Source organism: Aquarana catesbeiana, linkage group LG05 (assembly GCF_042186555.1).
Source record: "Aquarana catesbeiana isolate 2022-GZ linkage group LG05, ASM4218655v1, whole genome shotgun sequence".
Lineage (NCBI taxonomy): Eukaryota > Metazoa > Chordata > Amphibia > Anura > Ranidae > Aquarana > Aquarana catesbeiana.
In genome coordinates this window covers 110,203,002-110,275,090 of record NC_133328.1, presented here as the reverse complement: position 1 = coordinate 110,275,090, position 72,089 = coordinate 110,203,002, and positions in this window count along the sequence as shown.

Below are 72,089 nucleotides of genomic sequence, written 5' to 3'. Positions count from 1 at the left end.
ACAGACTCTTCTGGCCAGCTTTAGCACATCTTGCAACCCTAGATACGTACAGTATTTAGGAAATGATGCACCACCAAATTGAGGACACGTGCCAGACATGGCACATGTGTCAACTTTCCCCGTCTAAGGGCGGACAGGAGATTTGAGCCATTATTGCACACCACCATTCCTGGCTCCAGCTAGCATGGTGTGAACCACCTCGGGGCCTGTCCCTGCAGAGCTGAAAGAATCTTTGCTCCGGTGTGGTTCCTGTCCCCTAAACACACCAGCTGAAGCACTGCATGGCACCTTTTAGCCTGACTCATGGAATAGCCCTTTGAACGCTTAGGGGGTACCTGATGTTCATAGGACAATTCTGCAGAGGAGGGCATGGAGGTGGTGGAGGAGGAGGAGAAGGGGGTAGAGCTCACAGGTCTGGCATCATCACCACCAGATGTATGGAGACGTGGGGGCACAACAAGCTGCAGCACCGAGCCCTGTCCTGCATCCTTTCGAGTTGCAAGCAGCGTTACCCAGTGTGCTGTGAATTAAATATATGGTCCCTGCCCATGCTTGCTAGACCACGTGTCAGCAGTAAGGTGGATTTTATGACTGACTGCCTTGCCCAACGATGCCAGAACATTCCCTTCCATGGTATAGTGGTAGAGAGATGGAATGGCCTTACGTGAAAAGTAGTTGTGACTGGGAACTTGCAATTGTGGTACAGCACATTGGGCAAATTCATGGAAGGGGGCAGAATCCATCAGGCTGAAAGGCAGAAGTTGGAGATACTGGGCATGTGGGTGGCAGGGACTGTATTTTTTTTTCCCGCTGCAGCAGATGGGGCAGAGAAATTTGCCGGCTACAGTCTACAGCTGGTGGTGTGCTGCTGGCAGATGTGCTGCTAGGACCTGGGACACCCTGTGCTATACCATCATCCCTGTCAGTGGAGGCTGCTGAGAGGTAATGAATCGGTATAGCAGGACAGACTAAAGTGGGTAAGGAGGAGGGACAGATTTGTGCCCCTTTTGTGTGGCGTTTAGGTGCTCTTGCCAATGGGTTGAGTGGCTGGACATTAAATGCCTTGTTAAGCATGTGGTACCCAAATGGCTGGTGTTTTTGCGATGTTTGATGTGCCTGAGACACAGTTTGCAGATAGCAAAAGTGCAATCTGCTGCAGATGTGCTGAAAAAGACCCAGATAGCTGAGTTTTGGGGAGTGGGCCGGGCGATAACAGCTGCAGAATGCGATGGAATAGGATGCCTGCTCTCTACTCTTTCTTGATGTCGGCCTCCTTCGGGTTATGCCGCCTCACCTTCAGTTTCCTCCTCTGCTCATCATCATCATCATTACCACTGGAGACAACTTGATAATACTCTGTTGCTGGGAAAACATGAATGCCAATTTGTCTACCAGTGTTCTCCCCTCTCTCTAGGCTCATATTCCTTTCATCCTCAACCTCAGAACCAACATCTGAATCCAGTAATGGCTGGGCATCATCAAGGGGCAAGTAGCTGACCCTGTGGTCAAATAACTCAGCTAACTCCTCCATGGCTGATGTTGGGGCTATGACAGGAATAGATGTGGACAAGGAGGCAGGTTTATCCACTCTGGTAACTGCAGGGGACTGCACACTTGTCTCTGCTTGCGTGACAGAGGATGAGGAGGATGAAGAAGGTTTAGTATGCCAGTCCACCACCTCCTCTGCATGCTGTGGCTGGATAACACAGGCAAACTCACTAAAGAGGAAATGATGCCCTGCCTGAGGACTGACCACCATGTCCACCTTTGCCTGTGGACACATTTTGTTGCTGGCCCCCTTACAGTGCCAAGGAAACGTCTGCCTCTTCTTGTTGTCCTCCCAGACGTTATTGGGAGGGAGGGGGCAGTGCTTATAAGCAAATGTAAAGAAGACGTGGAAATCTGTATGTAGATGCACTTTAATCAATGTAAAGTGGTGTTTGGTGCACTTTAATTTGAGTACTCACACTACACAGACACACTCCATGGATACACTATAATATATTGCAATATAATGCACCAAACATGCAGTGGCGCTCAGAACTATATGGCATTAAACTTGCAGTAAAGCACACAGAAGTAAATGGCATTAAACTTGCAGTAACGCACGCAGAAGTAAATGACGTTAAACTTGCAGTAATGCACACAGAAGTAAATGGCGTTAAACTTGCAGTAACGCACACAGAAATAAATGGCGTGAAACTGGCAGTAACGCACACAGAACTATATGGCGTTAAACTGGCAGTAACGCACACAAAAATAAATGGCATTAAACTGGCAGTAACACAATCAAATAGACGGTGTTCAACCGTCACTACACTGATGCTATCTGAACGGTCCCTACTCTAGCTATGCACTTATGTAAAGATTACTGACATGGTCTCACTACACTACACTGAAACTATCTGAGCTGTCCCGACTCTACACTAATGTATGTATGAATGACACGGTCTCACTACCCTACAGTGAAAGTATCTGAGCTGTCCCTACTCTAGCTGCATACTATGCAAAGCTGAATGATGGTCCTCCTCACTACACTCACACTATACCTAGACTAAACCAATATTCTACACTGACAATTGAAGTAAAATAGCACAGCATAGCACACTAACTAACTAATAGCACTGAACAGAGCCCTCTTCTATCTCTCTCCACGCCGAAATCACACTGAAAATGGCTGCCATTAAAAGAATACTTTTATACCGTGGGGCAGGAATGAGCCATGATTGGATAAAGTCATGATGGCAGTGTCCAATCATGACTCTGACAGTGCTCTGTGCCCTGATTGGCTGAAGCTTTCATTGCTTCAGCCAATCAGGGCTTGCAATGCACTGTTTAGCGCCGCAATGCATTGTGGTCGGTACAGGGGCCAAACAAACGGTCGAGCGACTCGTTTGTTCAGATGTTCGCCAAACGTCCGAACAACGAAAGTTCGGCCCGAACTTATGCTCAGGCCGAACCGTTTGCCCATCCCTAGTAGTCACTGAGCGGTGTGTAAGGTGGATGAGTTTTAAATCATAACTTGAATTATCTGGGTCTAATTTTAGATATGACTCAAGCCAGAGTTTTTCCTTCCCAAGTAAAACTTAAAACACTCTGCTTCCACACTTGGACTCTACAAAAAGCAGCTTATGTGTGACATTACTTTTTGGAATTAGGCCTGATAAATATTTGGCATTTAGAGCCAAATCTCAACCCCTGAGATATTCTTACAAAGACTGTGCAACCACCAGTGACTTCCTGGGATTTGATTATTGGTTCTGTTGGTACTTCAAAGACTGCCGTTTAAACAGAGATAATCTTGTTTCTATCCTTACTCACAAGGTTGCTTTCCTTTTCACTATCACTTTTGCAAGGAGGGTGTCTGAGCTGGCAGCATTGTCTTGTAATAAAATCTTTCTGGTCATACACAAAGATAAGGTGCTATTGAGATCCAGAGCCTCCTTCCTTGGTAGGGTGGTTTCAGCCTTGCACCTCATTTAGAACATTGTTCGTCCATCTCTCTGTTTTTGGTACAAGAACAGGTCTTAAATAGTTAGAAAAAGATTATCTGATCATAAGAGGCCATTAAAAACTCATTACACCCCTAAAAAACTGTTTAATTTTGTATTTCTCGTTGATTTCACCAGATTTTCAAAAATGCATATATTTCACTAGGAAAATCTGTCAGTTTCACTCATTCTTACCAGTAAAACCAATGGAATTGTTTAAACACAACTATAATGAATCATAGATAGATATCAAATTTTACCCATAAATCTGTTTATCGTGTTTCCCTGCATTACTAAAACACATTTTTAAAAAATATTACACTTTGACAATGAGTATTCAAGAACAATAAAAGCAATGTTGTTAATAATAATATTAATAATAAAGTTCTACAATAAGCCTATTCTACACTACTTTGAGTATTTCAGCTTCTTGAGCTTCCTATTCTCCATAAAAGTCTTCTGGTCATCAAAAAAAATCTTCAAGATCGAATAATTGTGACAGCATAAAATGATACAAGAATTTGCATCTATGCCAGCATTCATTTTTCTTAAATCTTATTATATGTTTTGAAAACGTCTTGTGCATGATATCATTAGCTTTTGTGGTCTGGTTTGTTTATACATCATGTAGGTTGATGAAGGAATAACATCATGTTTCCCTTGACCAGAATAGCTACTTGGCTTTGCTTCTGGAGTTACAATCTCAGATAAGGAAAAGCTATGCATTATGTTTAATATTTTCTTAATGTGATGAGGGTGGTCACATTCATTCTAATTATGATACCGACACCTCATTTACACTCGTTTGGAACCTTGTTTGAAAGTTGACTTCAAGTTCTTCAAGACCTTGCAAGTCTCCGGCCAATTGAAACAGTTTTTATTCCAAGCCTTGAGGGAATCATTTTGATGTTAACAAATACAACTTTAGATTGTAACAGTACAGCCAAATACCTCCCAGAAGGTTAACCTTTGATTTTTTGTGAATTTAAGAGCTGACTAAAGAGCTTATGCTAAGATATATGGCCTCAAAATACTATTTTCACCAAGTTACAATAAGATCCTGCTTTATCTGTCTTGTTAATAAGTTTCTTCACTGTACAAAGTTATTGACCCCACCCAGGTTTTCCATTATAAACTCACATTGACAATGCGCCCATGTTTCAACATTTTAATAAAACAAACTAGAAAGCCCATCAGTAACAGAGTAGTGATGTTTTCCCGCTTGTCCAATCCAGCCAAAACTAACAAAGAAGAAAATGTCATTTTGGATTCTATCCAAAAAGACTGAAACTGAATGATATATATATTTTTTTCATTCTTTGACTAGTAGCATTGTACGCAGCCTTGAGATGTCCAAGTCATATAGTCTTAGATTTTTATATTGGCATCCAAGGATTTTGTTTGCCACAAGCAAAATCAATACAGCTTATTTTGCACCCTGAAGTTTGCTAAATAATTCAGATGACAAGTATACGTATACTGTATTTATATTTGCAGCATCTGTTTGCATTTATAACAATTAACTGTCACACTTCACAAATGGAAGAAATTAGAAACTCACCTGCAACTCTCAGGTACAAGTGCCAGACTCCATATAACACTTATTATGAATGAGCTAGATGATGTAAAGCAGGAATTGTCGGCATGAGTTTCATTAAACTGTCAATGTTACTGTATTGGTAGAGTTTAAAAAGAAAATAACCACTTTGTACCTTACTGGTCCTAGGTAAACTTGGCAATTATTCAATGCAAGTTTTAGCTGAATTCCAGGTACAAAGATTTGCATATATGTGTAAATGTATCATAATCAATTTATTTCTACAGTCTACCTTTGCAGAATCATCACAGGATGTGTTTTGTGAATGGACAAGCATACAGTGCGCAGAGACACAAGACCAGAGCTAGGCACAAGACCAGAGCTAGTGTCCATCATAACTGCAGTGCTGGTGTCAGGCAGCGGGTATAAATACAAATGAAACAGCCATAGCTATAAGCTAAATCTTATGCCATCAGAAGAGGAAAAACAAATAGGGTACTTAACCACTTCAGCCCTGGAATATTTGGCTGCTCAATGACCAGGCCATTTTTTTGCGATACGGCACTGCATCACTTTAACTGACAATTGCGTGGCCGTGCGATGTTGTACCCAAACAAAATTGACGTCCTTTTTATTCCCACAGATAGAGGTTTCTTTTGGTGGTATTTTATTATCTCTGCGGTTTTTATTTTTTGCGCTATACACAAAAAAATAGCGACAGTTTTGAAAAAAACACAATATTTTGTACTTTTTGCTATAATAAATATCCCCAATTTTTTTAAAAAAAGCTAATTTTTTTCCACAGTTTAGGCCAATATGTATTCTTCTACATATTTTTGGTAAAAAAAATCACAATAAGCGTATATTGATTGGTTTGAGCAAAAGTTATAGCGTCTACAAAATAGGGGAGAGATTTATGGCATTTTTATTATTATTCTTTATTTTACTAGTAATGGCAGTGATCAGCGATTTTTATCGGGACTGCAACATTATGGCGAACACATCGGGTATGTGTGACACATTTTTGGGACCATTGGCATTTATACAGTGATCAGTGCTAAAAAAATGCACTGATTACTGTGTAAATGTTACTGGCAGGGAAGGGGGTAACACTAGAGGACGATAAAGGTGTTAAATGTGTTACCCAGGGAGTGATTCTAACTGTGGGGGCATGGGACTGCCTGTGTGAGGAGAGCGATCATTGTTCATACTTAGTATGAACAACAGATTGCTCTCCTCACCCCTGACAGCATGAGATCTGTCTGTTTACATTGACAGACCTCCGTTCTGTCTCTGTGTGGAGCGACTGCAGGTGCCAGGCAGTCATTGCGACCCCCGGGCACGCGCATCGGCCCCCGGCGTCACGCGTGCACCTTTTGGCGGCGTGCATGCCCCTCCTTGTGGACAAAAGGCGAACCGACGTACAGCTAAGACGATTCACCCAGGGGAGCCAACCTGCCGCAGTATAACTAAAAAAGGTAAATGGGTGATGTCAACACCCACACTATCACGTACCTGGTGACAACTGGAATGTTGTGAAGGCCTCTCTTGCACCTCCTGCAAAACACTCCTGCAGGTGGAGACAGAGAGTGTGAGGGCACGAAGTAGCTGGCTGGTGAAGTCCACTCTTAGTTGGATGAAGCTGGGGGTTGCAGTCCCTAGAAACAGGATACTGAAGCAGCTTGGCACCAGAGCAGGATATGGTAGCAGAGCCAGTATGCAGGCAGCAACCAGCAACAGCCAGGTAACAAGGGACTGAGTCAGCATACAAAGCAAGTCCAGGAAGCAGGCCGGGCTCTATAACAGTAGGGCAGTGCAGTACAGAATCAACAGGCAAAGACAAGTCCAGTAAACAGGCCAAGGTCAGAGAGATCAGGTAAACAAGTTTAATGCAGGAGCAAAGGCAAAGTCCAGGAGAAAGCCGGGTCATACACAGGTAAGCAGTTTCAATGTATCAGGTCACAGTTATACAGGTACAAGCTGAAGACCATTCAGCAACTGCTCTTTGAGACAGGCCAGTTTAAATAGGTAACTGGGTGCCAGGTATGCACACTAATTCGTATGGCAACGTGTGAATATACGTGTGCGAGTGCGTGCACAAATGTGACCACGATTAACAGGAATGGTACATCTTTGCCTGAAGTATTAGCATGTAAACAATGCACATGTGCACGAATATGAGCATAAGCCCGCACTGGTTTTATGGTGCTGGGAATCTGGTTTACCTTACATACACATATAAAAATCTTTGTGCCTAGAGTTTAAATTTGATAATTAAACACCATTGTTATTTTTTTAAATAAATAAAAATTGTTCATATCACCTATATGTTTACAACAAAATGTAATTTTAACCACTTGCGGACCGCCTGCCGTCATTATATGGCGGCTGTTTAACCTGGAATAACGTTGTTATGGCAGCAGATAGCTGCCATAACCCCTATATCGTTTTAAACAGCGGGCGGTCCACAGTCAGATAAAAGTGGTCTCTGCAGCGGATTCGCTGCAAGATCACTTTTATCAGTGGCAGGAGAGGTGCCCCCTCCCACCGCTCCCCGGTGGCCTTCACCTCTTACCGGAGCCGTCGGTAGTGGCGGAGACGATCGGTGAGGGAAAGATGGACCCCACTCTGCATACCATTGAATGTTGGATGGTCTTAAAGGAGAAAAAAAAATTTATTGAAAAAAAAAAGACATTTAAAAAAAATAAAATTTGATTTTGTTTTTATAGCATTTAAGTGTAGATGTGAGATCTGAGGTCTTTTTGACTCCAGATCTCACATTAAAGAGGTCCTGTCATGCTTTTATGTTTACATTCCATATAATGGGAATAAAAGTGACCCAAACATTTTTTTTGTTAAATGGAAAGTGTAAAAAAATAAAATAAAAAGTAAAATAAATAAGGAAAAAAAAATGTAAAGCACCCTGTCCCGCCGAGCTCGCGTGCAGAAGCGAACGCATACGTAGGTTGCACCCGCATATGAAAACGGTGTTTAAACCACCCATGTGAGGTATCGCCATGATCGTTAGAGCGAGAGCAATAATTCTAGTAAAAGACCTCCTCCCTAACTCAAAACTGGTAACCTGTAGAATTCTTTAAACGTCGCCTATGGAGAAGGTCAAAATTTGTCGCCATTCCACAGGCGGGCACAGTTTTGAAGCATGACATGTTAGGTATCAGTTTACTCGATGTAACATTTCACAATCTTTTACAATATTAAAAAAAATAAATTGGGCTAACCTTACTGTTTTCTTATTTTTTAATTTAAAAAAGTGTATTTTTTCAAAAAAAAATGTGTTTGTAAGACCGCTGCGCAAATACAATGTGAAATAAAGTATTTCAACGACTGACATTTTATTCTCTAAGGTGTCTGAAAAAAATATATAATGTTTGGGGGTTCTAAGTAATTTTCTAGCAAAAAAAACCTGATTTTAACTTCTAAACACCAAGCCGGTCCTTAAGTAGTTAATTACTATAAATCTAGGGAAATTTAGTATACCAGCACACCTTCTATTTCATGCTAACAGTTTTGATTGTACCGTGATGAAATTTACATCAAGTATCAATGTTTCCTAGCCTCTTGTTACAATCAGGAATATGGAGCTTGGAGGCCAATAGCTATACCAGAGGGCAAGGCATCCACGGACCAGCTGGATAAGTACAGAAGTAGGTTTTTCTGGTGGATGACATAGGCTCACCAAAGGTGCAGAGTACTAACTGGTGTTCACCAGAGCTCCTGATGGTGGAGATGGGTTTTGCTGCATGTTAGCACCTGGTCACGGTCCTCACGATTGCCTCACCAGGAGGTGAGCAAGCCGGGGTCCAGTAGCAGATGTAGCAGGTAGGGATAAGCAGAAGCATAGTCAGTAAATGAGCCAAAGGACGGTAATGAGTGATTGCAGGTTGGGATCAAGCAGAAGCGTAGTCAAAGAACAAGCTAAGGTCTGTTACGATTGGTAGGGCAGAAACGGACGGCAACAGGAGTGAAAAGAGCAAGATATTGGCTGGAGGGAGCACAATAATCTGGCAAACAGGAAGTGGAGAGACATGGCTTAAATCAGGAAGTTTATGGGAGCACAGGAGCACAGGGTTCAAGGTTCAAGACAAACAAAGTTCAAGGTAAGATCATTCAAGGAATTATTCAGAGAACTGTCCAGTGTTCCAGGTGGCTCAGGAGGAAGAGATACTGCCAGACACAGCAGAGAGTCCCGGATTTAAACCCAGGCCCTGACACCTCCACATTTTTGTCTTAATGTCACAGGGACTGGAAGTGAGATAAAATATACCCAATGAAGACAGTCACAATCTGACAGGAATTGTAATTATTTGTACTGTATCCAAAAATAAAAGAAAAAAAAATTATAAAAGGATACACGTGTTCCCCTTATCCCTATACTCTTTAAAACCTCAGCAGCAGCTCAAAAGTTTACCCCCAAAACACTAATTAAAATATTTAACAAAGAAAAGATGTGCTCAAAAATGAATGAATTACACTGTCTAACATTATCTGGTGCGTGAGCCACCCTGAAGAGCACTGGCACTGGAGCACAAGAGGGTTTTTTGCTTCAAATAGAGCACTTGGATTGTGGACTTTATTGTGGAATTATGTATTAATGAATATTTTTTTTTTCACTATATACAGTGCCTTAAAAAATTATTTATACCCCTTGAAATTTTCCACATTTTGTCATGTTACAACCAAAAAATGTGTAAATGTGTTTTATTGGTATTTTATGTGCTAGACCAACACAAAGTGGCACATAATAGTTTAGTGGAAGGAAAATGATAAATGGTTTTCAAAATTTTTTACAAATAAATATGTGAAAAGTGTAGCGTGCATTTGTATTCAGCCCCCCGAGTCAATACTTTGTAGAACCATCTTTCGCTGCAATTACAGCTGCAAGCCTTTTTGAGGATGTCTCTATCAGCTGTTGCACATTTAGAAAGTTAAACTTTTGCCTATTCTTATTTGCAAAATAGCTCAAACTCTGTAAGATTGGATGGAGAGCATCTGTGATCAGCACTTTTCAAGTCCTGCCACAGATTCTCAATTGGAATTAGGTCTGGACTTTGACTGGGCCATTCTAACACATGAATATACGTTCATCTAAACCTTTCCGTTATAGCTCTGGCTGTATGTTTAGGGTCGTTGTCCTGCTGGAAGGTGAACCTCCGCCCCAGTCTCATGTCTTTTACAGACTCTAACAGGTTTTCTTCTAAGATTGCCCGGTATTTGGCTCCATCCATCTTCCCATCAACTCCGACCAGCTTCCCTGTCCCTTATGAAGTAAAGCATCCCCACAACATGATGTTGCCACAACCATGTTTCACGGCAAAAACAATGATAAGGGCAGACATAGTCAACAACTAGCACCACATCCCATAAACTATAACAAATAGAGAGGAAGAAGGGGAAAAAGTGGTTGAAAACAACCCTGGGACTTTTAAGGTGCTTATATTTCAAGATAAATAGGGTAGAAAAACATGTACAATTTATTCATAAAAAAATATAATTTTTATTAATTACAATTAAAACAAATTACATAACAAAGTTTTTCTTAAAACAGTGTATATATCTCACAATCCACATCTAGTAGTGGGCAACCAGTAGGAAGGATACCACTTAATTAAATACCACTCAACATGTTTCCCTCATTTGGAGCTTCCTCAGGAGTTTTGGCATAGATTGTGGTATACTATAAATAATAAAGAGAACATGGATGAGATATATTGTTACATAGTTACATGGTAGAATTTGCAATTTACAATGAAAATATATAAATATGTATATGGGTAATAATTCATACATGAACTGAAAACAGCTGAAGAAATCAAAAATAAGTAACAATCAAGGAAATAGTACATCAATGTTTGTGATCTAACCAGGCTGCCACACATTGAAAGCAATTTGTATTTGATAAAAATGCCAATAAGCAACATCAGCAATACAGAAACATCAACTAGGTCTCTCACATAAAAAGTTCCAGTCTTTAATGGCCACAGAAGGATTTAGAATTTATGTATCCTTGATGAAAAGGAAAAAGGAAGAAAGAAGTGTAAGGGATAAACTGGGATATATAAAAAGTTTATATTAAAGAAGGCATCCAGACTGACCATTCTATTAATATGGAAGTTACCTTCAATAGAGTCAAAACTCTTTTGCTGGAGGTAGAACTACCTCACTGCAAGTTTGAAAGGCAGTAGTGAGTCAGTATACTATGGAAAACCGTGGCCGGCAATCTGGGAGGCAAAGAGTTGGGAGAGACACAACCTCTCCCCTAGGTAGAGAGCCTATGACAGAGGGTAGTCCTTCCATCCCGGGGGCGTCTGACGTCACCGCCGGGATGCGGACATGTGACGTCTATTTCCTTGATTGTTACTTATTTTTTATTTCTTCAGCTGTTTTCAGTTTATGTATGAATTATTATCCATATACATATTTATATATTTTCATTGTAAATTGCAAATTCTACCATGTAACTATGTAACAATATATCTCATCCATGTTCTCTTTATTATTTATAGTATACCACAATCTATGCCAAAACTCCTGAGGAAGCTCCAAATGAGTGAAACATGTTGAGTGGTATTTAATTAAGTGGTATCCTTCCTACTTGTTACCCACTACTAGATGTGGATTGTGAGATATACACACTGTTTTAAGAAAAACTTTGTTATGTAATTTGTTTTAATTGTAATTAATAAAAATTATATTTTTTTTATGGATAAGTTGTACATGTTTTTCTACCCATTTATCTTGAAATATAAGCATCTTAAAAGTCCCAGGGTTGTTTTCAACCCTTTTTCCCCCTTCTTCCTCTCTATTCACCATGTTTCACAGTGGGGATGGTGTGTTGATGGTGTGTTGATGTGCAGTGTTACATTTCTGCCACACATAAGCTTTTTGGCCTAACAGCAAAATGCTAATTTTGGTCTCATCTGACCAGAGCACCTTTTTTCACATGTTTGCTTTGTCCCCCAAATGGCTTCTCGCAAACTGCAAAGGGGACTTCTTATGGATTTCTTTCAATAATGGCTTTCTTCTTGCCACTTTTGCATAAAGGCCAGATTTGTGGAGTGCATGACTAATAGTTGTCCTGTGGACAGATTCTCCAACCTGAGCTGGGGATCTCTGCAGCTCCTCCAGAGTTACCATGGGCCTCTTGGCTGTTTCTCTGATCAATGCACTCCTTGCCCGGACTGTCAGTTTTGGTGGACGGCCATGCCTTGGTAGGTTTGCAGTTGTGCCATACAGCTGTATTAATACTGAGAATAAATTACACACTAATTAGGTGACTTCTGAAGGCAATTGGTTCCACTAAATTTTAGTTAGGGGTATCAGAATAAAGGGGGCTGAATACAAAAGCACGCCACACTTTTCAGATATTTATTTGTAAAAAAAACATTTATCATTCTCCTTCCACTTCACAATTATGTGCCGCTTTGTGTTGGTCTATCACATAAAATCCCAATAAAATACATTTACCTTTTTGGTTGTAACAAAATTTCAAGAGGTATGAATACTTTTTCAGGGCACTGTATTCTGCTTTTGCACAAGCACAGTAGATAAGGATTTTCGACCAGTATTATAAATATTATATATTTATTATATTTATTTAAGGTTTATAGCTTTATAGGATGTGATTCACTAATTTTTAAGCACTGCTTTTCTTTGTTAAATATAAGAAAATAAAATAAAAGAATGGCTGGAATTAGGTATTAAAGAGCAATCTTGTAATTTCTGTTTTTTTCTTTCTAGTTGCACTGTTTGGAATAAATAGACCTATTCAAGAAAGTGTCTAGGCTTGTAGTGCTAACACACGTACCCTTAATTTTTTATGTTTTTATTTTTGGCTGGATTCATCTTGAAATATTCATGTTGAGATCTCTGGGTCAGCCTTCCAAAAGTTCATTCATTTTTCCAAATAAGCTAACAAAGCATCACAAATACATTTTATAATACATTTATGCACAAAGGGTTTAATTTTATGCTTATTAAATTCAAACTTAGTTTTTCCACTGAAACCAAGTGACAAACGCCATTTTAATTTCATACCAAGTACTCTCCTATCCATCTGTTTGCTTTGATGTTCTGTATACGTATTATTTATATGAATGTAGGTTTATGAGTTTCAACTATAGTCAGTGTGCTATAAAGCATGATACTGACATTTAGGTGGTGACAGTGAAGAAGACAAGAAGAAAATGGTCTCCAGTGCTGAGGTTTATCAAAAAAAAGCTCTTTGTTACAGTTTGACATCACTTGCTTTTGAAAGGTTTTATGTGGATTGGACTTTAATATACGTATTGTATTACGCATTAGAAGCATATTTGGTATATTGTTCCTTTCTGCAATGCAAACAGGTATTTCTGCATTATCATCATAAAAGGAAAAAAGCCAGACGCTATTGCATTTCGCTCAAAAGAGCCTTTGTGTCTGTCTACAACTAAATGCATCCTAAAACATAGGAGATATGTCTATACCAAATGCTGATTTTGTGGTTTGTTTGAGTAACTCATCAGACAGCATGTTGGGATTTTTTAGGCTCATGGAGCAGGAGAAATCATGTTGTTTTTCCAATTGTTTATTCAATTTGACTGCTAAAGGGCAAAGTGCTCACTGTTAGCTGTGGTTACTGTCATAGCAGTGTAGGCAACTGCCATTATAAAAAAAAAAGAGGTTATAGACATTCTACAACCAATACAGACCTCTTCCATCATGTTCCAGTCAATCAACATCTTTATTACTGATTGAACTGCTGTTGCTTTCCCCTTTTAATCTATAGTGGGGACGGAAAGTATTCAGACCCCCTTAAATTTTTCACACTTTGTTATATTGCAGCCATTTGCTAAAATCATTTAAGTTCATTTTTTCCTCATTAATGTACACACAGCACCCTATATTGAAAGAAAAATACAGAATTGTTGACATTTTTGCAGATTTTTAAAAAAGAAAAACTGAAATATCACATGCTCCTAAGTATTCAGACCCTTTGCTGTGACACTCATATATTTAACTCAGATGCTGTCCATTTCTTCTGATCATCCTTGAGATGGTTCTACACCTTCATTTGAGTCCAGCTGTGTTTGATTATACTGATTGGACTTGATTAGGAAAGCCACACACCTGTCTATATAAGACCTTACAGCTCACAGTGCATGTCAAAGCAAATGAGAATCATGAGGTCAAAGGAACTGCCTGAAGAGCTCAGAGACAGAATTGTGGCAAGTCACGGATCTGGCCAAGGTTACAAAAAAATTTCTGCTGCACTTAAGAATCCTAAGAGCACAGTGGCCTCCATAATCCTTAAATGGAAGACGTTTGGGATGACCAGAACCCTTCCTAGAGCTGGCCGTCCAGCAAAACTGAGTTATCGGGGGAGAAGAGCCTTGGTGAGAGAGGTAAAGAAGAACGCAAAGATCACTGTGGCTGAGCTCCAGAGATGCAGTCGGGAGATGGGAGAAAGTTGTAGAAAGTCAACCATCACTGCAGCCCTCCACCAGTCGGGGCTTTATGGCAGAGTGGCCAGACAGAAGCCTCTCCTCAGTGCAAGACACATGAAAGCCCGCATGGAGTTTGCTAAAAAACACCTGAAGGACTCCAAGATGGTGAGAAATAAGATTCTTTGGTCTGATGAGACCAAGATAGAACTTTTTGGCCTTAATTCTAAGTGGTATGTGTGGAGAAAACCAGGCACTGCTCATCACCTGTCCAATACAGTCCCAACAATGAAGCATGGTGGTGGCAGCATCATGCTGTGGGGGTGTTTTTCAGCTGCAGGGACAGGACGACTGGTTGCAATCGAGGGAAAGATGAATGCGGCCAAGTACAGGGATATCCTGGACGAAAACCTTCTCCAGAGTGCTCAGAACCTCAGACTGGGCCGAAGATTTACCTTCCAACAAGACAATGACCCTAAGCACACAGCTAAAATAACGAAGGATTAGCTTCACAACAACTCCGTGACTGTTCTTGAATGGCCCAGCCAGAGCCCTGACTTAAACCCAATTGAGCCTCTCTGAAGAGACCTAAAAATGGCTGTCCACCAATGTTTACCATCCAACCTGACAGAACTGGAGAGGCTCTGCAAGGAGGAATGGCAGAGGATCCCCAAATCCAGGTGTGAAAAACTTGTTGCATCTTTCCCAAAAAAAGACTCATGGCTGTATTAGATCAAAAGGGTGCTTCTACTAAATACTGAGCAAATGGTCTGAATACTTAGGACCATGTGATATTTCAGTTTTTCTTTTTTAATAAATCTGCAAAAAATGTCAACAATTCTGTGTTTTTCTGTCAATATGGGGTGCTGTGTATACATTAATGAGGAAAAAAATGAACTTAAATGATTTTAGCAAATGGCTGCAATATAACAAAGAGTGAAACATTTAAGGGGGTCTGAATACTTTCCGTCCCCACTGTATGTGAAACAAGATGTCCAAAGGTATCACCAAAAGCTCTTGTTTCAATGTGCAATTAAACTTTTACATATTTGTGTCTCTTTTAGCATTGTAATTATTCATACAGTAATGTTATGATTTTTAGGTGAATTTCCCTTGAAAATGCCTTAATATTTGTTTTCTCTTTTAGGCATTTCCCACTTTTCTCTTCAGGGCTCTGTGCTAGTATAGATGAGTAATGACTATATCCTTAATTACGAATGTCCTTACACAGACTGGTATTGCATAGGAATAGATGGGATGCATCTAGCAAGGTCTATTAAATTAGTGAGTGCACTGAGTCAAACTGGTGCATATTGGACTGCACAGTCATGTCTAATCACACTTGCTACAACAGGAAAGTGGAAGATGTTAGTACAACTCATGTAATGCTGGGAGCAAGTGTCATATAGTTTTAACATCCTAGCAACAAGACAGAATGTGTCTAAGCAAGTGTTAGTTTTCCTTTTTAGAGAGACCACTCCCCTGGGTGATGCTAGTGGGTGGAATACTATGCCCTTTATAATTTGGTATGAGTGGGGCCCTGGGAAGAAGGTGGATGGGAGCTGACTATCCCTGACCTACAGCATGTAAGTTTGTAGCCTGGAGAATAGTAAGCCTTCTGGGCCTAGGCCCAGAGAGTTGCAAGACCTGGATCATCTGCTGGTGGAACTTCGGTTCCCTGGGAGGAGGATTATAATTCCAGTGTCCACCAGCAGGTGTCTCCCAGCAGATTCCAGTAATCAGTTTTCACCTGATGCTGGCTGGGAGCTGACTATCCATGACCCACAGCATGTAGGTTTGTAGCCTGGAGAATAGTAAGCCTTCTGGGCCTAGGCCCAGAGAGTTGCAAGACCTGGATCATCTGCTGGTGGAACTTCGGTTCCCTGGGCGGAGGATTATAATTCCAGTGTCCACCAGCAGGTGTCTCCCAGCAGATTCCAGTAATCAGTTTTCACCTGATGCTGGCTGCAGGGAGGGTATTTAGGTCCTCCCCTATTAGTGCCTCTCGCTCCAGTGTTTTGTTGCTGTCAGATCCTGTTGTCATTCATCCTGATCTTTCTCCTGCCCTGTTCCCAGTACCCTGCTGCCTTGTACTTGCTCTCCCTTGTTCCTGGTCCCAGTTTTGCTTCCCCCTTCCCATCTGCTCCCTGCACCTCCAGTTTTCCATGCCCTGCTGTGTTCCCCATTTTGTATACTGTATATAGTTAGTTGTTAATTAGTCTTCTGTTTATTATTTATTAGTCAACTATTCTTTTATTGGGATTTTTGCTTCACTTACATTTTCATGTTTGCTGTGTGCTGGTGTTTGGAAAGATTTTGTTTCAGTATAAATAAATCTCACTTAATGTATGCACAGTCTAGTCCCAGTTTCCTGAGTGTAGCTACGCAGATTTGGTCAACTCTACTGCCGATTTCAAATGAGTCACAGCTAGAACAATATGATTTTACAAAGCTGCACAGTTGTTTAATATCTACTGGGGCCCATTGACTGCATAGGCTCCTGTATGAGAAAGGTGAACTAAGGGCCAATTCACACCATGCTCACACATTAATCGCACAGAAACATGCTGTGCGTTCCTGTGCAATTCACATGTGGTTCTGTGGGGTGCAATTTCATCCCAGAATGCACCAAAACATAGTGCTTGCACTACATTTTAAAATGCACTGTAACCAGATTGCATGGTACAGTAGTGCGTTTTGCACGCAGTCTGAATTGCACAAGAATGCACAGTTTGTTCCTGTGCGATTTATGTGCAGACATGGTGTGAACCGGGCCTTAGTCTTTAAGTATCTTTATTCTAATCAAGTGACTATAACTTTTAAATCTTATTGGAATCCTATTGGATTCAAATGTATCCTTATCTCGGGTGTTACCTTTATGAAATGAGCCTGCTGTGTTGTACGAGGTTGCATGGATTATTTTTTTGCACAGTACAGACCACCATGTAAGAGGAAGGAAAGAAGTAGCAATGTTTCTAGAACTATAATTAATCTTCTGACTCCTCTGAACATTACATGCACCCCTTTCACCTATAATTCTTTTTCTGAATTTACCTGCAAATGTTGAGAGGTGGACAGACTAGGAGAACAACACTATCATGGTATACAAAGATTAAGGCTGCCCCCACTTACCCTGCTGTCCAAGGCATTGGCCCATAAATACATTATGATAAATAGAACCCTTTTTATTAATGTAACTGGAAAAAAAACAAAATACAAAAACTGTTATAAAAAGTAGGAGCTGTAAATAAGCGTAAGCCTGTTCAATCAGAGTCATGTCAATTAGCTGATCCATGCAAAATACCCAATAAACATCTTCTTCCAACAATGGTAATAGCACACATGCAACAAAGCAGCCTCTAATTATTTTCTGAAAGACCTCAATACTATAAAGGGTCATTGCACTTTTTTGCAATCTGAAAAATGTTCAGGTCTTTTCCTTTGCTGCCAGATAGGTTGTCTGTTTCCATTCCATCAATGCTACAGTGTCTCAGACATACTTTCCCACTATTTAATTAGACTTCAGCTATCAAAAAAAGATATGATGTCTGTGTTTGGGTGCATTGGATTACATTCTGTGGACTATGATGTCATTACCTGAGTGCCATGTCTTGTCTGTTCTCCAAGTTTTGCCTACTTAGTTTTTACTGCCTTTATAATGCATGTGCGTGTGTATATGTGTGTGAGTGTGTGGTGTGGTGGGGGTTCTGGTGTAAAAAAAAGACGTCACTAATATTTAACGATAAACATGTATACTTACATAATGTCTGGTTGAACATCTCCTTGTCCCATTTGCTTCTGCAGTCCTTCAGCAGTACCTGTTCAGTAGGACACAAACCAATTCCCCACAACTTGTATCACATTTGCAACTCCCTTTGAATGTACAAAATTGATATTCAGATGCACAAACTAGAATTTCAATCCAAGTGTACTGTGGTTTGATGTTTCAGGTCACAATAATCACAATGACGCATACGAGTTGATTTACTAAAACTGGACAGTGCAAAATCTGGTGCGGCTCTGCATAGAAGCCAATCAGCTTTCAGTTTTTTTGTTTTTTTTGCCAAAGCCTAATTGAAAAAGCTAATGTTAGAAGCTGATTGGGACACCGGCACCAGATTTTGCACTCTCCAGTTTTAGTACATCAACCCCATAGTGTTCTTGGCAAGGTCCACCGTCTAGATTGGAATGCTCAGAGGGCATGAACCCAAATATATACGTTGGAATCAGCCGGATACAGTCTGTAGCAACAGTAGCTGAGCTGAAAAGTTGAGTTCAGAACATCAGACCCATGTTGGAGTTGATAGAGTTGACCACCAATAAGGACACCAGAAAAAAACATACCATGTCCCATTTTATTTAAAATGTAAAAATCCAGTTACTCAGTAAGAGATCCATTATTTCTTTATTTTGAACAAACAAATGCATTCAGAAGGGTGACTGTGAGTTAAATACACAGAGGAGATCGGATGAACTATTATTTGTAAATATATATTATAAGCCATACAAAATATTTGTTTCCTGCTTTCAAAAATGTATTGTTTGGTAAAACTTTTAGAGCCAGTTCACATATGTTTTGGTCATGATTTTATTGCGATTTTTAAAAGGACTCCGGTGCGGTTTCGTTCACTGCACCGGTGAAATACTTAAAATCGCACCTCAACCGGACTGAAAAACATACAGGACTATTTTTAAAAACTGTGACCGGCTTGAACATATGTGATCCAGCTCCATAGAAAGCCAGTTTGGTTCACATGTCATGCGAATTGTATGCATTTCAAATTGCATCAAACTGGCAAATATATGAACCGAGCCTTACAGAGCTTTCAAGGAAAAAAAAGCATAGCCATCTAAGGTGCAGAATTTGAAAAAGCATAGAGGAATAATCAGCTATAATAATTACGTAATTCCAACCTATAAGTTATAAAATAGATAAAAACAAAAAATACTATTTCCTGTTGATTATTGGATGGAGAAAAAAAATCTCCATGTGTTGGCCTATTCTGTGATTAATGTTAAAGAAAATATTTCTGAACCATAATATGTTATTTTGATTTAACTTGTTATTTGATGTTTTCTTCTTTGTTAATATTGCTCAGACAGCTGCATTTGCCATCGTACCATGACACATCATAACTCACCCTGGCTACTGCAGAAAACTCCCTCTGTACAACGGGATACATCTCATTTTAAATTACACTCATAAATTTGCTCTGCTACTCAGAACATATAAACCACATCTTCTATATACAGTATCTCATAAAATCTTGTTAATGAAAAAATGGTCTAAGAAACCTTGTGGAATGTTTGCACCACCCTAGTTAGAAAATAGCCAGACGAGTATGATCTACAAAGAGAAACAACTGTTAGGTTCATGGACTTAGATTGTTCTCTAGAGCAAATTCATGTAAATGCATATACACACATAGTTGCCATCATTTAAAAAACATTTCCAGAGGCACCTTTTTTCTAATATTTGTTTGAATCCAGTAAGCCATTGTAGGTGGAGAATATACTTTAATTAGGGGTGTTCATTTGTATTGGGCATGGTTACACAAGAGGCAGCCTATTGTTAGTATTGTTCATTAGTAATATTATCTATATATTTAGCTAACTACAACATAGTCTGTACAGTCTATTCAAAGTGCAGAAAACCAACAGCTTTGGTAGAGAATACACTGCTGTGCACTTTGACACATGTTGAGCCTGCTCATAGGTTAAAGGTTTTGTAGGTTGCAAAAATCCAGTGTAATAAGATAAGTTAAGATGTATTACACTGTGGTGAATTCTGAACCATGTAAAGAAAAGCAGGATGGCTTTACTAAACTAAAAGACCCAATCCAACACAGTGATGGATCCTACTGCAATTTAGGGAACAAAAGTGGTTTCCATTAGGTACTATATAAAGCAAATGCAGTGCTCTATGCGACCAGCATGAAAAAAACTTTGCAAATAATTTGCCAAGTAAAGTTCATTTATTAAATGCACGCTTAAAATAATTAAAAACAACTGTCAAATGGAAATGAGATAATAAGAATATGTAAAAGCAATATAAAAACTCATTGCCATTGTTGATGTACTGTGAAGAAATGTATACCCGATACCACCATAAGGTCCTGATGACTAGGGGTTAACATCAACAGGTCTGCTGCAACTCTCGATCCTGGGATGGATAACCAGATATTCAGGGGGAGTCACCAGGATAGGAAAGCAAACATCACAATGATAGATCTGATGGCTTGTCACGGATGTCAGGCCCGCTGTGTTGAGGGAGGTGTATTGTAGTGCACACAGCTTGAGGTTAAGCTCGAACAAGCAGATCAGGCTGGCTGAGACCAGGCGCCCTGGATGATGCGGACGTCGGGGCTGGAAGCGAAGAGGACTGGGATGTATGGAGGTGGATTGCAAGCTCAGTGTTGTCGTGGCGACCATGTCTTACATGTTTCGCACGCCTTGTCAAAGTGGACTTTCCTCAGCCAGCCCGATTGGCTTGTTCGAGCTTAACCTCAAGCTGTGTGCACTACAATACACCTCCCTCGACAGAGCGGGCCTGATATCCGCGACAAGCCACCGGACTTATCATTGTGACCCTTGCTTTCCCATCCTGGTGACTCCCCCTGAATATCTGGTTATCCATCCCACTATCTAGAGTTGAAGCAGACCTGTTGATGTTAACCCCTCATCATCTGGATCTTATGGTAGCATCGTGTATACATTTCTTCACAGTACATCAACAACGGCAATGAGTTTTTATATTGCTTTTACATATTCTTATTATGTCATTTCCATTTGACAGTTGTTTTTAATTATTTTAAGTGTGCATTTAATAAATGAACTTTACTTGCCACATTAATTGCAAACTTTTTTTCACGCTGGTCCCATAGAGCGCTGCATTTGTTTTATATGTTCTGTTGTCCGCCTTTTCCAGTGGTTGGCAGCTGCACTGGGTTTCGGCTTTTTCTTACATTCCCCAGGATATGCACACCTTTATTAATGACCGACAGTTTTAGCGCTTAAGGACTCTTTTGGTTTTGTCCATTAGCTACTGCATACCTCCATGATTAATTTCTAAGCTTATTTAAAATATTAAAATAAATAAATAAACAAAAGGGACTTACATTTAGGGCTCATGGCGCACAGGACGTTTAAAAAATGCCAGCGCTGCTGTCAGGAAAAAGCAGCTTTAAAGACACGCTTTTCGCCACGTTTTGTGAATAGTGTTAATGAGCAGCTAATTTCTAATCAAGGTTGTATTTTTTATCTACAGTTTCATGAACTATTTATTAGGCTGATTTCCAGCCAGTGCAAAGTCCTATACACCAGTCTCCATCTCCTTTAGTTAAATTTTAATGACTTAGTACCATGAAATTAACCATTAAATGACAAATAATTGCTAAAAGAATAGAGACTTTGCATTTAGCAAAATTAACATTCTCTTTGGAAAGTGAATGTTAGTAAAAAAAGTGAAGCCTTTTAAAAAAAAAAAACCCTCATACATGGTTAGGTATTCAAAGTCAACACAGCTTCACTGTATTTACTATTACTAGCATTTACTTGGAAAAATAATTTCCAAGTAAAAAAAAAATGTTTGATTCCTTTAGTAAATTAAGCCTATTCTGCTGCAAATAAAGCTATGGTCAACAATAGGTCACAGTGACATGCCCTAAGAGAAAAAAAAACATACAGTACATGTATTTGAGGCCTAATAAAACCTTCAAATCTATTTTATTTTTTTAATTATTTATACTTCTTTCACTGTGTCTCCATATATTGTACAATTAAAAAGGGTGCGCTTGGCCAATATAGTAAAAGATTGCTGCACTGAAAAATCCCTGGATTGGTGGGATGCAATAAATATGGTAATATATGTAAAGCGTGCTGTCAAAATTAAGTGCATAAGCTCATAAGCTTCTTTAAAGGTATCATGTGTATATAAACTAAAAATGACAAAAAACTTTTGAAACAAACCAGTGAAATAAAGTCTGAAAAACAAGAGTCCCGCAATAAAAAATTAAAGGTACTGGTTAGAAGAACCTCTAAAAGATGGGTTCAAAGATATGGTTATATTTTTATTAAACAACCTTAATAACCCAAGACATGTATGTGAAATAAATGAGTCCATCTGTGAATCATCTGCTATATCAAATGACAGTGTCCTTTCAAAAAATGCATAAGTGAAAGTTCAGTGCAAACATATCCAAAGATGCTTCACCACCATGCTAAGGAATAAATAAATAAATTTTGCTATAAGGGTAAATGAACATATTAAATCTATTAAAAAAGGACGTACAAATCATAGTGTTCCCAATCATTATTTAGCTTGTCACAATCGAGATCCCACTGGCACTAAGTTCCAAATAATAGACAAATTTATCCCCCACTGGAGAGGGGAGCCATGTATAAGAGGAGTATCAAAGCTCGAAACTTTTTGGATATACCAACTAAGATGTTTTACGCCACATGGGTTAAACGTTGAGTGGGATATCAATTCATTCATTAACCAATCTTGACTTTTTCATCCATTTCCTCTCTTTTTTTAGGTTTACTCTTTATACTGGTTAATCCAAATCAGTTATATTTGTGCTAGGTACTTTTGGGTTTTGCTTTCAATTAATAGTGTATGGCGGCTTTACACTTTTAGCGATTAGTTCTACATTTACTGTTATGCTCATTTTATATATTTAATTTTTTTAGTTTACTTTTTATACCTATGAGAGACATGCTGTCAAATATGTATTTGTAATATGTCTCCTTGTTTCTCTAGGGGGCATTTACCTCCCATGTATCATGACCTAATATGATTTAGATGGGTATTAAGGCATATAATTATATTTTAGTATAAGAATGGCTTACGCCTTTTAAAATAATTCTTTTTGGTTTTATTGTTTATAATGTAGCCTAATGCCTACTGACTTCCAGAATGTACATTGGAGTTTAACTAACAGGGTTATCTATTTGCATTTTAAATTTGGGTTTATATATCCATTTTGGGAGATTATAATGATCACCATTCAGCTTAGTTATATAATATATCACGTCCTAATAGAAACCCTCAATGATCCATTTGGAACGCATTTGCGTTTCAATAGCCTTTTGTGATGTGTGTTTTACTTCCGGTACAATACAATGATGTACACCTATCGGTATGCCAGACGCTGTCACATGATGGAGGTCGTGTGTACGTCATACGGCGTTGACTCCGATTGGGTGAGTAACTGAGGAACGGACTCCTCTATCCAAGGAGTGCGCACAACGTGTCGGGATCCACATCGAGGCTTGGTGGATAGAGGCGGTGCTATTATTCTGTCTCCCCATTGGCTAAGTGGTTCACACGTGATTTCGTATGGAACGCACGCTTTGTATTCAGGAAGTCAGCGCGCACGACGCTGTAACAGCTGTTTGTAGGAAATCATTACTATGAATGTATATAAGCGTGGAGGTGGCGGGATGGCATATACCCCAGCCGAAGTCTTTGTAGACGAAACCGGTCGGGTTTCTTTGCTGTACCCAGCCACCTTTACCACGCTTACCAATTTTTATTCACTTTGTACTATTGGAATCGATTCTGCCTATTTTTGAATTTTTATGGATTGCCTGATGATCTTGAATGATCCAATAAATATTATTTGAACAATAATCTTTGGATTTACACCATGTGGAGGCTCCTTGTTTTTTCTTCATATATGGTCCATGCATGCTGAGACAGACGGTGATTGTGCAGACCCTTTGGGGCAGGATCCTGGCCCCCCCATCTGAAGAGGAACCCTTTCGGTGTACAAGTTGTCCTGACACTGTCATTCATCTTAAGACAGTACAAGCTTTACTGACTCACCGCCAACGGCCTGTGAGTCCACCCAAGTCGGTAAGAGTATTCCATCCCTTACTCAGATTCGGATGTGTAGTTGTGATGTTACCTGCCTGGGATTCAATTTGAGTCGATCACGCCATACATAATATGGACTAATTTATTATGTTTTTATGATTTATTTGGGAGGCACATCTCCTCACTTGCATTGTGGACGTTTTTTAGACACCATTTATTTTTCTCACCACAGATGAGTTTTGATTGTTTACTAATATATCTATGTTTTTCGTTTTTTGTACTCTTTCTGACAAGATAGAGCTTTTGTATTTTGTCACAGGTCTGCTGTCATTAGGATGTCATATCCTTATTCACTGCACCATTTAGTACACATACTTTTCAGGTTTGGGATCAGATAAGGTCACTTACTTTTCTAATTCAAATAGATATCTTTTCTGTTCTATACCTTTACATTTATTTTTCCATTTTTAGCGCTACACTTTTAATATATAATAAATAGATAGCAGCTTACCAGATCCTAACAGGATTTATATGTGCATACCTCCACACTGGGGAATCAGCTGTTGATGAACACTCTCTGGAACTCAGGCTGAACACTTATGCCCTGTACACACGGCCGGATTTTCCAACGGAAAAAGTGCGATCAGATTGTGTTGTCGGAAATTCCGATCGTGTGTGGGCTCCATCGGACTTTTTCCGTCGGAATTTCCAACACACAAAGTTTGAGAGCAGGATATAAAATTTTCCGACAACAAAATCCGATCGGTTAAATTCCGATCGTGTGTACACAAATCTGACGCACAAAGTGCCACGCATGCTCAGAATAAATTAAGAGACGAAAGCTATTGGCTACTGCCCCGTTTATAGTCCCGACGTACGTGTTTTACATCACCGCGTTCAGAACGATCGTATTTTCCGACAACTTTGTTTGACCGTGTGTATGCAAGACAAGTTTGAGCCAACATCCGTCGGAAAAAATCCTAGGATTTTGTTGTCGGAATGTCCGATCAATGTCCAATCATGTGTACAGGGCATTACTCCGCCTGCTGATGTAGAGATCCCAACAGGATCCATATATGTGTATTCCCACCAGAATAATTCAGCTAGCTGCGATCAGTCACTGGGTTTCCCATTGGACACCGGCTTGAATTGCTTAGATATGAGCGTATTGGAGAGGTAGAAAAAAGCTCACGGTGCATTAACTTCTTAAACAAATACAGTTTAATAAAAAGTTGCACTTACAAAAATTGGATAAAACAGCAGAAAAAAGTGTGAACATGACGGCCTGCAGTACGGTCTGTGCTCTAAAATGCCACACTACTAGCTCCTTGTCTGATGTATTTCTCCTGAATATAATTCGAGATAACATGTATAACTGCAGAGATGTATGCTCTCTTCTTAGGCCTTATGCAAATTGCAGCTGTCAAATGCCTGTTTTCAGCCCCTAAATGCCCCTCTATGTTAGCCTATGTGTTCATGCACACATACACTATATTATCAAAAGTATTGGGACACTTGCCTTTACAAGCACATGAACTTTAATGGCATCCCATTCTTAGTCTGTAGGGTTCAATATTGAGTCGGACCACCCTTTACGCTATAACAGCTTCAGTTCTTCTGGGAAGGCTGTCCGCAAGGTTTAGGAGTGTGTCTAAGGGAATGTTTGACCATTCTTCCAGAAGCGCATTTGTGAGGTCAGGCACTGATGTTGGATGAGAAGGCCTGGCTTGCAGTCTGTGCTCTAATTCATTCCAAAGGTGTTCTGTCGAGTTGAGGTCAGGACTCTGTGCAGGCCAGTCAAGTTACTCCACCCCAAACTCACTCATTCATGTCTTTATAGACCTTGCTTTGTGCACTGGTCCAAATCATGTGGTGGAGGGGGGAATATGGTGTGGGGTTGTTTTTAAGGGGTTGGGCTTGGCCCCTTAGTTCCAGTGAAGGGAGCTCTTAAGGCATCAGCATACCAAGACATTTTGGACAATTTCATGCTCCCAACTTTGTGGGAACAATTTGGGGATGGCCCCTTCCTGTTCCAACATGACTGCATAACAGTGCACAAACAAGGTCAATAAAGACATGGATGAGCGAGTTTAGGGTGGAGGAACTTGACTTTCCTTCACAGAGTCCTGATCTCACCCCGATAGAACACCTTCAGGATGAATTAGAGCGGATACTGTGAGCCAGGCCTTCTAGTCCACATCAGTGCCTGACCTCACAAATGTCCTTCTGGAAGAATGGTCAAACATTCTCATAGACACACTCCTAAATCTTGTGGACAGCCTTCCCAGAAGAGTTGAAGCTGTTATAGCTGCAAAAGGTGGGCCAACTCAATATTGAACCCTATGGACTAAGACTGGAATGCCATTAAAGCTCATGTGCTAGTAAAGGTAGGCGTTCCAATAATTTTGGTAATATAGTGTAGGCATTTATAAGCATTTAGAGGCAGGAGCGTTTAGGAACAGAAATTTAAACGCACCAAAATCAGGGTTGGGAGGAGCATTTGGGCAGAAAAAAATGACTGATGCCTCTAAACATGTGTAAACGTATTGAAATGCTAGGCGCATTAACCGATTGCTGACCGCCTCACACCGATATACGTCGGCAGAAGGGCACGTACAGGCAGATTAATGTACCTGCACATTGCCCTTTAAGGAGCGGTTTGCGGACGCGCGCCCGCCGCGACCTCCGTGAGTGTGATCGCGGGTCCCGCAGGCTTGATGTCTGTGGGGATAACCGCGATCGTCTCACGGAGTGGAAGAACGGGGAAATGCTGATGTAAACAAGCATTTCCCCATTCTGCCTAGTGACAGGACACTGATCACAGCTCCCTGTAATCGGGAGCCGTGATCAGTGTCATGTCACACATAGCCCCTCCCCCCACAGTTAGAATCACTCCCTAGCACACACTTAACCCCTACAGCGCAACCTAGTGGTTAACCCCTTCACTGCCAGTCACATTTACACAGTAATTAATGCATTTTAATTGCAATGATCGCTGTATAAACGCTTATTGTGTTTTTTTTTTTACCAAAAATATGTAGAAGAATACATATCGGCCTAAACTGAGGAAAAAAAAATTTTTTTTATAATTTTTTTGGGGATATTTATTATAGCAAAAAGTAAAAAATAATGTGTTTTTTTTCAAAATTGTCACTTTTTTTGTTTATAGCACAAAAAATAAAAACCGCAGAGGTGATCAAATACCACCAAAATAAATCTCTATTTGTGGGGAAAAAAGGATGTCAATTTTGTTTGGGAGCCATGTCGCATGACCGCGCAATTGTCAGTTAAAGGGACACAGTGGCGAATCTCAAAAAGTGCTCTGGTCTTTGGGCAGCCAAATGGTCCGGGGCTTAAGTGGTTAATAAATAAAATACTATTCTGACCAATAACATTATTGAATGCCCAACTGCTTGATGCACCTGAACACTAGTGTGGGTGAACGGTTCGGCCCGAGCATGAGTTTGGGCCAAGCATTGGCTGTTCGTTCAACACTCAAATTTGCATGGTGTTTGGCGGGTATTCACCCCACCGAATGCCCTGCAATGCACTGCGAGCTGCACAGTGCGTTTTGCGCCCTGATTGGGCAAAGCTTTGCCCAATCAGGGTGCAGTATTAGCTGGTTGTTAAGGAGCGCCACTTGGCTATGCCACCTGGTGGCACCGCCCCCTTCTGATGTCACGGACTGATGCATGCTGGGTTGGCAATGTCACAAGGGGTTGGTGCCACCAGGTGATGTAGCCAGGTGGCCCTGTCCCTTACCTATATAAGAACTGTCAAACGGCGGAGCCTGCAGTAGGGAGCCAGCCTTCCTGTTGTTTTTTTTCTTTTCGGGTGCAGCAAGCGCCGGGATTGATGATGGATTTACATTGGGGACACTATTTTTTATTTTTTTTTAATACAGGAATTGTCAAAAATTGTGTTTTTATTACTTTTTTTGGTGAATGGGTAGGGGTACTATGTACCTGTTACTCATTCACATGGGGGCCGGGATCTGGGGGCCCCCTTGTTAAAGGGGGTTTCCAGATTCCGATAAGCCCCCTGCCCGCAGACCCCTACAACCACCAGCCCCAGTTGTGGGGATGAGGCCCTTGTCCCCATCAATATGGGGACAAAGCACCCACCCCTCCGCATGTTGAGGACATGTGGCCTGGTATGGCTCAGGAGGGGGGGCGCCAGCCCCCCCCTTTCCTGGCGTGCCAGGCTGCGTGCCTGGATAAGGGTCTGGTATAGAATTTGGGGGGAACCCCACACCATTTTTAAAAAAAAATTGGCGTGGGGTTCCCCTTATAATCTATACCAGTCCAGAATTATTCTAAATGGGATTTGACTCATTTTTTTTTTCTTTAGAAATGTCATTTTTGCTGCAGCATGTTCTATATGTGCTACAGATGCGGCATTTTACAGGCAGACTAAGGGGACCCCCAGGCACTATATTTATAGACATTTTTTCATTTTTATTGCTACACTTTAAGCAACATTAAAATCACTGCTCCTGAAAAAAAATGATTGTTTTAAAAAAAAATGTTTGCATTGATACATGTCCCTCAAGGCAGTACCCGGACCCCCAAACCTCTTTTATGGCCAATTACTTGCATATAAGCCTTCAAAATGGGCACGTTTGATTTTTCCTGTTCGGCTCCAATAGACTTCAATGGGGTCCATCATTTTGGTTAGAACTTTTCCCCTGTTCGGGAGTTCTGCTGCGAATCGAACTGGGGAGACGTTCAGCCCATCTCTGCTGAACACATCTAAACACGCCTGTCCGGAGAAAAGAAAGAAGGATTTCAGAAATATGAGTTGATGGATTTAATATGAAGCTTTGATATCAAAATTTCTGTTGTTTGTATTTAGTGCTGAAATACCTAGACATCTTTTTTGTAAGTTTTGATTTATTCCAACTGCTATTTCTTGAATACGAGTATGTAGAAGACAGATTAATAAGATATCAGGACATAGATGTTTATAGAAGAATTAATTTGCATACATTGTAAAGTTTATAATACAGTATGCTTGCATGCATTCAGATTTTGGAGTCAGCTATAGACCATATGTTAAATATATGTAAAATGTGCAAATAGTGGTTTAATAGGATTAAGAAGGCTAGTCATCATGAGCATTTGAGGTCAGTTTGAGATTAGTGAGAGGTCAGTTGGAGATTAGGTCAGGTTAGTTTGAGTGTACACTCTTCCAAAAGATCCAATTCAAAATTATATACCCCATAGTCCTTTACAAATGGATGTCATAAGTAAAACAGAAATATCAGTGTACACAAGCCTGGATGATAATGTATCAGTCGATCTTAAAGCGGACCTTCAGTTAATTTTTCAACTTTCAATGTATTAAATCTTCTGTCCTTGTTGTTTTAACTTTGGATAGTAAAACATTTTTTTTTCTGCCAGTAGATACCTTATACAGCCCACTACCTGTTTCTTGTCTGGTCATTGGCCTAGGCTTATGACATCATGCATAGCTCTTTCTCTCTCGTGAGAGTTTGACAGCAAGGGAGGGGGGATGAGTCATAAGAGGGCCAATGAAAGCTGCAGGCTGCAGAGCTGGAGGTGAACAGGCAGCAGTTTCAGCTACCCACAGTTAAAATGGCTGCAGCCAGACTTAGTGGCGGGAGATTTCTGCAGCATATTTGGCAAGTACAGAATCACAGTATATATACAATAATATGCAAAGTGGTTGGAGGGAAGCTTCAGAACAGCAAAGATGTGTTTATTACAAATTATGTGGGCAGACTGCAGTTCCTCTTTAAGTTAGGCACACATATAATAATCTGATTATACAATTTCTGTAAAAAATCCTAAAGAGTTAGTTCATCTGTAATGGTCATTTTCCAAAAATCCCCCATGCTTTTCAACAGCCGAACACATTATATACCATTCCTCCACCATTCCAATAGTTTTTCCTGTCCCCACCATAAGACATGTGCAGTCTGTCTGAAGGGTAAACTATTGGTATGTCTATAGGATTGCAAAATATGAATAAGATGAGTATGGTCAACAAGAGAAGCCATCACTTATAGAAGTCCAAATTTACTTATTGTAGGACACTGGCTTGCGAGGGTTAATAACTTGGAAAGGAATGGGAGGTTATGAGATGCCCACTTAACTTCGGCAAAACTTTCAACAAAACTTCAGGGACATCTTCCTATATATACACATATATACAGTCTCCTTCACTTTGCTCCTGCACACACTTGTTTGCTCCAGCTGAATTACTTAAATGATCTGACAGGCTCCCAGTCAGATTTAGCAATAGCCCTTGAGGCTGGGTTCACACTGGTCCGACAAACACTCCGACATTGGGAGCTCATGTCGCATGACGTGTGACATTTAATGTTTCCCTATGGGAGCCGTCCTAACCGGTCCGACACAAGTCGTTCCGACTTTAGAAATGCTCCCTGTACTACTTTGGTCCGACTTTGATCCTACTTCAGCCTATTGACTATCATTGAAGTCGGATCAAAGTTGGATCGCCATCTCGCATGGTCCGACTTCAGCACGCGACTTGTGCTCAGATGATCTTGAGGGGGAACTCCGCGCCAAATTTTAAATAAAAAACCGGCATGGGTTCCCCCTCCAAGAGCATACCAGGCCCTTAGGTCTGGTATGGACCTTGAGGGGAACCCCCTATGCTGAAAAAACAGCGTGGGGGTCCCCCCAAATCCATACCAGACCCTTATCCGAGCACGCAGCCCGGCCGGTCAGGAAAGGAGGTGGGGACGAGCGAGCGCCCCCCCCTCCTGAACCATACCAGGCTGCATGCCCTCAACATGTGGGGGTTGGTGCCTTGGAGGAGGGGGGCGCACTGCGGGCCCCCACCACCCCAAAGCACCTTGTCCCCATGTTGATGAGGACAAGAGCCTCTTCCCGACAACCCTGGCCGTTGGTTGTCGGGGTCTGCGGGTGGGGGGCTTATCGGAATCCGGGAGCCCCCTTTAATAAGGGGGCCCCCAGATCCCGGCCCCCCACCCTATGTGAATGAGTATGGGGTACTTGGTACCCCTACCCATTCACCTAGGGAAAAAGTGTCAATAAAAAAAACACTACACAGATTTTTAAAGTAATTTATTAGACAGCTCCGGGGGTCTTCTTCCGGCTTTGGGGGTCTTCTTCCAACTTCGGGGGTCTCTCCGGTTCTTCTCCGCGCTCTCTGGGTCTTCTGCCGGGCTCCTCCGCTATCTTCTGCTCTTTTGCCGCTCTTTTGCTATAGCGGAGGAGCCCGGTCTGCTGCCTTCTGCCTTCTTCTCTTCGGGGGTCTCTCTGGTTCTTCTCCGTGCTCTCCGGATCTTCTGCCGGGCTCCTCCGCTATCTTCTGCTCTTTTGCCGCTCTTTTGCTATAGCGGAGGAGCCCGGTCTTCGGTCTTCTGCCTTCTGCCCTCTTCTCTTCTTCTGATGTTGACACGATGCTCTCTCCGGCTGGAATGCACTCTGGGCGCTCCGCTCTGACTTAAGGCAGAAGGCAGAAGGCAGAAGACAGAAGGCAGAAGTCCGGGCCACCGTTAGCAATAGAGCTGTAGAAGATAGCGGAGGAGCTGGCAGAAGATCAGGACACCGGGAGGAGACGCCGGAGAGACCCCGAAGTCGGAGAAAGACCCCGGAGCTGTCTAATAAATTACTTTAAAAACCTGTGTACTGTGTTTTTTTATTGACACTTTTTTCCCTAGGTGAATGGGTAGGGGTACAATGTACCCCATACTCATTCACAAAGGGTGGGGGGCTGGGATCTCGGGGCCCCCTTATTAAAGGGGGCTCCCGGATTCCGTTAAGCCCCCCGCCCGCAGACCCCGACAACCAATGGCCAGGGTTGTCGGGAAGAGGCCCTTGTCCTCATCAACATGGGGACAAGGTGCTTTGGGGTGGGGGGGCCCGCAGCGTGCCCCCCTCCCCCAAGGCACCAACCCCCCCATGTTGAGGGCATGTGGCCTGGTACGGTTCAGGAGGGGGGGTGCGCTCGCTCGTCCCCACCCCCATTCCTGACCGGCCGGGCTGTGTGCTCGGATAAGGGTCTGGTATGGATTTGGGGGGACCCCCACGCTGTTTTTTCAGCCTAGGGGGTTCCCCTCAAGGTCCATACCAGACCTAAGGGCCTGGTATGCTCTTGGAGGGGGAACCCATGCCGGTTTTCCTATTAAAATTTGGCGCGGAGTTCCCCCTCAAGATTCACACCAAGACATCCGACATTGTGCTATTTCCTGCCCCCTGCTGTAACCCCTCCCATTGTGTGTTAGTTTTAATTAGTCAAAGGACAAGTATACTATCTGAAAAGTCGGATCAAAGTAGTATCCTGTTCATGAAAGTCGGATGATGTAGGACCAATGTAGGATCAATGTAGGACCAATGTAGGACTGATGTCGCAGAGCAGTAGGATGAAAGTCGTACTACTGTCGTGTAGTATAGTGTGAACCCAGCCTCACAGACATGAACTTGTAACCCCTTTTTGTGTAGCTCATTTGCAGTGAAACAGCTTGTAGCTTCTCCTCTGTGGCCACTGATCCCAGCACCACCTCTTCAGGCACTGCCAACCCACCTGGCTGTAGCTGTCCCTTTCACTAGCCCTCCAGGCTAACCCTCCACACCAGTCCACTCAAATGACTCTTCAAAAGGCCACCCAGCTGACTCTCAGGAGATCTCTAGGGAAAGGCTGAGGGCTTAAGCACACCACTGCCTTCAAGGGAGACTGGCTAAACATGTCAGTCTCCCCTCTTTGTTAGTCCCCACAGTGTTGCTCTACTCACTCTGTCCTCTCTTGCTCCCGTGCCTCCAGGAAAGACTTCCTCCTGTGTGGTATGGCAGGATCCTTCCAGCACCTGAGCCCCATCCCAGGGAAGGAAAGCCCCCTCCTAGACTAGGGGGAACCCCTGAGAGCCACCACAGGCTCCTCAACACTGTATCTTCATCTTCCACATGACTGCCCCTGCTTGCATACCCCATGGCTATTTATGAAGTGGTCTCAGCCCCCTGTCAGCCCACCACTGGGAATTGGTTGAGGCCTCATAAATACGCATGGCAGCTCCTCTACCCTCTAATTCAAGAAGATTCTCCAACCTTCTAGGCAGGCTCCAGAGAGCTGCCAGGATGAGACATCCAAGTCTGAACTGTACTGAACCCTGACCCAGGTTCTATAGCTCAGGCGTAGCCCTGAGCTAAACTCTAATTTACCTACTCTATCATCTAGCACACACTAGAGGGTGCTACAGTTATTTAACAGAACAGGTAATTGAACAAATCAAACAAGGAGTAATTATAACTTGCAAGCTACTAAACAGATGCAAAGTTAGGAACATAAATGCAAAACAGGTTTTGGATAGGAAAAAACATGCATACACAAAAGAATAACAAAAAAATGGGTTGATAATGGCAAAGAGCATACATATTCTGTCGGATTATGAAAACTCACAAACATACACTTTGGGAGGAGAGGAGGGGAGGATGAAAAGGGGACAGGGGATGGAAAAGCGGTGGAGGGGAGGATAATAGAGGGAAGAAAAAGAGAAGAGGGGAGAGGAAAGAAGAAGAAAATTAATATAATGAGAGAGAAAGGAGGAGAGGAGAAGACAGGACAGGTCAAGGGGACAGGAGATGGAAAAGGAGAGAAGGGGACCACCAGCGGGAAGGAGAGGAGAAAGTAGGAGGAAAAAGAATAAAAGAATAGAAGGAGAGAGAAGGAGAGAGAAAAGTGAAGAAATGGGGAGGACAAGGGAGGAAAGAGAGGAAAAGAGATAGGAGTAGAGTGGAGAGAAGAGAATGAGAGAGAAAGAGAAAAGAAAAGTTGATAAAAGGGAAGAGTAGAAGAAAGAGGAGAGGAAAAGGGTGAGTACATAGAAGGGGAGAAGAGTTTACAAGGAAGAGGAGAAGAAAGAAAGGAAGATGAAAGAATTAATTAGAAGGAAGGAAGAACAAGAAAAGAGAAAGAGGAATGGGAAGAAAGGGAAAAAGGAGGACAGGAGAGAGGGCAAGGGAAAGGAGGGAAAGGGAAGGAAAGGGATCTATTTTCTTTCTTGCTTTTATGTTATGTTCTTTTTGAAAGAAAACATCAAAGATTATTTTACTACCAAATGAATGCTGACTGGATTATTTGACATATTGGTTTAATGCATTTCCTTCAGTTTATTCATTATTGACTATATTGATATTTTGAGAGTAGACAATTTTATTGTTGTACTCCACAGTTGTATGAGATGTCTGAGAGGAAATCGTTTTTCTTTTTAATCCTGAAAACATGCAGTGCTTTCCTTGGAATGAGCATTTCTATTTGTACAACAGTAAAACTGTAGTCTGAGCATCAGTCACACATCTTCTACATAGTCATTTGCCTTCTAAATTGTCATGTTGGAAAAACAAATAAAAGCGTCTAATTTAAGAAACACATACCGCTAAAACAACTTTAAAAACCATGTAATTAAAAGTGAAAGTCCTAGGGCTACATTCCAGAATCCTCCATGTATAAGAATAGTAGAGTATCCGTTTTATTTTTGCAGAATTTGGATAAAACTGGAGCAAATGATACCACATGAAATATAATGAAAACAAGTGAAGGGATAATTCAGGGACCACTGACAATGAGTGCTTGTTTTTAGTGTAACAGCAAAATTGTTAAATATTCTTTTATACTCACCTCTACCAAGTAGTTCTTGGATTTAAATTAAACCTGCAACTAAAATCTAAACTTTGGCTGTTTAACAGGAATTTGTTAGCACCATTTATTGTGGCAAAGCAATACAAATAAATTACTTTGGTACATCATTTTATCAAAGGGGTTGTAAAGGCTCGTGTTTTTTCACCTTAATGCATCCCATGCAATAAGGTGAAAAAACTTCTGGCAGTCCCCGGCCCCCCCATTTTACTGACCTGAGCCCTGGAATTTACTCGGCGGGGACGTGCTGTCCCTCTCTGCAAGGGGCCCCGACTCTTGATTGGATAGATTGATAGCAGCACAGCCATTGGCTCCTGTTGCTGTCAATCAAATCCAATGACGGGGTTGCCGGGGGGCGGGGCTGAGTCCGGCACTCGTGTCTATGGATGCAAATGCTGGTCTCGGAAGCGTGCTCACAAGGTAACCCCCGGGAGAGCGCTTCTCCTAGGGGGTTATCTGATGTGGGGAGGAGCCGCGAAAGCCGCCGGGGGACCCCAGAAGTCGAGGAATGGGGCCACTCTGTGCAAAACAAGCTGCACAGTGGAGGTAAGTATGACATGTTTGTTATTAAAAAAAAAAAACAGCCTTTACAATCACTTTCACTTTCGTTCTTTTAAAGTGGTTGTAAAGGCAGAAGTTTTTTTTATCGTAATGCATTCTATGCATTACGATAAAAAAACCTTCTGTGTGCAGCAGCGTCCCCCCAGCCCACCTAATGCTTACCTGAGCTCTATCTCTATCCAGCGATGTTGCAGAAATGTCTCGTCTGCCCGGGACTCCCCTCCTCATTGGCTGAGACAGCAGCACAGTGCCATTGGCTCCCGCTGCTGTCAATCAAAGTCAGTCAGCCAATGAGGAGAGAAAGGTGGCGGGGCAGGGCAGGGCTACGGCTCTGTGTTTGAATGGTCACAGGGAGCTGTGGCTTGGCGCGCGTACCCCATAGCAAGCTGCTTGCTGTGTGGACACTCAACAGGAGGGAGGAGCCAGGAGCACTGAAGAGGAGGATCAGGGCTGCTCTGTGCAAATCCACTGCACAGAGTGGGTAAGTATAACATGTTTGTTATTTTTAACTAAAAAAACAAGACTTTACAATCACTTTAAATTTACAGTTCCCCTTTAGGACTTTGACATCATCAGAAGTATGATCTGCCCACTCCTGCTTCTAATTAGTGGGATTCATTGATGGTGTGGTGTCATTAGGGAGTGGGTCTAGGAACAGGATGCAATGACTGCTAATGACAGCTTTGCAGCCACACAGCACTGCATCACTTCCAGTGATGCTGGCTTCTGGTCTCTCAGTTTTTCTTCACTGAATTTCAGGGCTTCACAGGAAAGAAGTAACAATGGACAATGCAGTCTGGAGTCAGTCTGTTAGCATGGAGAAGGGAGGAGGTGGAGAAACAGGGAAGTGCCTTGCCAATATGGACTATGGGGCTGTGTGTTTCTATTGATGCACACAGGGGGAGATTTACTAAAACTGGTGCACATAGAATCTGGTGCAGTTTTCCAGAGTAACCAATCAGCTTCTAAATTCTAAAACTCTAGTCCCTGCATGCAAGGGTGACTGCATAGGACAATGCAAAATAAAGGAGCCACTCTGAATAAGAAACCTAGGGCAGCAGACTTGAAGCCAGTCTAAACTGGAACATATGCAAATATTTAAGCCCCATTTACACTTGCAAATGAGCCCATTAGTGATCCAATGCAAGACACCAAATGGGGATTCACGGTAAGTGGCTGCGGGCAGCAGCCCCCTTGAAAGCATTTTTTAGCTGACAGCTCCCACAGCTAATCTAGGGAGCTTGCATGTAATCACTCAGACACAGAAATGTGAGCAGCTATGATTAGCTGCGGGAGCTGTCAGCCACTCATTGCTTTCAATGGGGCTGCCACCCACCGCTAATCGCTGGGAACCCACACTGGATCACCTGCATGTATTTGGTAATGGCCTAATTGTGAATGTGGCCTAAAAATAAACAAAACTGCATTCTCAATAAGTGATGAAATAAACTGCTGAAAGTGCTTAAAACTGATGGTTTAATATCACTTTAAAGACTGGCTCTAGATCTAAAAACTCAAAAAAATTAATCTTGATAAAACCAATATAATGTAAGGTTGTGTGCTATGTATTTCTTATTTAAATATGAACTGAAGAAGTTCCTATATTAAAAATAAATAATCAGCTTGCAGCAACTTTGTTTTTTGATAGCACAGCTGGTAAAAGTGTTTAATGGTCACTTTAAAATGTATGCATCACTTAGTATATTTTAGAGTTAACAGTGAAACATAACATCTTTTCTTTCATTACTTATTTTTTGCTCTTTAGACGGATTTTGTTCAACTTTTTTTGTTGTTGTTGTTTTATTTATTTATTTTGTTATTTATTTATTTTGACAAATTTGCCACACACAAAGTCATGACTTGGAAATTACACAGGGTTGGGAACTTTTTCCATGCATACAATGTATTAGAATAAAATGTAAACCTGCGATTATTTTAGTTAGTAAGATTAGTTAGTTTAGTCGGGGGACCAGCTGTGTCAATCGGAATACAATACAGAGAGAGTCAATACAGAGAGAGTCTTTATTTATTCTTTAGATGCTCCCAATATTTAAAAGTACCGGGGACCGAAGGGACGGTTAGTATGTGCTGTTGGAATGGGGAGGTAGTAAATGCTCCAAAAATGATTATTATTATACAGGATTTATATAGCGCCAACAGTTTGCGCAGCACTTTACAATGTTAGAGCAGACAGTACAATTAAAATACAATTCAATACAGGAGGAATCAGGGGGCCCTGCTCACTAGAGCTTACAATCTAGGAGGGAGGGTCAAGTGATACAAAAGGGTAAAAACTGTGGGGGATGAGCTGATGAAAAGAATAAAAACACAGTTGTTAGGTGGAGGCAGGATAGGCTTCTTTAAGAGAAAAATCTTCAGGGACCGCCTAAAAGTGGATAGATTTGGAGATAGTGAGCAGCGCCAACATCACATCCTGTCCCTAACCCGCACAAAGTCGAGGCTTGCACCACACGCCGGTTCCTGGAGATGGAATAGCGAGCAGAGACGCCACTCGGAACTCTGGATAGACTTGTGCTGATCTAAAGGCACTATATCATGTGAGTGCACAAATGCTACATATGTTTTATAGAAAAATAAAGTAAGGAATGTTGCGCAATCATGGTTGTTTGTTTTCTATGAGGATTTAAGATCATTGAAAGGTGGAGATATATGGAATAAATATTGCTACAATCGTTGTGAAACCTGTGGCATGCTTCTACAAAAGGAACAACTAATCCGGACATATATTTGAGGTGTTTTGATCATTGCTTTCTGGTGAGTACAAACTTTGGAAGGTGGTGGTGAATCATGAATTGGTGGAACACGGATTTGAACTTTGAGCACATGGGTTAAACTACTTGTGAAAAAGAGCAGCACTGGGACTTTCTTTCTAATAATAATTTTTTTTCTTCTGTTACCATTTAAATAATTTTTCCCTGTGGTCATAATTCATAGGTATATATTTGAATCACTACGAGTTTACTTTATGTGTTTATTCTAATGTATGACATGTCACTGATGGATGCACGCAGTGTTTATTATCACAAATATCAAATTGGGGTTGGCGCAGTTATCCATCATATCAATTTATTTTATTATTTATTTTATTTATTTCAGGTACTTATATAGCGCCGTCAATTTAGTGTTTATCCCACACTACACTAGTGGGGAACTTATAACTGCAGCAAATCCTAGAGAGAGAGAGAGAGAGAGAGAGAGTTATAAATATATGTTTTGAGTTTTTTTGTTTTTTGCGCTGATGACACTTTACACATAGATTTGGAGATACTCTGATAGATTGTGGTAGGGAGTTCCAGAAGATGGGAGAGGTTCGGGAGAAGTCTGGAAGGCGAGTATGGGAGGAGGGAGCTAGAGAGCAGGAGGTCTTAGAAGGAACAAAGAGGACAATTAGGTTGGTATTTTGAGACTAGGCTAGTGATGTAGCTGGGGGCAGAGTTGTGGATGACTTTGTAAGTTATTGTTAGTATTTTGAATTTAATTTGTTGGGTGAGTGGCAGCCAATGGAGGGATTGGCAGAGGGGAATGGCAGAATCTGAGTGGTTTGTAAGGTGGATGAGTCTGGCAGCAGAATTTATGATGGGCTGAAGGGGGATAGCCTATTTAAAGGTAAGCCAATGAGGAGGGAATTGTAGTAGTCGAGGCAAGAGATAACCAGGGAGTGAATTGGGAGCTTTGTAGTTTCATTGGTTAGGAAGGGACGTAGTTTGGAAATGTTGCGGAGGTTGAGGCTGCAAGCTTTGGAAAGGGATTGGATGTGGGGCCAAAAGGAGAGTTCAGAGTCCAGGATAACACCTAGCACCCTGGCCTGTGGGGATGAATGGATGGTTGTGCCATTGCTCTTGACAGTGAAGTCAGGGAAAAAGGCACGTGGGAGAGGAAATATTATGAGCTCAGTTTTGCACAAGTTGAGTTTGAGAAAGTGGTGTGACATCCAGACAGATATGTCTGTTAGTAAGTTAGTGATGTGTGAGGAGACTGATGGAGTGAGCTGGGGGATGGAGAGATAGATTTGTCATCAGCATTGTCATCTGTGTCATCAGCATTAAAATGATATTGGAAGACATGGGAGGGTATCTGCTGACCCATAGAGGAGGTGTAGATTGAAAATAGAAGAGGTCCAAGAACAGAACCTTGGGGGACCTTGACGGAGAAAGGAAGAGGAGAGCAGTGCAGTGGGATAGGTAGGATGAGAGCCAGTGAAGAGCACAGTCACAGAGACTGAGGGAGTGTAGTTTATTGAGGAGGAGGGGTGGTCAACCGTATCAAAGGCAGCCAAAAATGTATTTCCCTGCAAAATACTTATTTCTCTTGCCACCTGTGCTACCGATCTGCACTGTATTAAAATTGAATCACATCCTGAAAACATTTCAGAAACCAGTAGTGTCAGAATTCAGGTCCACCGCTAAAAGCTGTGGTTCAAAGTGCTGGCCCCTATGTCTAAACTTTGTACTGTAATGACATAGGGACCAAAAGGAGGCACCACAGAGCACAGTGGGGGACCCAGAAATCTACACTCTCGATTGTGCTGGTTACTGAAGAGTCTTCAAACATTTATCTCTTTTCACCACAGTGCAAATGATGTAGCAGGTGGCTCCTCTCGCTGCTCCTCTCATGGCTGCAGCACTGCTCCTCTCACTTTCTGGTCTCACAGGAGACACTGAGAACAGCAGGAGACATAGACTCCTGCCGCTGTCAGTAAAACTTCCATGAAGAGCGAGCAGGGTAGTGGTTTAAAAGCGTTGTGTGTGTCTACGGACATACACAACCTGGCTCAGAAGTGTACGCACATGTATGCCCACCTTAGCACTTGATTTGGTAAGGATTCAACTTGAGCAGGGAGAAGCAGACAGAACTGGCAGGGGACCACCAAACAGGAAGTAAGGAACAGCTCTGTGCAATATCATTACACAGAACAGGTAGGTATAACATTTTTTTTTATTTTAAGAGAAAAATAAATATCCTTTTAATATCATTTTAATCGCAAATCTTAATGACGGAGCCACTAGCAGGCCAGCTCTGTCTAAACATCAGTTGCTGAAGACCCACAGCCAAAGAGCATCTAAACATTACTACTGGTTATGTTCCGGGGCTTTTAGTTTTATACTGAAAAGGGTAAAATTTTTAAATGTAATATTAACATGTATTTATATGTTGCATTTGTTTACATTAGGGCATCCCTCACAGGGCATTGGTCTTGTGCTGTGATTTGCCCAAGAGAGTGAGCCCAAGGCTTGCCCCACTGCAGACAACTAACATCAAGCACAAACCAAAGGCGAGGCACCAATTAACCTGACAGATGGCAGCTGGAAGTCCAAAAATCATGACATACAGATTTAGTTAGGAGACATAAAAGAAGCAGTTCAATAACCAGATTATTCAGAAGAGAAGCGGGCACCAGGACAAGGGTGGATGAAGCAGGGTACCAGGTACAGTATCAAAAGGGCAGAGGAAACAGAAAAAGCAAACTGGAATCAGGCACAGGACACAGAAGACTAGGGATCAGGAACACTAGGAAACCATTTTGCGCAGGCATCTGGGTGATGCTGAACACTTTCTTACATGTCATTTAGGCATCAGGTATTTGTTCAATTGTAGAGGAAAACAGAGCTCTAGAAGAAACTGCATGTGCAAAGGAAGAGACTTCAAGAGCCTGATATACCACCATTGCAGTAGCTTGATCCAGTTGGTAGTGAGGAAGTCAACCAATGTAAGGACAAGGTTCTTTTTTCACCAAGGTAAAAAGGCCAAAGTGTGCCTCTTCCATTGAGCTCTATTTTAGGAGCAGGTATCTCACAGCCAGTAGAAGAGGAGGAGTCAGTCCCGTTATCTGGCAATCAGTAGAAGAAGAGGCGTCAGTCCAGTTATCTGGCAGTCATAGGAGAGACATTCACTCTAGATGAATGGTCCAAAATGTCACTGTGTGCATCAAAATCATATGTAAATACTTCATTGATCAAAGCAAATTACAAGGTATTGCTCAGATGGTACATGTACCAATGAGGATAGCATCGTTTGTCCCAGGGGCCTCCCCTCCTGCTTTTGAGGGTGCGTTATGGAAGGCATGGCGACCCATAGATGGTGGTCCTGCCCCAAGGTAAAACGTTTTCGGATTTGCCTCTATAATTTCAACTTCTCACTACCACAGCGGAACTTAATTTAATCACCGCAGCAAGCTCTTCTGGGACGCCCGGTGGAAGGCACATGTAAACAGGCGAAAACTGGTAACCTTTATATTTACAGCAGCCAGAATAGCAATCGCCAGATCATGGAAGACGCCCACGATCCCTTTCGACTTGGTAAAAAACAAGTTGTCATGGATCATGATAAATGAACGCCTTTCGGCATGTTTCTTCCATTATGGAACATTATATTTAATTATGAAATGAAAAGGAAATACAAATACATAGCCTCTCTGTTTATACATCTATTTTTAAATACCCTCCCTACCTTAAAGGGTAATGCCACTTTTGTGGGAAAAATAAAATGAGCAAATTAAAAAAAAACAATAGTGATATTGTAATTGATTGTTATTAAAAATTACCTATCCTTTTTTATCTGCAGCTCTGTAATTTTCTGTAAAATGCAATATGGCTACCTGGAAGAGTTCTGTACACAGATGGTGTACAGAGTGCCCTCCCAGAAAGGTAATTTTCTGCTTGTGTGATTGGCTTACTGACTTTCCCAGAAGTCCACACTAAGATACAACTCAGATTTCGAGCCCCCCTGCAACAAAAGTGTCAAAGGGAAATCACGTCTAAAGGGATGCAAACCCTGCAGCTTTCCTCAGAGCCCTGCAGATGCAGCAGCTGATTTATTAATTATAAAACCACTCCCATACAGATTCACTGAGCACATAGACACAGACAAACATTAATTTCTTCAGAAAAATAAAAGGTAAGAACCTGCATTTTTTTAAAAAATCCCTGTAATGTACAGAGATCACCCAGAAGGGAATGATTTTTTCTTAACAAAAATGTGAGTTACTCTTTAAAGCCCTGCAAAATTTATGGACTAATCTCACAAACACCGTAAGCTTAGTGACCATTCACCACTTTTCTGGAGAACCTACAGTGAATCTTCCAATCTTGAGCTTTGCAAAAACAAATTTTATTATCCCATGATGAAATCCCTGCATGTCATAGAACTTTATGAGTATCAGTCAAAAAACAATTGCTGGCCAATCCATTGTTAAATGATTATCAGGAAATACAGCCACACAAGCCAAGTGGAAATACTCAGTTCAACTTTCCAAGATATATTTAGTGATGTAATTCATTTATAAATACTAATCTTCCCCAGAGGCTAGTTTAAGTTCCATTTTCAATTTCACAGATATTAATTTAAAAAAAGGTAAGCAGCTAGGTCAGACTTTTTTATGTCAACCTTTAAAGGCAGGCTGGAGAGCACATGGTTTTACATACAGTAGTCCAGCAATGTGGTGGAAAATATCACACACGTGTTCAGGGCTCAAGATTAGAAAAGTCGTAATCATCTAAAGGCAGAACCTAAGGCCAAGGAGTAGGCTTTTAAATCTAATGAGCAAGACATTTTCTCATAGAACTGTAGGACAGCAGTCACTCTTTTTAAACAAGTTCTTTACAGTAAGACGTTGATTCTAGTTGTTCCATAATTTCTAAATGCCAACACCTCTCTCTGATCAAGGACTTACTTAACTCTCATTGCAGGGGTTCTTGCCAACAATTTTCTGGTATCAGTGCCAAATCCATTTTCCTCAATTCACCATAGATTTGGCAGAAATCTCAGGGTCAAAGATCTCTAAGTTTGGCAGTCACATATGTATTTTTTTATGTGTTGCAATCTACAAATGCGCTATTGATTTCTTAAAATAAAGGAGGATGATATTTCTTGCCTACAGTTGACGTGGAGTGCCACATAGTGCATGTTCAAAAGGTTACTTGATCTTTTCACAAACTTTAAAAAAAGGTTATTACAAAGGCAGAAGAGGTGTACCCTGCATATCCAGAAACCATAATTTTTAATATTACGGAACTCATTTAAATTATATGAACTATATGGCTTCCTGGACTAGCAATGAGCTGTTGATTTGGGTTTCAAATCTTCAACAATTGCCAAGAAGGTGTTGATATCTAGTGCTAAAAATAGTGCATTGTATAATGTGCTTTATGTATCCAAGATTTTCAAATTTAAAGTAAACCTTTTTTATAACAAAGCCCTCCAATCCACATCATTTTACAGTAAGCACACTCTATAGATTTTACCCACTACTCCCACTTCTATCCACTGCTCTGAATGTTGAGCAGCCCTGCTGAACATTCTAGTACTTTGGCAGATAAGATGCAGGCACTGGTGTCTAAGCAGTTAGTATCCAGGCCTGAGTGCCATCACATGGCACAAAACACAGTGAAAGAATTTACTTTAAGTGCCCCTAAAAATGATTTGCCACATTATTGCATGTGCATTTATGCATGAGTTGAGGCACATGGCATTAGGCAGCCCATTCACCTCCAATGCATGAAAAAAATCTACCTGTACTATGATTTACTGCACATTCAGCAGGTCAAAAAATGTCACGGTTCACCAAAATCTTTTCACCGGTGGAAAACAGAATGCACTGCCATGTGAAGACAGTTAGTGTACATATCCCTGAGCAAATTTCAACTTAATAAAAGTTCAAACTTGCACAGCAATTTTTGGGGGCATCAGAGCTGGATTAGGAGTAGGAGTAGGAGTAGGAGTGTGGCAAAAGTAGACTCTTTGAGGAGCATGCTATATAGATTGCCAGCTACTGTACCTTCTTTTCTAATACAGACTAAGTATAACATTTAAAAGAATTCCAAGAAAAATGGAAATTCTCACTCTGCATAATAACAATGTAGCGTGACTTATATCTTCCTTCTAAACAAAAAAAAAAGGATGCCTGTCCTGACACTTCTTATATTACATGGAGGTCTGACCACTCAAATACTAATTACATTTCAGGTCTAGATTGGAGCCATTTCAGATGGGCAAAACTGCTGCTGCTAGCACATTGCTAGCAGCAGAATAAGAAAGTGGAGGTTTCCACATACATAAAGCTTAAGTATAGGTATTATCTACCCATTTTGGACTGTGTGTTACACTTCAAGAAGGGGAGGTCCTGGACATTGTTTTCTACAGGAAATCTAGCCACACAAACCAGTATCTGCATTTTGACTTCCACCAGTTACTGGAATCAAACTGGGCAATATTAGAACTCTGCAACACCAAGCTGAGCAACAAAAACAAAACAAAGTCTAAAGACAATGAACACAGACATCTCAGGAGTGCTAGTGCTAGTTTACAGTGCATATGAAAAGTATTCACAGCGCTTCACTTTTTCCACATTTTGTTATGTTACAGCCTTATTCCAAAATGGATTAAATTCATTATTTTCTTTAAAATTCCACAAACAATATCCCATAATGACAACATGAAAGAAGTTTGTTTGAAATCTTTGCAAATTTATTAAAAATAAAAATGAAAAAATCACATGCACATGAGTATTCACAGCCTTTGCCATGACACTCAAAATTGAGCTCAGGTGCATCCTGTTTCCACTGATCATCCTTGAGATGTTTCTACAACTTGATTGGAGTCCACCTGTGGTAAATTTAGTATATTGGACATGATTTGGAAAGGCACACACCTGTTTATATAAGTTCCCAGAGTTAGCAGTGCATGTCAGAGCACAAACCAAGACATGAAGTCAGAGGAATTGTCTGTAGACCTCCGATACAGGATTGTATGGAGGCACAGACCTGGGGAAGAGTACAGAACAATTTCTGTAGCACTGAAGGTCCCATTGAGCACAGTGGCCTCCATCATTCATAAATGGAAGAAGTTTGGAACCAACAGGACTGAGCAATTAGGGGAGAAGGGCCTTAGTTAGGGAAGTGACCAAGAACCTGATGGTCACTCTGACAGTGCTCCAGCGTTTCTCTGTGGAGAGAGGAGAACCTTCCAGAAGAACAACCTTCTCTGCAGCACTCCACCAATCAGACCTGTATGGTAGAGTGGCCAGATGGAAGCCACTCCTCAGTAAAGGGCACATGACAGCCCGCCTGGAATTTGCCAAAAGGCACCTGAAACACAGACCATGAGATTAAATTCTCTGGTCTTATGAAACAAAGTTTGAACTCTTTGGCCTCAATGGCAAGCATAATGTCTGGAGGAAATCGGGCACCGATCATCACCTGGCCAATACCATCCCTACAGCGAAGCATGGTGGTGGCAGCATCATGCTGTTGGGATGTTTTTTAGCGTCAGGAGCTGGGAGACTAGTCAGGATTGAGGGAAAGATGAATGCAGCAATGTACAGAGACATCCTTGATGAAAACGTGCCCCGTAGCACTCTGGACCTCGGACTGGGGCAAAGGTTCACCTTCCAACAGCACAACGACCCTAAGCACACAGCCAAGATAACAAAGGAGTGGCTATGGGATAACTCTGTGAATATCCTTGAGTGGCCCAGCCAGAGCCCAGACTTAAACCAATTGAACATCTCTGGAGACATTTGAAAATGGCTGAGCACCGATGCTCCCCATCTAACCTGATGGAGCTTGAGAGGTCCTGCAAAGAAGAATAGGAGAAACCGCCCAAACATAGGTGTGCTAAGCTTGTCGCATCATACTCAAAAAATCTTGAGGCTGTAATTGGTGCCAAAGGTGCTTCAACAAACTACTGAGCAAAGGCTGTGAATACTTATGTACATGTGATTTTTTTTTTGTTTTTTTTTAGTTTTAATAAATTTGCGTTGTCAATATGGGGTTTTGTTTGTAGAATTTTGAGGAAAATTATGAATTTAATCCATTTTGGAAAAGGCTGCAACATAAAAAAATGTGGAAAAAGTGAAGCTATGTGAATACTTTCCAGATGCACTGTATGACTACTCAGACTGGGCTTTTATCTACAAGGTTAAGCAAAAACACAAGACCATTGATCAAAGAGGAATACTCAGAGTAATATAGTCATCCCCTGTAGTGTCAGAAAAAAAACAAAGAAGAAAGACATCACTTTGTTTTTCAAGCCTAGCCATGCACTAGAACAGAAGCATGTACATCCAAAAAACCCAACACCCAAACACAAGCAAAGTAAGAAAATAATGCATTGTATTGAGAGGTTCAAAATTTTGTACAAGAAAAAAACAACCTCTTAAAAATGGATGGCCCAACAAAACTCTGCAGTCACCACACAGCAGTCTTCTACCATTTAACCTTTTCACTGCTACCAACGTAGTCAGCAGCAGCGGTGGGTTTTAAGCACACACTTGTGGGTAGGTGTAGCAGGGCGGTAGGTAAAGACACAGAATTTGGCTGCAGATAAACTCAGAACTTGTATTGCAGAGCATGCCAACTACAAACAACCCCAGCGGGAGAGCACTGCTACAGTAACACTCTCAGTTCAGTTCAAGGCTGAGAGGCAGTGGGTAAAGATGCACCAACAGCATCTATCTTCAAAGGGTGGAATGTGGCCTGGCCAGTCTGGTCCGAAAGGGGAGGCTACAGTACTGTATTGTGAGTCCCTAGCCAGTCCTTTCTCAACTGGAACCTTTCACTGCCACTATCACTTTTCCTGACAGGTGGGTGCTCTTTCCCTACTCTAGCTACTTTGCAAAAATGTGCTCCAAACTCAGAGGCTGGGTCTCAAATAGACTTTGCCACACCCAAGATGGCCACCAGTCACATGGGCGGCCAGCATCCAATCGGATTGCTGCCCCAGTGACTCAGGAAGCCATAGAGAAACCATGCTTCTCATGACTTCCTCTTCCCCTGCATTGCTGCTGTGGTTCAGTGCCATCTGCAGTGGAGATAGCAGACTGCACCTGCCTACACACCTGGCTGCAACAGAAGCCAGCTGTGCATGTAAATCTGAAAAAGCTGACTGTCAGCTCTCAGGTTGAAGTGATCTAGCAGAATTGAGGCTAGCCAATTGCTTCCACAGACCCCTAGTAGTGCTCCCCTATATGACCCCCCCACCATGTTTCCCAGGATATCCTGTCCCACCTGTGGGTCCAGGACCCCCATGGTGGGTTCTGCCAGGTAGAGGGAAGACCAGTGAACAACCATTTGCTGATCTTACCTAGCTACAAGGAACAAGAAAGTGACATGCATTACGTCACTTCCTCTTTCAGGTCTATTATCTTCAGTGGAAGGCAGATGGGAATAGACCCTTGATTTCTAAATAAAGAGAACCAGTCATAGCAAAATGTTATCACATAGGTAACTTTTGGTCCACTATGTGACAAAAATAAAGCTAAGTGAAAATAAAAGTGTAAAAAAATCAATGTTTAAACAAAGCACTTGAACCCCCCTAATAAAGTTTGAACCCGTCCCATTCCCAATTACACACACATACAAACATTATTGTAATTTTTACTAAAAATTTGTGCTTGAAACTCCATTTTTTGTGACATAAAAATTTGTTCTCCAATTTTGAAGCCCGAGATGATTTTTTTAAACATGTGTGTAAATAATGGAAAAATTACTCTGCCATTGAAAGGGTTAAAGGAAATGGGCCATTTTTCAAGGATTGTGAGATGCACATTTTGGACAGAGAGGACAACTAGTTTGCAGGAGATGTAACAGAGGCCATCTATCTCAAAATTAAATAACTACCCCTTAATAGGGGTACAGGTATTCGTTACTATCCATCATTCACATATAATGTCCAGATCTCCCCATCTAAGGAGTATATGTAATCAACCCTTATGTCGGGGTTCCAGGGGTATAGACTTTTGATTCAAAGACTCTAAGGACTTTTCACACCTATTTAAGGGATGACTACTTCATGGGATAAGAGGCACCAGGAAAATAACTAAGGGGCACTGAATTGCTCATTTGTTATTTAAACAACTTGAGTATAGGAACATTTATTGTTATTTAACTTGGCCTGGTCTGAAGGTAATGGAGGACAATCTCAAGAGGTGCAATCAGTGCATGTATGGTTAATCACGAGAACAGAGCTAATTAGGGGACAAGATGAGTTAGAGAAGATTCAGTACAAATATCTAATGTGCAGTGAAGCTATTCAGAGAAGGCTTTATTGCCATTGCTAATGACTGCAGTACTGGTGTCAAGTGTGTAAGCAGGCAGACAGTCGGGAAGCAGTGTGACCTGGCATTGGTGATGGAAGGCCCTGGTAGTGAAGAAGCTTGTGCGCTTAGGCTCCTTCCCTAGCAATTCGAACCCCCATACTGGGTCCATCTCCCCGTACAGTGCATCCTAGGGACTCAATCTTTATTGCACAGAAAATGCAGTGAGGCCTCTGGAGAGAATAAGCACAGTGTTGTACAAGAATCAAGCTTCCTAATATTCAAGTATTATATATGAATCAATGTCACTGGGAGTGAGGAGATGGAATCAATGTCACTGGGAGTGAGGAGATGGAATCAATGTCACTGGGAGTGAGGAGATGGAATCAATGTCACTGGGAGTGAGGAGATGGAATCAATGTCACTGGGAGTGAGGTGATGGGTAGCTGAGCTGATACAGCCTCAGTGGTTCTGGCTCAGAAATGCTGCACTATACAGAGAGAAGAGTTATGAAGTGTATTGAGAAACTGTTATCCATAGTGTACAGAGTGTGAAGAACTGTGCCAAGAATTACAAGGAGTTAATTGTGTTCTTTTAGAGAAGCATAGCTTTTACAGTAAGTTGGAGTGCTGCCTTAACACCAGCCTTCTGCTAAATGGCAGTCTGAACCCACCTTTTGGGACACTAGCCAGCATTCTCTCCAGTTTTTCACATGGGCACAGTAAGCCCCGCCCACAGAAGGGTGACTTGGGCCTAAGAGAAATTATTGTCAGATATGCTTTCCTGAGCACCTGATCCTTAAGCCATTATAATTTCGTAAATACAGCCAAATCTGAATCTGAAGGCAGCAGTGGTAACAAAAGAGAAGGAAGAAGAGCTGAACAATTTTTGGTCACAATGGAGAATATAAGGTTTGTATAAAGCATATACAGTATATATACTGTATATAAGTTTAGGAAAAATAAAACAATTGTTTATGCTTGAGTCATGCTCCTTAATTATATTGGCATGTTTTTATGATTTAAATTACAATCAGATCTAACTCATGCTATAATGTACTAACACAGGAAAGGACTAATGTTCAGGAATCTGTCAACAGATTTCCATGTATAAAGAAATTGCTAAATATCAAACTATAATTGCAAATATATTGTTTACTTTGGAGGCAAACTGAGGACCTATTATTGGTATATTTTTATTCATCACTTTGATAATATTTCCAGTGCACTATAAAAACACCCAAACATTTGTTATATCTGGATAACTTGCAGTGGTTTGAACTTACAGGCTATAACAAAGTAAAATAGTTGTTTTCATATCCCTACAAAATCTCTCCACAACCATATGTACATACTGTATATGCCTTACTTTCAACTATGTTAGCAGGCTTGCAGTTGGAGTGCCCAATCTGTAAGTTGATGATGGGAGGTAGAAGTACCTTGCTGAATATACATATAGGAAAGAGCTTAGAGCGAGGGTCAGCTAAATTGGCGATAATCTTTTTTTTTGGTGCCACTAGTTTGGCCTTGTAGTTTTTAGAGAGGGGGGTTGCTGAGAATTAGTGTGAATAGTGTGGATTTCCTGAGTTTAAGTAACTAATAATGATACCCCCACGCGAAAGGCGCACTTTAAACCTAACCCTACCGATAACAAAATTCCTAAGAGCTCATTTACACTTACTTCAAAACATGGCTTCAGACATGCTTTTTTAAAGCTCTCTGAATATCAGTCAAAGCATCTGTCACTAAATAAAATGGTTAGCTTACAGTCCTGTTTACACCTTGCGTTTGCTTTGCTTCGCTTCAAAAATGATACCCCATTTGAATTCCTCGCCGTGCCATTGCATGCGTGCCGCCGGCTGGGAGCTCCATGAGTCGGGTCGTGGGTCCCGCGGACTCGATCACCACGGGGATACCTGCGATCACCTCACGGAGAGGATGAACCGGGAGATGCTGATGTAAACAGCATCTCCCCGTTCTGCCTAGTGACAAGTGTCACTGGATCTCTGCTCCCTGTCATTGGAGCAGAGATCAGTGACGTCACACACACAGCCCATCCCCCCTACAGTTAGAATCACTCCCCTAGGACATACTTAACCCCTCCCCGCCCCCTAGTGGTTAACCCCTTCACTGCCAGTGTCATTTACACAGTAATCAGTGCATTTTAATCGCACTGATCGCTGTATAAATGACAATGGTCCCAAAAATGTGTCAAAAATGTCCGACATGTCCTCCATAACCTCGCAGTCACAATAAAAATCGGTGATCGCCGCCATTACTAGTGAAAAAAAAATTATTAATAAAAATGTCATAAAACTATCCCCTATTTAGTAAACACTATAACTTTTGCGCAAACCAATCAATAAATGCTTATTGCAATTTTTTTTTACCAAAAATATGTAGAAGAATACGATCGGCCTAAACTGAGGAAAAAAATGTTTTTTTATATATTTTTGGGGGATATTTATTATAGCAAAATGTAAAAAATAATGCGTTTTTTTCAAAATTGTCGCTCTTATTTTGTTTATAGCGCAAAAAATAAAAATCGCAGAGGCGATAAAATACCACCAAAAGAAAGCTCTATTTGTGGGGAAAAAAAGGACATCAATTTTGTTTGGGAGCCACGTCGCATGACCGCACAATTGTCAGTTAAAGCGACGCAGTGCCGAATCGCATAAAACGCTCTGGTCAGGAAGGGGGTAAAATCTTCCGGGGCTGAAGTGGTTAAGGGAACAGGATCCATTTTTTGGCTGTACAGCTTATTTTTGGAAACTCGTTTGGCTGTACTTCTCCTGTGGATCACAGAAGCGCAGTTCATTCTGCAGTCCTATGACCCATTTTCAGCAGACAACTGTCCGCTGCCGTCACAGAGACGGTGCTGCAGCATGTTCTCAGGATTCTCAGGATCTTGTCAGCATAATAGTGATATCACCCCCTGCACTATGGAAGCCATAGGCAAGGTATTTTATATTTTATGCAGTGTTTTACCAAGGGGGAAGGGTGGCCGTGCTGCAAAAAAAGGCCCTCACATAAAATGCAAAATACATTGTGTTCGGATCTGCAATATATATGTTTTTTTAAAGATCTGAACGTAGCTTTATACTGTGGTATGGGCCCATGCACACAACAGCGCACAGTTATGTAATTGGAACTACCTTCAGCTATGTAAAAAAAAATATGCATTCACAGTACTGTGTATCGACTTTATTTAATGTTGTATGCATGTAAACATTTGTGCTAATATTTACTTGCATCCAGCATACATAAATCTTATTGGCCGCCACTGCCGATTAGGACTAACATGTAAATAGCAACAATGTGTAGCCTGCAGCACCTGTACCACTGATTTACATACTATTGATGTTTACATATTTTTCCTAAATTAATCATTCATGCGACAGTAGTGCATGCGTAGCATGACTGGGGGCATTGCATGTAACCAGCTGATTACACGCATATGTTTACATACCCCCATGAAATATTTAATAATACAACAACGACATTGATCACACACTAATCATTGCTGATAACCAAACCACAGATTGCACACTATGGCTTATGTTGGCCTTGAGCAGAGGTGGCAGTACCGACATATGGGGGGAGGACTATATGAGTTGAAAGGCAGTAAAGACAAGCTTGTTATGTAGAATCTTGCTAACAGCAAGATCCCAGATAAAAATATACATAAAAAATACACCCATGTGCATGAGCCCTAACACTTAACCTCCCTCTCTGACCCTTAACCCCTAAAAATTGTACCTAACACTAACAAATTTACAAAACTTTGCACAATTATTACTTATTCCCTATTCTGCATACTAAACTCATCTTGGGCCCCAGTAATGTGTAGTGTTAGTGATTATGATAGTAGCAGATAAGTTAAAGTGGTGTTCTGGCCAAAATTATACTTTTTAAATAAAAATACCCCTATAATACACAAGCTTAATGTATTCTAGTAAAGTTAGTCTGTAAACTAAGGTCTGACTTGTTAGTTTATAGCAGTAGTTTGTTATTTTATAAACTTACAGCAGGCCGTGGCCATCTTAAGTGTGGGCATCTGAAGCCAGACTGTATTTCTTCCTGGATCTCATCCTTGCAGATCTCGCACATGCTCAGTGCAGCACAAGCAGTGTAATAGGTTTCAGGTCAGGTTTCCATAGAAACGGCAGTTTCAGAGGAAGTTGCCACCCCACATGCTCAGTGCAGCACAAGCAGTGTAATAGGTTTCAGGTCAGGTTTCCATAGCAACGTCAGTTTCAGAGGAAGTTGCCGCCCCTTCCCAGAAGGCATTGCAAACAGGAAATGATGCGATGGGCCGCGGCCAGGGAGGAGGAAGTAAAAAATGAACACAGCAGATATACAGCAGGTGCTGAGAAAAAAAATTAAAAAATATCCAATTTGTTTACAGTGCACAGTTTAGTGAGGGATGCTGAAGAGTTGTAAAAGTGGGTGGAACTCCACTTTAAGGGGCCCCAATGCACTATTTCAGACAGGTGTACTAAACACTGTTGGAGATGGGTGTCAATAGTTAGCATCCCCTGGGTGTGAATGTACATACTCAATTATGCAATGTGATTTATAGAAAAACTTGAGAAATGAAAACAACAACTGCTCGAAAGGGTTTTTTTATATTCATTTTTGATTTAGATTTGCCTCAAAAACAACAGATAAAAATGCTAATAATTGTGGATTCTTGTTTATTATTATAATGCACATTAAATGAGCTTACCTCCCCAGCTTAGAAGGTGTTTATGTTCGTAGAGGGTGGGAAGCTTGAGTCTTCTTACACTTCAAAAGACTGGAAAAACATCATCTGTACTGCAATTGGCTGATGTCAAATTGTGTTGGATTCAAGTTCTGTGTCTTATTTAAGAGTTAAGCTGTCTGTGGATGATGCCAAGTCAGGAGGGAAACCATACTGCCTGGACAGACTGGTCTAAGGAGGTATGTCAAAGCATTAAAACAGCATTTGAAACAGAACACACCACATCTAAGGATTTGTAAGCTGTGAAATATTATTATTTTTAGTTTTTGCATTATATAAATTTAAAAATATAACTACAGGCAAAGCTTTTTTTCTCATTTTGGATAGAGTAGGGGAAAATCATAACCCCTGTCAGACTATTTTTGGCCATCTGTGTCCCATTGGGGAGATTTAACTTCACTTCCTGTCAATTGTCAAAACAGGAAGTGAGAGGAAATCCCTGCAAATTAAGGGAATCCATTGGGGGTCGGCTAGGTCACCAGAACTAGTGTCCCCATTGGAAGATTTCCCCTCTATTACTGTTCTGAGGACAACTCAGAATATGGGGTTTCCTTTTACTGTCAATTGATTGTAAAGTCTCATTTATTTTCCATAAAAATAACAAGCATGTTATACTTACCTGCTCTGTGAAATGGTTTTGCACAGAGCAGCCTGGATCCTCCTCTTCTCGGGTCCCCTGCTGGCGCTCCTGGCCCCTCCCTCCTGTCGAGTGCCCCCACAGAAAGCAGATTGCTATGAGGGTCCCCTCTCTCTCCTGATTGGCTAACTGACTGCCCAAGGCCCCACTGCTGTGTCTCAGCCAATCAGGAGGGAGAGTCCCGGATGGCCGAGACAGTCATGCACATTGCTGGATAGAGATGGAGCTCAGGTAAGTATTAGGGGGTGCTGCGGTGGCTGCTGCACACAGATTTTTTTTATCTTAATGCTTAGAATGCATTAGGATAAAAAAACCTTCTGCCATTACAATCACTTTTACTGTTAATGATAATAGTAAACAGGACAAATAGAGAGGATGAATCTCCCCAATGGGGACATAGACAGCAAAAAAAAATGAAAGATGTTCTAATCCCTCTCCACTCTATCCAAAACTAAAAATTTTTGTCTTTAGTTGTACTTTAACACTAGAGTTCAAGTGGTTGAAACCTTAAAAAAAAAATCACTGCCAGCCCCTCTATTTTATCCAGCCATCCTACACAGTGTACATGTTTATTGAAAACGATGCCTTTAAATACCTTTTTTTCAGATTTCTTCTGGCCCATCACGTGACTCCCGGTCCCTCTCCTACTCCGATCTACGGGCTACAGTGGGAGGGGCCGAGATCTCCCTCTGACTTTAGCCAGGGAGGTCACGTGACCAGCCAGAAGAGATCTGAAAAAAGGTATTAAGAGGTATAATTTTCAACAAACATGTACACTGTGTGTTATGGCTGGATAAAAGAGAGGGGCTGGCAGTGAATTTGGCTCACATATACACACACAGAAGCTGACAGGCAGGGAGGGAGGGGGAGAGCAGGGGATGGTGGAGGCACATAAACTGACCACAGTAATCAGGGCTCAGCAGCCATGATTACCGTGGTCAGCACACCTAGGGGGACACAGACAGGAACAGGCAGGATCAACCAGGCTTTTTACAGCTTACAGAGGGACAGATTAGACAGCACAAGCTTTGTGCTGTTTAACCTGCTATAAGGGAACAGGATCTCCCTTTTTTTTTTTTTCAGGGTTACAAGCATTTTAAAAAGAAAATGACTTGTTCTCTTTGCAGATTGTTCTGCAACATTTTAAACATGTAAAACATACTGTAGTGATAAGTGCTGTATCTAGCTTTGGATCATTTTAATAACCCTGAAAATTAGCACCCTTTGGGGAATAGTCTATTTCTGAGCAAACAAACCAAATTCCATGTATCTTATAAAATTTTTCCTTTCATCTTTAAACAAGTTGCATATTAACTATACTTTAACTGCACTGCTTACCATTTTAAAGAGCATTAAGCATTATTGTAGACCATATCATGAAAGTTAAGAATTATGAAACACCTTTTTAGTAGGGTATAATGTTTAATGGTTTAGAAAATATTTGCATTTATTTAGTGTAAGCAGTGTGTGAACACAGATCATGCAGCGCTGTCTCTGACGTTTTCCCACGCTAAACAAGGGTAATAAGATAAAAAGAAATCCATTCTTCCACTCTTGTTTTGATGGAATATATACATTTAGAATTCTCCTGCTAAATGTAATCCACTTTGACAATAAACAATAATTACACTTCTCGTTTTCATCATTCATATAGAATTTGTCTTTGCCGTGTATGTAATCATGAGAATCTAATTTGTGTAGAGTTCTGATTCCTATCAGTGATAGTTTGCACATGGGACATTTGCCAAGTTGTTTCTCGTTTTCGAAAGTAGGAAAGTCTGTAACTAAGCGACCTAACTTCTAAAAGGAGACCTCCACCCTAACTATTTTTTTTTATTAGTTTTGCGAGGTAGTTAAAGAGACCTGCATTTCACAAGAATCATTGAACACTTTGGGGTCTATTTATAAAAAGATTGCAATGCAAATATACTAGCATTTGTGCAAAAAAAAATATATAAAAGGACCGGCTTAACTGCCATCTGATCTGATCCGCCAGAAGGATGATGAGTGGATCCCCATCCATTACATTTTTGTGTCCCCTCTCTTGTATTAAAAATGAAGTGTCCAGTTTTTTTACTTACTATTCTCTACACTTTAGCCCTGTCCCCAGCCTACTTCTCAGACGAGTGCCACCAACCCTCTTTAGGCATAATGATAGTCATGTCATTCTGTCTATTTTGTGGTGAACTCACTTTTTGTCAAATTACAAATTTAAAGTTTTTAGTGTGTTTTGTTGGATAGACCTAGCTGATGTAAACAGAAATATACGCTCAGGCTGTATCTGAGCATTGCACAACCACAAACAAATTCTCACTTTTAGAATTACTGTAAATGCTTTACCATGTAAAAAGTTACCAGAATTTGATCTACGTGTAGATAACCATGTAACTACTCCTATTAAGATCTCAGCAGATGGTCCATGACACAAGTGTCACTGCTGCATGTTACATAGGGCAGATCTGTTACAGCTGAAGTTAGGTGGAGGGTGCAAGGATATCAGTAGAAGGTCTCTCAACTGTTGGCCAGGGCTTATTTAGATGTTGCACTGGCACACAGGACCCTCTTTTTAACACTGTGCACCACAAAGCACAGCATCTTTTTTGCGGGGCTCTACACAGCAGGTCCATTCCCCCCCCTACTGTATTAGTGTGTTGGGTTCCATTCCAAATGGCATCACAATGAGTAGTAAAACATAGGCTACCATAACACAAATATGTGAATGGGTCATAAAGTTGGCCACGGTTGGTTGAGGAGCAAGTTATATAGTGCTTCTTAAGTTGTGATTAGGGTTCCAACTGTTATAAGCACACTCTGAAGACATTTTCCAACTTTCTGGAAGATCCCTATACAACAGGTCCTGCATGCATTCACATCTTGCTCATAAAGAGGAATTATATATTCCAATTATGCTACAAGTCAACCAGATCAATGTGATCCCCATGTCAACAAAGTATTTAGCATTGTGGTGTAGTGTTACTTCCATTCCGGTACTTTTGGATCTCATGTATAGAAAAAGTGCACCAGTGATTTCAGTCTTAGCTTTTATTCTCCTTTAAAGAGGAAGTATAGTGTATTTTTAATGACCACCTATATTAGGTTAGTAACTTAAATTTTCACATTTTACATGGTTACTTTCCTATTATAGCATTAAATGTAGAGTGTTGTAAATTAGCCAACAGAGGAATAAATCACTTAATTAATTTGCAATTACTCCTCCTCCATGAGGTATTAGCCACATAGGGAGTTTATTAATGTCAAAAGGTTGTCTGACTCACCAAGGTTGATTTACAAAAGGAATAGAGGCTGTTCACCTAACAAAGTGAATAGGGTGAAGCTATGTTCCATTCCCACCCAATCTTTTTATATTTTTTATTTCCCTTGCATGTAAATAGGTACTCAAAATCGACATAACTTTACAAGCTTAGTGAACAATCTGTTCTCCTTTAGTGAATCACACCTATGGACATAAATTGTAAGAGGCAGCAGTAAAAAATAGTAAAACGCAACTGCTGTGTATCTCTGCAAGGAAACAGAGTCTGCATAGATAATGGACAAATATGGCTGCCCCATGTAAATACAGTATATATTTACAATCTATACAGAGAAGTTTTGTAAACATCGATACACAATGATAAAATTATTTACGTGAGACTCATGTCATTTACATGTACATGTACATAAAGAAAAGGCACATTTCCTTTAAAGGCCAACTCAACCCAAAACATATTTATCCATTTTATATGGCCACTGGCAATCTCAATCCTTTCCTGGCTTCCTTTATCTCCCAGGGGCTCCAGTGGTGAGATAAATTCTGCAGAATTCATCCAGCTGCAGAGGCCATTACAAAGCCAAATGATGGTGTTATGCGCCCCCAGTGGTTTCTTCATAATGTAGATAAACAATAGAACAGTTAATTGGAAAACCCAGCTGCAAAAATATTTAGGCCGGCCATAGATGGAGCCATTTTTTTTCCTGCAACCATGGGTTGCAGGAAAGAAAATTGCTGAAGTCCCCCATCAACACAGTCCCGGAATCCCTCCCGCAGACCTATTGTGTTCTCAAGGCAAGAGGGGGCGGGGGAAGCCATTCCTGTCAGGGGGGAACACAGTGAATATTGCTAGTGGCTATAGCAGCTGCTAGCAATAATGCATGTAAAATCCAACAGGCTGGTTCTATCCAAGCTGATTACTCAATCAACATGGGTACATTCAGCCTGCCCATACATGGTTTGAATCCGGCCAGTTCCTACTGAACGGGCTGAGATTCAAACCCGCTATGGCTGGCCTATCACCCTCTTTGTGGTCTTGTGAGACAGGCATAACAACAAACTTCTGCAGGTTAATCTCATTACCAAAGTCTTTAAAAGACATAAAGGAGAATGAAATTCAAGCAACCAGTGCCCATCTATAGTCATGAGTGGAGTTGTTCTTTAAGCTTCCCATAAGTGTATTTCACTTACCAGCAGTGTGGATTATGCCTTTAAGATGTATTTATTTTTCTTCAAACCAGATACATGTAATGGTTATTGTAATGCGTCTTGCATTAGAATGCCCTCAAGAAGAAAACCATTTGTAAACTAGGTTAGGAATAGAACGTTCTGTTCACTTTATGTATCATCATAACCCAGCCCTGGCTCTGCTTTCCGTAGCTAAACTTTAAAAATCAAACAATGTAATAATGAGCTAAAACATCTATTTAACAAGGATTTTCTTTAATTGTGAAGGCCATCTCTGCATTCTGCTGAGCTGCTCACAATAAGAAGTACAAAGTGTCGTCCTGCTGTGTGAGTAAACTGATGACTCACATTTAATATTGGGCTGAGCCAGGCGTTTCAACTCTGCCAAGTGAACTCCACAGGGAGCCCCACTTCAACCCACTCAGGTTTCCAACTAACAGAGCTGTATTTTCTGCAAACTGCTTAAGTTGGTCCTTATGATTTGCAAACTGCAGTAGGCTATAAAATGTGGTACACTGACAAGCTTCTAAGACAAAGTTCCTGGTAGGGGGAATTCTGGGAACAACTGCATAAAGTAAAACGCTAGACATCGTAGATCAAATTTTTAAAGCGTTAAAATAGGACTTGATGGATTATTTTCCTGTGTCATTTCAGTTACCACGATAAGCAAACTTGTAATCATGTTTTTGTTTCCTCAGAGTTTTTCAAAGTTTCGGAAAAAAGGACTTTCCAAGGCTTTTATGTGTTTTAAATAACAATTTACATTTCTACATCACTGGAAAACCATTTTATTAGCCTTGGACATGTTTATTTGGAATCCCAGGATCCCCATTTAGAAGAAATTTAGGAAGTGCAGAAATGCCCTGAAGACAGAAAGTCACCTCTGGCAGATTTGGAACTTGCTGCTTTTCTGAAGTTAAAGAAATGTTTAACTGCACAGATCAAAGATTTAGGTTTTATTAACCTGTCTGTATTTTTACTTGTTACATGGCATCATGATTGTATTCACTGCATGGGATTTTTATGCAGGAATCTGTAAACAGTTTGCATTCTTAATCCAATATTTTAAATACATTATGAAACATGTCTGGATTTAATTCTACATTTATTTTATTTATATATTTACTTGTTTAGCTATAAATGTTCTACATTTTTAATTAAATTTTAATACCATGAAGCCTATGTATACTTTAATAGGAAATGTTTTTTGTTTTTTTGCCTACTATGAGAAAAACTAAAATAAAAGGTTAATAAAGTTAAAAAAATTAAGATCTTAGAAAATGCAATGGCCACCAACAGCCTAAAGTCTATGCATTAAGATAAAAATACCTTCAGTGTGCAGCTCCCCCCTCAGCTCCCCTAGTACTTACCTGAGCCCCATCTCGATCCAGCAATGTTGCAGGAGAGCCTCAGCTGTCTCTCCCTCCTGATTAGCTGAGACACAGCAGCAGGCACCATTGGCTCCCACTGCTGTCAATCAAACTCAGTGAGCCAATGAGGAGAGAGGGGGCGGGGACGAACCGTGGCTCAGTGTCTGGATGGACACACAGAGCAGCGACTCAACTCGGGTAACCCCATGGCAAGCTGCTTGCTGTGGGATCACTCAGCAGGAGGGAGGGGCCTGGAGCACCAACAAAGACCTGAAAAGAGGAGGATCTAGGCTGCTCTGTGCAAAACCACTACATAGAGCAGGTAAGTATAACATGCTTGTTATTTTTAAATGAAAAAAAAAAACAAGACTTTAACCACTTACCAACCGGCCCATAGCCGAATGACGGCTGCAGGGCGGTTGGATAACTCTGGGAGGACGTACTATGACGTCCTCCCAGAATTCCCCTCTCGCGCGCCCCCTGGGGCGCGCACCCGAACACATCACGGATCCCGGTAAATGGCCACTGATCGCGGCCGTTTACCATGTGATCGCGCCGTCAAATGACGGCGCGATCACATGTAAACAGACCGGCATCATCTGATGACGCCGGTTCCTCTCCTCCCCTCCTGTGTACCGATCGGTACACAGTGAGCAGGGAGGGAGATGGATGGATGTCTGCAGCACTGTGGGCTGTATGTGTAGTGCCCACAGCGCTGCACAGAGACATCCAGCCATCCATCCATCCATGCTCAGCCATCCCTACTACTATGCAATGCTGTGCAATACTCTGCAATACCCCCACAATACTCTGCAATGCTGTGCAATACTCTGCAATACCCCCACAATACTCTGCAATGCTGTGCAATACTCTGCAATGCTGTGCAATACTCTGCAATACCCCCACAATACTCTGCAATGCTGTGCAATACTCTGCAATACCCCCACAATACTCTGCAATGCTGTGCAATACTCTGCAATGCTGTGCAATACTCTGCAATGCCCCCACATTACTCTGCAATGCTGTGCAATACTCTGCAATGCCCCCACAATACTCTGGAATGCTGTGCAATACTCTGCAATGCCCCCACAATACTCTGCAATGCCCCCACAATACTCTGCAATGCCCCCGCCATACTCTGCCATGCCCCCGCTATACTCTGCCATGCCCCCGCCATACTCTGCCATGCCCCCGCCATACTCTGCCATACCCCGCCATACTCTGCTATACCCCGCCATACTCCGCAATACCCCGCCATACTCCGCCATACTCCGCCATACCCCGCCATACTCCGCCATACCCTGCCATACTCCGCCATACCCCGCAATACCCCGCCATACTCCGCAATACCCTGCCATACCCCGCCATACTCCGCAATACCCCGCCATACTCCGCAATACCCTGCCATACCCCGCCATACCCCGCCATACCCCGCCATACTCCGCAATACCCCGCCATACTCCGCAATACCCTGCCATACCCCGCCATACTCCGCCATACCCCGCCATACTCCGCAATACCCCGCCATACCCTGCCATGCTGAGCCATGTTCAGCTGTACTCGCCCTCTGTATGTGGCCAGGCTGTGGAAGTCTCACACATGTGGTATCGCCGTACTCAGGAGGAGCAGGAGAATCTATTTTGGGGTGTCATTTTTGGTATGTACATGTTATGTGGTAGAAATATTGTATAAATGGACAACTTTGTGTTAAAAAAAAAAAAAGCGTTTTAACCACTTCCCGCCCGCCGGCCGTCATACAGCGTCCTTGACTTTGTGCGGAGATATCTGAATGATGGTTGCAGCTACAGGCATCTTTCAGATATCAGCTTTTTCAGCCGGCGATTCCCTACACCATGAGAATGATCATAGCAGCTGTTCCACTGCTTGATCGTTCTTACGGGAGGCGAGAGGGGATGTCCCCCCCTCCCGCGCTTCTACCGACTCACAGCTACGATCGAAGCCAGGATCGTTTTTTTTTTTTTTATATTCCTTGTAATAGGAATAAAAGTGGTCAAAATTTTTTTTTTTTTGGAAAAAAGCATCAAACTAAAATAAATAAAGTAAAATGAACAATAAAAAAAAAAAATTTTTTAAAGCGCCCCTGTCCCTGTGTGCTCGCATGCAGAAGCGAACGCATACGTAAGTCCCGCCCACATATGAAAACAGTGTTCAAACCACACATGTGAGGTATCGCTGCGATCGGTAGAGCGAGAGCAATAATTTTGGCCCTAGACCTCCTCTGTAACTCAAAACATGTAACCAGTAAAAAATTTTAAAGCGTCGCCTATGGGGATTTTTGAGTAGCAAAGTTTGGTGCCATTCCACAAGCGCGTGCAATTTTGAAAGGTGACATGTTGGGTATCTATTTACTCGGCGTAACTTCATCTTTCACATTATGCAAAAACATTAGGCTAACTTTACTGTTTTGGTTTTTGTAAAGCACAAAACAGTTTTTTTTCCAAAAAAAAGCGTTAAAAAAATTGCTGCGCAAATACCGTGCGAGATAAAAAGTTGCAATGACCGCCATTGTATTCTCTAGGGTCTTTGCTAAAAAAACATATATAATGTTTTGGGGTTATATGTAATTTTCTAGCTAATAAATGATGATTTTTACATGTAGGAGAGAAATGTCAGATTTGGCCTGGGTGCTCCAGAACACCTGAAGGTGCTCCCCTGCATGTTGGGCCTCTGTATGTGGCCACGCTGTGTAAAAGTCTCGCACATGTGGTATCGCCGTACTCGGGAGTAATAGCAGAATGTGTTTTGGGGTGTAATTTGTGGTATGCATATGCGGTGTGTGAGAAATAACCTGCTAATATGACAATTTTGTGGGAAAAAAAAAAGTAAAAAAAAACCTTGATTTTGCAAAGAATTGTGGGAAAAAATGACAACTTCAAAAAACTCACCATGCATCTTTCTAAATACCTTGGAATGTCTTCTTTCCAAAAAGGGGTCATTTGGGGGGTATTTGTACTTTTCTGGCATGTTAGGGTCTCAAGAAATTAGATAGGCCGTCAGTACTTCAGGTGTGATCAATTTTCAGATATTCGCACCATAGCTTTTGGACTCTATAACTTTCACAAAGACCAAATAATATCCACCGATTTGGGTTAATTTTACCAAAGATATGTAGCGGTATAAATTTTGGCCAAAATATATGAAGAAAAATTACTAATTTGCAAAATATTATAACAGAAATGAAGAAAAATGTATTTTTTTACAGATTTTTCGGTCTTTTTTCTTTTACGGCGCAAAAAATAAAGAACCCAGCGGTGATTAAATACCACCAAAAGAAAGCTCCATTTGTGTGAAAAAAAGGACAAAAATTTCATATAGATACAGTGTTGCATGACTGAGTAATTGTCATTCAAAATGTGAGAGCACCAAAAGCTGAAAATTGGTCTGGTTAGGAAGGGGGTTTAAGTGCCCAGTTGTCAAGTGGTTAATATCAGTTTAAAAAAGCACCTTTAGGTTTATATGGGTGTATTAAAGCAAAACTAAAGTCGAAAATACTACTTACCTCTGCTCAAATTGTCTGACTCTCTCAAGGTTCCTTGCTAGATTCTTCTCCCTAGCTTCTTCCAGTGCTAGGGTCTTCAACCATCTTGATTGGCTGGCACAGGATGTTGTAACTCCCGCACATGTGCAGGTGTTCAGTCACACAGGCACCATGCTGAAAATGTAAACTGAGCTGCAAGCAGGAAGGTAAGTTCATAGTCTTGGAAAGAGGACACTGTGGAGGTGATTTACTAAGACACACTGGGGTGGGGGGCGTTGGCGGTAAAGCGCCACTAGTTTTGCGGTGCTTTACTGCTGTTATAGCAGCGCTTTTCGGGAGCTAGCAGGGCACTTTTAACCCCTGCTAGTGGCCGAGGAAAGGGTTAGACTGTGCATATTTGCAAGTGCAGCTGCTCCAGAGCTTAGTAAATAAGGGACAGCTTCCATTTTTTTTTATTTTCCTTGCATCGAATTTGGGATACATAATCACTGTCAACCTACCTTTTCAGGCAGTTCATTCAGTGGGTGAGTTTTTGTCTATCATGGTGTGGAGGTGGAGGGACACATTTGAAATCATGAAGATCTATAGACTGATTCTATAATGTGTACTTTGATACTTTGCATTGTATTGAAATTTTGCACTTGATATGTTGATTGTGACTTTATAGCTATGATGCTTATTTTAGGTACTTTTAAACTTTTTACTTGATTTTGCAATTTTTGCAGTATATTTGCTGCATGGTTGAGTCATGTTTTGACTGCCCCCTCTCCCCTCTTCCCCCTAGGGCTGCAGGTAGGCAGTGAATGGGGGTGTTTTAATATGGCAGTCGCAATGCTTTAAGTCCATTGCAAAAACCACTCAACATATCGTGATCAGTGGGCAGCCCACTGAACAGGACTTGCTCAAGTGAACAGGGAAGTGCCACAATACCCGGCAACCTCATGCTATGCATGTAGTTGGCAGAATGCTTCTTGGCAAAAATGAGGTTAAAACAGGTGGAGAGGAGGTATCACATCAACTCTTTACCACCTGTCAATCCCATCTAAAAAGTCATCTGAATGTGGAACGCTCTTCGGATGAGATGTAGATTAGACGTACGTCTTAATCTACCCTAAGGCTGGGTTCACACTGCTGTGCGGAGCAGCTCACAGCAGAGGTCTGGTGCGTCCCTGTTCTTCATTTCAGGGACGAATCAGGCCTGAATTTTTGGCTGGATTCAGACCTGAAACGGACCAAAAGATGCGCAGGACTCTTCTGCAAACCGTTCCTCAGCCGTCCCAGAGATGCGTGAATTGGCTCCATTGAGAGTAGGTCACAGTCTTCCAACATGCAAATTGGATGCAGGGAGACTAGTGTGAAACCAGCCTAAAGGAGATTTTCCAAACAGATCTATAAGGCTTCATGTACAATGAACGTTTTAAAACCTCTCCTGAACAATTTAACTTGACAGATAGTAACTAACGTTTAACCACTTCGAGCCCGCGCTATAGCCGAAAGACGGCTGCAGCGCGGACGCTACCTGCCAGGTGGCCGTCCCTGGACGTCCTGCTGTTTACTTCCGCGATGCGTGCTCCCACGGGCGTGCATCGGGGAAGTTCTGTGCTGGCCATGTCCCTTGGACACAGCCAGTCACAGATCGCCGTAAACGGCCAATCACAGCGGCCGTTTACAGTGCGATCGGCGGTGCCAATGCGAGATGATCTCACATGTAAACATATGAGATCATCTCTCATCGCCAGCTCTACCCTCTCACAGAGACAGCGTGTGAGGAGGCAGAGCGAACCGCTGCAGCGGTGAGTCAGAAAAAAAAAAAAAAAAACGGAAAAAAAAGTCAAGTCAGTGTCATCTGTCCCCATTGTCACCCCCGCCACTGTCATCTGTCCCCAGTGCCATCCCTCCCCACTGTCATCTGTCCCCAGTGCCATCCCTCCCCACTGCCATCCCTCCCCACTGCCATCTGTCCCCAGTTCCATCCCTCCCCACTGCCATCCCTCCCCACTGCCATCTGTCGCCAGTGCCATCCGTCCCCAGTGCCATCCATCCCCAGTGCCATCTGTCCCCAGTGCCACATATTAGTGCCATCTGTCATCAGTGCCAAATATTAGTGCCATCTGTCATCAGTGCCACCTGTCAGTGTCATGTGTCATCAGTGCCATGTATCAGTGGCATGTCATCAGTGTCACGTGTCATCAGTGTCACGTGTCATCAGTGCCACTTATCAGTGGCATGTCATCAGTGTCACGTGTCATCAGTGTCACGTATTAGTGCCATCTGTCATCTGTGCCACGTATTAGTGCCATCTGTCATCAGTGCCACGTGTCATCAGTGCCACGTATTAGTGCCATCTGTCATCAGTGCCATCTGTCATCAGTGCCACGTGTCATTAGTGCCACATATTAGTGCCATCTGTCATCAGTGTCTCGTGTCATCAGTGCTACGTATTAGTGCCATCTGTCAGTGTCACGTATTAGTGCCAAATGTCATCAGTGCCATGTATTATTGCCATCTGTCATCAGTGTCATCAATGCCACATATTAGTGCCATCTGTCATCAGTGCCATGTCAGTGTCATCAGTGCCACGTATCAGTGCCATCTGAGTGTCATCAGTGCCACGTATCAGTGCCATCTGTCATCAGTGCCACATCAGTGCCACGTGTCATTGTCCTGGTGCTCCAGGACCTTCAAAAGTGTTATAGGTAGTCAACAAGTTAGATGTGTAATTTATGTCCCTAGAACGCCTGTCGGTGCTCCCTGCATGTTGGGCCTCTGTATGTGGCCAGGCTGTGAAAAAGTCCCACACATGTGGTATCGTAATACTCAGGAGGAGTAGCAGAATGTATTTTGGGGCATTATTTGTGGTATACACATGCCATGTGAGAGAAATAACCTATTACAATGACAATTTTGTGGGGAAAAAAATAAATAAAAAAAAAATCTTAATTTTGCAAAGAATTGTGGGAAAAAATGACAACATCAAAAACCTCACCATGCATCTTACTAAATACCTTAGAATGTCTACTTTCAAAAAAGGGGTCATTTGGGGGGTATTTGTACTTTCCTGACTTGTTTGGGTCGCAAGAAATGAGATAGGCCACCAGTGCATCAGGTGTGATCAATTTTTTATGATTTGCATCACACCTTGTAGACTCTCGAACTTTCACAAAGACCAAATAATATCCACTAATTTGGGTTATTTTTACCAAAGATATGTAGCAGTATAAATTGTGGCCAAAATTTATGAAGAAAAATTAATAATTTGCAAAATTTTATCACAGAAACTAAGGAAAATGCTTTTTTTTCCCAAATTTTCGGTCTTTTTTCATTTATAGCGCAAAAAATAAAAAACCCAGAGGTGATCAAATACCACCAAAAGAAAGCTCTATTTGTATGAAAAAAAAGGACAAAAATTTCATTTGGGTACAGTATTACATGACTGAGTAATTGTCTTTCAAAGTGTGAGAGCGCCGAAAGCTGAAAATTGGTCTGGGCAGGAGGGGGGTTTAAGTGCCCAGTGGTTAAAAACGTCCGTTTTGCTACATTTACATGCCCGAAAATGTATCTACATTAAAAATGCCTGTAAACGAAACATGGCTAAATGCGAGTTATTGCATTTACAAGTTGTTACAGGCATTTAGCATTTCAAATGCCTCTGAACATCTGTCCTGAGTCCTGAATGCATTTTTTTGCGACTATAACCGACCCTTTGTACATGTACTGATAAGATAACATAGAGGAGAGTTCAGGGGCAGCTGAAAAAAATGACCAACTGCTCCTAAACACCCGTTTACCAGCAGCAGTGTACATGAAGCCTAAGGCTTCATGTACACTGGATGTTGTTTAACCTCTCCTGAACGATTTAACGTGACAACTAGAAACTGGCGTCTAAAAACGTCCATTTAGCTGCGTTTACATGGCGCATTTAGCCGCATTTGCGTCTAGAAGCGTTTTTTTTTTTTTTTTTGTTAAAATGAAAAATGTGTAAACAAAACGCTGCTAAACGTGAGTTACTTGCTTTTAGCAGCGTTTACAGGCTGTTATAGGCATTTGGCGCTTCAGATGCCTCTGAACATCCGTCTGAACCCATTTTTTTTGTGTTCCAAAAAATGCTTCTAAACTCAACTGCCTAGAAACTACTATAAATGACCATGTGTACATGATAAGATAACATAGAGGAGAGTTCAGGGGCAGTTGAAAAAAATGCCCAACTGCTCCTAAAAGTCCGTTTACCAGCAGCAGTGTACATGAAGCCTATAGCAGGCCATACATGGTCGAATTTCAAACAAATTTTCTTTTCAAAATCAGAAAGTTTGTTTGTTTTTTTTGTGATCTGACAATGCCACCATTGATTTTCGAAATTCGGTCCGACCAAGCCTTCAATTTCACCTCATGTTGCTACAGAAAAGAATTTTCGTGGGTGGGAATCTTTTTTTCTTTCTGTAAATTTTCTTTTCTTATGACATTTCTTGCACGATTCTCCCATCATTGATTAGAAAATCGTTCGTTTTTCAAAAAATTTCCAACATGTCCGATTCCTCAAATTTGATTGCCGCACAAAAATCGGCCGTTGTTGCAGCCCACTAATGGTGCGAAATTCGGTACGAAAATTCTTTGACATGATTTTCGAAAGAAAATTCTTACGAAATTCGAACCGTGTATGGCCGACATTAGCCAGCAATTTCAAAAGACAAGAAATGTCATCTGAAGGTGTAGATGAAAACTGATACATTTTTGAAAACAGTTGAGAAACATATAAACAGATTTGGACAAAAGTAGCAATTAACCAGGTGCTTGGCAAGAGAAAGCTCCACTATAGGGACACTATGCTGCATCTGCTTTGTGTCCCCATACAAGACTCTTATGCTGGCTTTCAGTGCCATTCAGCATCCATCCAGCAGAGGGAGCTGGTGGGCATTAAGGACTTGAGAGACTTTGATGCTGGCAGTACTGAACGTCGGGGAATGTTGTGTGAGAAAAGGATCTTGCATAAGAGTAGATAGAGTGATGGACTGTAACTCCCAGATATACACTCTTAAGAGGAGGAGAACAGAACAGTTTTTCTCCTGGACTTTAGAGAGAGAGAGAGAGCTTCCTCTTGCTGTGAGGGGATCAGAGTGTGCACATCGCTTTCTCTGAGTGCACACTAACCTGCTACAATCCTGCAGCCTATGACAGAAACTAGAGCGCTGTTAACCTGTGTGCTGAGGACTGGATTCTCTCTAGGCAGATCCAGAAGTGAGCTGACACCTGAACAGAGGGGCCAAAGTTACTGTATTACTGGGACTGGTGATAGCACATTGCTGCCATTGAACTATTCCTGATAGCAGAGACTGAGCACATAGGGACTGGACATTTGACCAGCATGCCACCACTGCACTACCACTTTATTGGAACTGTACTTATGTGCACCATCGTAAAGAATGTTAGCTGGCTGAAGAACTAGGGCAAAGGATTGTTTTTTCAGATAGCTGCTATACAAGGACTTCACTTGCTGCCCAAAGAAAGGGGAGCCTCTGGTCTGGGTCTTAGCATAGTAATTCATATATGATTTGCAGATTACAATATATAGATTAATGTAACCATATAGATCCTTATTCTAAACTACTACAATATAGAAATCACCTTTGTCTAGAGCAGTGGTCTCCAAACTGCGGCCCGGGGGCCCCTTTGCTTGCTTTTATCTGGCACTTGGGGCATTATTCACCCTGCTGTCAGCAACAGTGGGGCATAATTCCTATTACTGACATCAACAATGAGGCACTATTCTTCCCACTAATACCAATGATGGGACTCTATTCCTTGCACTGATACCAATGATGGGGCATTATTTCTTCCACTGACACCAATGATAGAGCACTATTCCTTCCACTGACACCAATGATAGAGCACTATTCCTCCAACTGACACCAATGATGGGGCATTATTTCCTCCACTGACATCAATGATGGGGCACTATTCCTTCCACTGACACCAATGATAGGGCCCTATTTTCTCCACTGACACCAATGATGGGGCACTATTCCTCCCACTGACACCAATGATGGAGCACTATTCCTCCCACTGACACCAATGATGGAGCACTATTTCCTCAACTGACACCAATAATGGGGCACTATTCCTCCCACTGATACCAATAATGGGGCACTGTTCCTCCCACTGATACCAATGATGTGGCACACTTCCTCCCACTGATACCAATGATGTGGCACTATTTCTCCCACTGACACCAATGCTGGAGCTAGATTCCTCCCACTGACACCAATAAAGTAGCACTATTCCTCGCACTGACAACAATGATGGAGCTTGATTCCTCCCACTGACACCAGGACATTTTTTACCCCCATTGGCCACAGTCCAGTCCCCATCAAATTTGGAGGACCATAAACCAGCCCTTTAGTTCGAAAGTTTGGAGACCCCTGGTCTAAAGAATTGTGTTTGTCTTACACTCTACTTCTTCCCATATGTACATATTGCCATCTACTTTAGTCCATTCCAATATAATCAATTTCTTTATTCCTAACCAGTCTTGTAGTTGCTTCCTGATACTGAAATGTAGTGTGTGCAGGATATTTATACTTGTGCTAGTAATAGTGGTGCAATATCCTTTTTGTTTAACCTGGTATGTCAAAGGAGCTGAGCTTGTTCACTATAAAGAAGTTCAAATAAAGAACAGAGAACCCAAGTAGTTCCTGCAGGGGTAGTGCTACACAAATTTTGCAGACACATTTTGCTGCTGTTAGACAGTTTTTATGAGCACGAACTCCACAGTTTATTTCTGGCACCACATCCCAGAATAGAATAGTAACAGGCAGAAAGATTGGGACTTTTTAGGAGCAAATCAATTAAAGAAATATCAAAGATAATATATAAAAAATGATTTTATTTTGAGCAGCAAAATAAGAATTTACACATTAAAAGATCAGGAAGGGGGGTAGATATAAAACTGGCAAGTACTATTAATTACAGTCACAGTATCACAGCAGTAAAGGATGGACTTCCCAACATGTTTTGCCCATGTGTCGGGCTTCCTCAGGGGATACTGGTCACATACAGAGTACAGTGCCTTCTATCAAAAAACACACAAACAATTGAATGGATTAGGTTGGCTCACAAATTTATATAATCATTTACATTCAACATAGTTCTCATACATATGCGTCTCCACTGTCAGGGTGCAGCTGCTTACCTATATCGCCTAAAAAGGGGGGATGTTAGAATTGCCGAAGTGACTAGATGTTTCTGCTGTGTCAAAAGAAATTTTGCTGCTGTTGCAGAAAACCTAAAAATAAAAAATGATGAAAGTTACTTGATACCTTTTGTCAGGGCCGCCATCAGGGGGGTATAGCCGTTACAACTGTAAGGGGCCCGCCTGGGCCAGAAGAAGGCAGGACGGGTGAAGGGGATCCATGCTGCGCAGTATAGAAACAATCTCACAATTTCTGCAGTTCTCGTGTCATTGATTTTAGACAATGAGCTCTTTACTGCCACCTCTGGCTACTATGTGCATGTGCACCCCTTGTGTGACAGTGATCTGCCTGTACTATGCTTCTCAGCAACATGTCAGCTTTGTAAAAATGAGCTAGGACCAGGTAGGAAGTTACAAGTAGGGGCTGTGAAGGAAAGGCAGGGAGGCTGTGTACAGGGAGGGGCCAGAGGCTTGTTTGTGTACAGATTTGTGTATGTGGGCAGTGGCGACTAGTGCTCAAAATTTTTGGGGGGGCGCAAACAAATTGAAAAATTCAGAAAAAAAAACCCATCAATTGCAGCCTCACTGTGCCATCAAACACAGCCACTGTGCCCATCAAATGCAGCCACTGTGTCCATCAAACGCAGCCACTGTGCCCATCAAACGCAACCACTGTACCATCAAACACAGCCACTGTGCCAAACGCATCCACTGTGCCTATAATTGCCGCCACTGTGCCAAACGCAGCCACTGTGCACATCTTATGAAGCCACTGTGCCCATCAAACGCAGCCACTGTGCCTATTAAACGCAGCCACTCTGCCCATCAATTAGCGCTATTGTACCACCAAACACAGCCACTGTGCAAAACGCAGCCACTGCGCCTATAAATTGCCACCACTGTGCCAAACGCAGCCACTGTGCCCATCTTATGCGGCCACTGTGCCCATCCAACGCAGCCACTGTGCCCATAAAACTCAGCCACTGTGCCGTCAAATGCAGCCACTGTGCCCATGAAATGCAGCCACTGTGCCATCAAATGCAGCCACTGTGCCCATCAATTGCCTCCACTTTAGCATCAAACACAGCCACTGTGCCAAACGCAGCCACTGTGCCCATAAATTGCCGCCACTGTGTCAAACGCAGCCACTGTGCCCACCTTATGCAGCCACTGTGCCCATCTAATGCAGCCTCACTGTGCCCAATCTAATGCAGCCTCATACGCAACTACATGTGCACAGGCACGTTTTTTTAAAATGTAAAATTTTTATATGTTAAAAAAAAAAAGAAAGAAAAAAAAAACACATGCACAAGTAAACTCATACAACAAAGCAACCCTTACTGCTCATATTTAGCACTGCCTGTGTGCGACAGTCACTGTTTATAAAAATCTCCTCCTTGATTACTGCTGTTTGCCCTTAAACCAAACATAAAACAAAACTAGTAGAATGTGTGTAGCCAGGTTGAGCTATAATCAATCCCTTTCTCCAGAGCTCTTTATTTACATTGATTTTTCAGTTTGTTTTTCTCCCTGCTCTATCCTTCACCCACACAATCCCTTTTTATATACAGAGAAGCTGATCAGTCTCTGGTCCTACCTGCACATACTGTCCTCTGTATGATGTGTCAGTACG